Consider the following 72,089-nt stretch of genomic DNA (forward strand, 5'->3'; position numbering starts at 1 on the left):
CTTTCATCTAGCACAAAGGGCATCTGTACAGCTATAAACACTCTGAATTCTCAGCCTGTTTCCTAGAACCAGTTTTAAAGGAAAGGCAGTTTGCACTTCAAAACCTAGTTGGAGTGATTGCCACGCCATACATATGTAAGTAGCGTAGTTCGGCAAACTTCAAAACACTGTGTTCCCAACAAAATATTTGAAGGAAGGCTTCCACAAATATTCATATCCCAGAATGGAGCTGTGGAGAAGCATTCTTTCATCTAGCATAAAGGTCATCGGTATATCTACGAACACTTACTCTGATTTCTCAGCATGTTTCTCACAGCCGGTCTCAAGGGAAAGGCAGTTTGCAATTCAAAACCGAGTTGGAGCGAGTGTCTCCCAATAGAAATGTAAGTAGCTTAGTTCCCCTAACACAGAACACCTCTGTTTCCAACAAGCTAGTTGAAGGGCGGCTTCCACACACATTCAGATCCCAGTATGGAGCAAATGGAGAGGCTTTCTTTCATCTAGCATAAAGGGCATGATTACATCTAGAAATACTTACACTTATTTCTCAGCATCTTTCCTACAGTTGGTTCCACGGGAAAGGCAGTTTGACTGGAAAACCGTCTTGGAGCAAGTGCCTCCCCATAGATAGGTAAGTAGTGTAGTTCCCATAAAACAAAACACATGTGTTTGAAACAAACTAATTTAGCAGGACATCCACGCAGATTCAGATCACAGAATGGAGAATGTGAAGAGGCATTCTTTCATCTACTATAAAGAGCTTGGGTACATCTAGAAACAAATTCTCTGGTATTTCACCACGTTTCCTAGAGTTGGTTTCAACGGAAAGGCAGTTTGCGATGGAAAACAGTGTTGGAGTTAGTGCCTCCCCATAGATAATTAAGTAGAATACTTCCCCTAACATAAAAACCTGGAATTCCCAAAAAGCTGGATGAAGGACGACTTCCACACACATTAGGATTCCAGAATGGAGCATAGGGATAGCCATTCTCTCATCTAGCATAAAAATCATGGGTATATCTAGAAACACGTACTCTGATTTCTCAGCATGTTTCCTAGGGCCGTTTTCAGGGGAAAGGAAGCTTGAGCAGGAAAAACTATTTGGAGCAAGTCCCTCCCCATAAATAGGTAAGTAGCATAGTTCCTTTAACACAGAATACCTGTGTGACCAACAAACTTTTGAGAGCAGCTTCCACACACATTCAGATCCCAAATGGGGCATATGGAGAGGCACTATTTCATCTAGCATAAAGAGCATGGTTACATCTAGAAAAACTTACTGTGATTTCTCAGCATGTTTCCTAGATCCTTTTTAAAGGGAATGGCTGTTTGCTCTGGATATATGAGTTGAAGTAAATGCCTCCCCATAGATATTTAAGTTGTGCAGTTCCCAGAACACAGATCAACTCTGTTCCCAACAAGCTATATGAAGGAAGGCTTCCACACTCATTTGGATCCCAGAATGGAGCATGTGGAATGCCGTTCTTTCATGTAGCATAAAAGGCATGGGTATATATAGAAACACTTAGTCTGATTTCTCAGCATATTTCCTAGAGCTGTTTCAAGGGATAGGCCATTTGCATTAGAAAACCTAGTTGGAGCGAGTGTCTCCCAATAGATAGGTAAGTAGCTTAATTCCCCTAACTCAGAACACCTATGTTCCCAACAAATTAGTTGAAGGACGGCTTCCACACACATTCAGATGCCAAAATGGAGCATGTGGAGAGTCGTTCTTTCTTCTATCATAAAGGGCATGTGTACATCTAGTAATACTTACTCGATCCCTCAACATGTTTCCTAGAGTCGGTTTGCAGGGAAAGGCAGTTTGCGCTGGATAACTGAGTAGCAGCAAGTGCCTACTCACAGATATTTATGTAGCATAGTTCAGTTAACCCAGGAACACTGTGTTAACAATAAACAATCTGAAGGACAGCTTCCACACACATTGAGATCTCAGATATGAGCATGTGGAGAGTGGCTTATTCATCCAGCATAAAGGACCTGGCTACAAGTAGAAACAATGACACTGATTTAATAAAATGTTTCCTTCAGCCGGTTTCCAAGTAAAGTCAGTGTGCACTGGAAAGCCGAGCTGGAGTGCCTCCCTATAGATATGCAAGTAGCATAGTTCCCCCTCATCAAAAACTCGGTATTCCAAACAAGGTAGATGAAGGATGCTTCCACACACATTCAGATCTGAGAATGGAACAAGAACAGAGGCATTGCTGCACCTAGCATCAAGGGCTGGGCGTCATCTATAAACACTGACTGTGATTTCTCAGATGTTTCCTAGAGTCAGTTTGCAAGGAAAGGCAGTTTGTGCTGGGAAAACGAGTAGGAGGAGCTTCTTCCTGTAGAAATGTAAGTTGCTTTGTTCCCCTCAAGCAGAAACTATGTGTTCCCAACAAGGTAGGATAAGGACGATTTCCACACATATTCAGATCTGAGAATGGAACAAGAAGAGAGGCGTTGCTGCATGTAGTATCAATTGCTGGGGAATATCTGGACACACATACTGTGATTTCTCAGCATGTTTCCTAGAGCCAGATTGTAAGGAAAGGCAGTTTGCACTGGAAAACCGAGTTGGAGCGAGGGCCTCCCCATGGATATGTAAGTAGCGTAGTTCCCCTCAAGCAGAAACTCTGTGTTCCCTACAAGCTAGGTGAAGGACGTCTTCCACACACATTCAGGTCTGAGAATGGAACAAGGAGAGAGGCATTGCTGCATCTTGCATAAAGGTCTGGGGGACATCTAGAAACACTGACTGTGATTTTTCAGCATGTTTCCTAGAGCCGGTTTGCAAGGAAAGGCAGTTTGCACAGGAAAACCGAGTTGGAGAGAGAGACTCCCCATGGATTTGAATATAGTGTAGTTCCCCTCAAGCAGAAACTGTGTTCGAAAAAGGCAGGTGAAGGACGACTTCCACACACTTTCAGATCTGAGAATATAATAAGGAGAGTGGTGTTCCTGCATATATCATCAAGACCTGGGGGACATATAGAAACACTAACTGTGATGTCTCAGCATGTTTCCTAGAACCAGTTTGCAAGGAAAGGCAGTATACACGGGAATACCAAGTAATAGCAGGTGCCTCCCAATAGATATGTAAGCAGAAACTCTGTGTTCCCAGCAAGGTAAGTGATGGACGGCTTCCACACACATTCAGATCTGAGAATGATAAAAGAAAAGAGCTGTTGCTGTCAAGCATCAAGGGCTGGGGGATATCTAGAAACAGTGGCTGTGATCTCTGCACATTTCCTTTAGCCCATTTGTAAAGAAAGGCAGTTTGCACTGACAAATAAGTTGGAGTGAGTGCCTTCCCATACATATGCAAGAATTCTAGTGCCCCTAAAGCAGAAAATCTGGTTTCCCAACAAGGTAGGTGAAGGACGGCTTCCACACACATTGAGCTCTGAGAATGGAAAACGGAGGGAGGTGTTACTGCATCTAGCATCAAGTGCTAGGGGACATCTGGAACTCTGATTGTGATTTCTCTACATGTTTCCTTGAGCTGGTTAGCAAGGAAAGGCAGTTTGCACTTGAAATCTAACTTGGAGCGAGTGCTTCACCATTGATATGTAAATAGCATTGCTCCCCTCAAGCAAACACTTAGTGATCCCAACAAGGTAGTTGATCGATGGCTTTCACATATATTTATCTCTAACAATGGAAAAAGGAGGAAGGCGTTGCTGCATCTTGCTTCAAGGGCTTGGGGACATCTAGAAACACTGACTGTGATATCTCAGCATGTTTCCTAGAGCCGGCTTGCAAGGAAAAGCAGTTTGCTTGAAAATGGTGTTGGAGAGAGTACCTCCCCTTTGATATATAAGTAGCATAGATTACCTCAATCAGAAACTGTGTGTTCCCAACAAGGTAGGGGAAGCACGACTTCCACACACATTCTGATCTGAAAATAGAACAAGGAGAGAGGCAAGGCTGCATGTAGCATTAAGTGCTGGGTGACACCAAGAAACAATGACTGTGAACGCTCAGCAATTTTCCTAGAGCCTGTTTGCAAGGATAGGCAGTTTGCAATGGAAAGCAGAGTTGGAGCGAGTGTCTTCCAATAGATTTGTAAGTAGAAAAGTACACCTCAGGCAGAATCTCGCTGTTCCAAACAAGGTAGATGAAGGAAGGACTCCAATCACATTCAGAGCTGAAAATGGAACAAGGAGAGAGGCATTGCTGCATCTAGAATCAAGGACTGGGAGACATCTAGAAACACTGACTGTGATTTCTCAGCATGTTCCTAACACATGGTTTTCAAGAAAAGGCAGTTTGCAATGGAAAACTGAGTTGGAGCGAGTGCTCCCCATAGATATTAAAGTAGTGTAGTTCACCTCAAAAAGAAAGTTGATATTCCCAACAAGGTAGGTGAAGGACGGCTTCCACACACATTCAAATCTCAGAATTGAACAAGGAGAGAGGAGTTGCTCCATCTAGCATCAAGGGCGAGTGGATATCCAGAATCACTGATTGTGATTTCTCAATTTGTTTCCTAATGTCAGTTGCCAAGTAAAGGCAGTATACACTAGAACAGCGAGTTTGAGCAAGTGCCTCCCCATACATATGTAAGTAGAATAGTTCCCCTCAAACAGAAACTCAGTGTGCACAAAAGGTAAGGGAAGGACGGCTTCCACACACATTCAGATCTGAGAATGGAACAAGGAGAAAGGCAATGCTGCATCTAGCATCAAGGGCTGAAAGACATCTAGAAACACTGATTGTGATCTTTCTGCATGTTTCCTAGAGCCTGTTTCCAAGAAAGGCATTTTGCACAAGAAAACAAAGTTGCAGCCAGAACCTCACAACAAATATTTAAGTGGAGTTCTTCCCCTCTTGCAGAAACTCTGTGTTCCAAAAAAGGTAGGTGAAGGACAGTTTCTGCACACATTCAGATCTGAGAATGGAACAAGGAGGGAGGCGTTGCAGCATCTAGCATCAAGGGCTGAGGGACATGTAGAAACACTGACTGCGATCTCTCAGCATGTTTCCTAGAGCCAGTTTGGAAGGAAAGGCAGTTTCCGTTGGAAATGCGAGTTTGAGCGAGGGTCTCTCTCTAGATATGTATGTCATGTAGTTCCCCTCAAGTAGAAACTCTGTGTTCCCAACTAGATAGCTGAAGGACAGCTTCAAAACACATTCAGGTCAGAGAATGGAACAAAGAGGGAGGTGTTGCTGCATCTAGCATCAAGGGCTTAGGGACATCTAGAAACACTATCTGTGATCTATCATGTTTCCTAGAGCTGGTTTACAAAGAAAGGCAGTTTGCAGTGAAAAATCGAGTTGCAGTGAGGGCTTCCCCATAGGTATGTAAGTCACGTAGTTCCCCTCAAGCAGAAACTCTGTGTTCCCAACAAAGTATGTGAAGGCCGGCTTCCACACACATTCAGATCTGAGAATGGAACAAGAAAACAGGTGTTGCTGCATCAAGCATCAAAGGCTGGGGGACATCTAAAAACTGTGATTGTGATATCTCAGCATGTTTCCTTTAGCCGGCTTGTAAGGAAATGCAGTTTGTGCTGGAAAACTAAGTTGGAGCAAGTGCCTCCCCTTAGATATGTAAGTCGCATAGTTCCCCTCAAGCAGACACTTGTTTTCCCAACAAGGTAGTTGAACAATGGCTTCCACACACATTTAGAACTGAGAGTGGAACAAGGAAAGGGACATTGCTGCATCTAGCATCAAGGAATGGGGAACACCTAGAAACACTGACTGTAATTTCTCTGCATGCTTCCTAGAGCTGGTTTCCATGGAAAGGCATTGTGCACCTGAAAACAGATTTGGAACGAGTGACTCTCCAAGGTTATTTAATTAGCATAGTTCCCCTCAAATAGAAACTCTGTGTTCCCTACAAGCTAGGTGAAGGACGTCTTCCACACACATTCAGATCTGAGAATGGAACAAGAAGATAGGCATTGCTACATCAAGCATCAAGGGCTGGGGGATGTCTAGAAACAGTGACCTGTGATTTCTCTGCATGTTTCCTTGAGCCAGTTGTAAGGAAATGCAGTTTGTGCTGGAAAACTGAGTTGGAGCTAGTACCTCCTCTTAGATATGTAAGTCACATACTTCCCCTCAAGCAGAAAATCTGTGTTACTAAAAGGTAGATGAAGGACAGCTTCCACACACATTCAGATCTGAGAATGGAACAAGGAAAGAATTGTTGCTGCATCTTGCTTCAAATGCTGGGGGTCATCTAGAAACACAACTTTCATTTCTCAGCATGTTTTCTTGAGCAGGTTTTCAATGAAAGGCAGTTTCCACTGGAAAAACGATTTGGAGTGATTGCCTCTCCATAGATATGTAAGTAGCCTAGTTCCCCTCAAGCAGACACTCACTGCTCCCAACAAGGTAGTTGATTAACAGCTTCCACACACATTGAGATCTGAGAATGGAACAAGGAGAGAGGCATTGCTGCATCTTGGTTCAAAGGCTAGGGGACATCTAGAAACACTTACTGTGATTTCTCAGCTTGTTTCCTACAGCCGGTTTGCAAGGAAAGGCCATTTGTGCTGGAAAACCGAGTTGGAACAAGTGACTACCCATGGATATATAAGTAGCGCAGTTCCCCTTAAGCAGAAACTATGTGTTCCCAACAAGGTAGGTGAAGGACGGCTTCCACATACATTCAGATCTCAGAATTGAACAAGGAGAGAAGAGTTGCTCCATGTAGAATCAAGGGCTAGGGGATATCCAGAATCACTGATTGTGATTTCTCAATTTGTTTCCTAATGCCGGCTTCCAAGAAAAGGCAATATAAGCTAGAAAAGCAAATTTGATCAAGTGCCTCCCCACACATATGTTACTAGCATAGTTCCCCTGAAGCAGAAACTAAGTGTTCCCAACAAAGTAGGTGAAGGACAGCTTCCACACACATTCAGATCTGAGATGGAACAAGGAGAGTGGCGTTGCTGCATCTAACATCATGGGCTGGGGGACATGTAGAAATACAGTCTGTGATTTCTCAGCATATTTCCTAGAGCCAGTTTGCAAGGAAGGGCATTTCACACCGGAAAAGAATGTTGGAGTGAGCTCCTCCCCATAGATATATAAATAACATTGCTCCCCTCAAGAAGAAACTCAGTGTTCCAACAATTTATTTGAAGGAGTGCTTCCACACACATTCAGATCTGAGAATGGAACAAGGAGAGAGGTTTTGCTGCCTCGAGCATCAAGGTTGGGGAACTTCTAGAAACACTGTCTTTGATATACCAGCATGTTTCCTAGAGTCGTTTTGCAAGGAAAGGCAGTTTCCACTGGAAAAGAGAGTTGGAACGAAGGCCCCCCCAGATATGTAAGTCACATTGTTCCCCTCAAGCAGAAACTCTGTGTTCCTGACAAGTTAGATGAAGACAGCTTCCACTTACATTCAAATCTGAGACCTGAACAAGGAAACAGGCATTACTGCATCTAGCATCATGTGGTGGGGAAAATATAGAAACACTGACTGTGATTTCTCAGCATGTTTCCTGGAGCCGGTTTGCAAGAAAAAGTAATTTCCACTGGAAAGCCAGTTGGAGCAAGTCTTTCCCAATCAATATGGTAGTAGTGTCAAGCAGAAACTTTGTGTTCCCAACAAGGAAGGTCAAGGATGGCTTCCTCACACATTAAGATCTGAGAATGGAACAATGAGAGAGGAGTTGCTGCATCTAGCATCAAGGGCTGCGGGACATCTAGAAACACTGACTCTGATATATCAGCATGTTTCTTAGAGCCAGTTTGCAAGGAAAGGTAGTTTGGACTGAAAATCGATTTCAAGTGATGGCTTCCCCATAGATATTTAAGTCGCATATTTTCCCTCAAGCAGAGACTTTTGTTCCCTACAAGGTAGCTGAAGGAAGGCTTCCTCACACACTCAAACCTGAGAATGGAACAAGGAGAGAGGTGTTTCTGCATTTAACATCAAGGGCTGGAGGACAGCAAGAAACGCTGACTTTGACTCTCAGCATGTATCCTGGATCTGGATTGCAAGGAAAGTATTTTGCGCTGGAAAACCAGGTAGGAGTGAGTCCCTTTGAATAGTTATGTAAGTCACATAGTTTCTTGCAAGCCGAAAATCTGTGTTCCCAACAAGGAAGGTGAAGGAAGGCTTCCAACACATTCAGATCTGAGAATGGAACAAGGCGAGAGGCGTTGCTGCATCTAGATCAAGGATTGGGGGACATCTAGAAACATTGACTCAGATATATCAGCATGTTTCCTAGAGCCGGTTTGCAAGGAAAGGCAGTTTGCTGGAAAACTGTGTTGGATAAAATGCCTCCCCATAGCTATGTAAGTAGTGTAGTTCCTCTCAAGCAGAAACTGTTTCCAACAAGTATGTGAAAGATGACTTCCACACACATTCAGATCTGAGAATGGAACAAGGAGAGAGATGTTGCCGCATCTAGCATCAAGGGACTGGGAATATCTAGAAACACTGACTGTGATCTTCTAGCATTTTTCCTAGATCCGCTTTACAAGGAAAGGCCACTTGCACGGGAAAGCCGAGTATGAGCTAGTGCCTATCAAGAGATATGTAAGTTGCATAGTTCCCCTTAAGCAGAAACTCTGTTCCCAACAAGGTAAGTGAAGGATGGCTTCCATACACATTCATATCTGAGAATGGAACAGGGAGAGTGGCATTGCTGCATCTAGCATTAAGGGCTGGGGGACATCTAGAAACACTGACTGTGATCTCTCAGCATATTTCCTAGAGCCTGTTCACAAGTAAAGGCAGTTTTTGATGGAAATGCAGTTAGAGCATGTATCTCCCAATACACATGGAAGTAGTGTACTTCCCCGCAAACAGAAACTCTGTGTTCCCAACAAGGAAGGTCAAGGACGGCTTCCTCACACATTCAGATCTGAGAATGGAACAAGGGTAGAGGCGTTGCTGCATCTAGCATCAGGGGCTGGGTACATCTCACAATACTTACTTTGATTTCTCCACATGTTACCAAGAGCCAGTTTGCAAGGAAATGCATTTTGCACTAGAAAACCGAGTTGGAGTGAGTGCCTCCCAATAGATATGGAAGTAGTGTTATATCCCTGAAGGAGAAACTCTGTTCCCAACAAGTATTTGAAGAAAGGCTTCCACACACATTCAGATCTGAGAATGGAAGAAGTAGAGAGGCTTTGCTGCATCTATATGCATCTGTAAGCTAGATGAAACAATGCCTCTCCACATGCTTCATTTTAGGATCTGCATGTTTGTGGAAGCCATTCTTCTCTTAGCTTGTTGGCAACATGGAGATTCCGGTTATGAAAACTATGCTACTTATATATCTATAGGCATGCACTGACCCATCTCAGTTTTACAGCCAAAGTGCCTTTCCCTTGTAACCTGTTCTAGAAAACATACTGAAAATTCATTGTAAGTGATTCTACATGTACCCATGCTGTTTATGCTAGATGATTCAATGGCTCTCCCCATGCTCCATTCTGGGATGTGTATGAATGTGGAAGACCTTCTTCACCTAGCTTGTTGGGAACACAGAGTTTCTGTGTTAGGAGAACTAAGCTACATTCCTATCAATGATGAGGCACTGACACCAAGTCTGTTTTCCAGCATAAAATTCCTTTCTTGGAAATCGGGCCTAGGAAACATGTAGAGAAATCAGAGTAATTGTTTCTAGAAATACTCGTGCCCTGTATGCTAGATGAAAGAACACATTTCCACATGCTCCATAATGGGACCCAAATGTGTTTGGAAGCCATAGTTCACCTAGCTTTTGAGAACAAAGATTTTCTGTGTTACAGGAAAAATGCCACCTAAATATCTATGGGGAAGCACTTGCTCGAACTCAGTTTTCCAGGGCAAACTGCCTGTCCTTTAAGAAAGGCACTAGGAAACATGCGGAGAAATCAGTGTATATGTTTCTAGATATACCCAAGAAATGTATGCTTAATGAGTGAATGCCTCTCTGCATGTTTCTTTCTGCAATCCGATTGTGTATAGAAGCCATTCTTCACCTGTCTTGTAGGGAACAGAGAGTTTCTGTGTTAGGGGACTGAAGTACTTCCATATATATGGGGAGGCACTCACTCCAACTCTGTATTCCTGCACAAATTTCCTTAAACTTGAAAATGGCTCTAGGAAACATGCTGAGAAATCAGAGTATGTGTTTTAGAGATAACCATTTCCTGTAGGATAGATTAATGAACGCCTCTCCACATGCTCCATTCTGGGATCCAAAAGTGTGTGGATGCCATCTTTCACCTAGCTTGTTGGGAACACAGAGTTACTGGGCTAAGGCATCAATGCTACTTACACACCTATGGGCATGCACTCACTCCAGCTTGGTTTTCCAATGGAAATTGCCTTTCCCTTGAAACTGGCTCCAGGAAACATGCTGAGAAATCAGAGTAAGGGTTTCTGGATGTGCCCATGCCCTGTATGCTAGATGTAAGAACACATCTCCACATGCTCCATTGTGGGATCTGAATGTGTGTGGATGCTGTCCTCCACCTAGATTGTTGGTAACACAGAGTTTCTGGGCTAGGGGATCTACTTGCATACCTATGGGTATTCACTCACTCCAACTTGGTGTTCCAGCACAAAATGCTTTTCCCTTAAAACCGACACTAGGGAACATGCTGAGAAGTCATAGTAAGTGTTTCTAGATGTACACATTCCCTATACACTGGATGAATGAACACCTCTCCACATGCTCCATTATGGTATCCGAGTATTTGAAGAAGCCATCCTTCACCTAGCTTGTTGGGAAAACATAGATTCTGGATTAGGGGAACTACGCTACTTACATACCATTGTGTAGGCACCCCCCCAACTCTTTTTCCCAGAGCAAACTGACTTTCTCTTAACCCAGCACAAGGAAACATGCTGAGATTTCAAGGTAATTGTTCCTACTTGTACCCATGCCCTGTATCCTAGATGAATGAAGGTCTCTCCACATGCTCTCTTCTGGGATCTGAATGTGTGTGGAAGCCATCCTTCACCTAACTTGTTGGTAACACAGAGTTTCTGTGTTAGGGGTACTACGCTACTTACATACCTATAGAGAGGCAGTTGCTTCAACTCGGTTTTCCAGCACAAAGTGTCTTTCCCTTCAAACCGGCTCTAGGACAGATGCATAGAAATCAGAGTAAGTGTTTCTATATATAACCATGCCATGTATGCTATTTGAATGAATGCCTCCCCACATCCTCTAGTCTTAGATTGCAATATGTTTGGAAACAATCCTTCACCTAACTTGTTGGGAACACAGAGTTTCTGTGTTAGGGTAACAACACCACTTACATATCTGTGGGCAGGAACTCGTTCAAACTCAGTTTTCCAGGGCAAACGGCCTTTCCTTTGAAATCGGCTCTAAGAAGCATCTTGAATTATCAGAATATGTGTTTCTATATATAACAATTAAATGTATGATAGATGAATGAACGCCTCTCTACATGCTCCATTCTGGGATCCGAATGTGTGTGGCAGCTGTTCTTCATCTAAATTATTGAGAACTCTAAGTTCCTGTGTTAGGGGATCTACTCTGCTTACATATCAATGGGGAGATAATTACTCCAACTCGCTTTTCCAGGGCAAACTTCCTTTCCCTTGAAACCGGCTCTTGGAAACATGCTGAGAAATCAGTATTTCTAGATGTACCCATGCCCTGAATACTAGATGAATGAACGCTTCTCCACATGCTCCATTTTGGGATCCGAATGTGTGTGAAGCTGTCCTTCACCTAGCTTGTTGCGAACACATACATTCTGTGTTATGGGAAATAGGTTACTTATATACCTATGGGCATGCACTTGATCCAACCAGGTTTTCCAATGCAAACAGCCTTTCCCTTGAAACTTGTTTTAGAAAACATGATGAACGGTCAGAGTAAGTGTTCCTACATGTCCCCATGACCTGTATGCTAGATGAATGAATTGATCTTGCCGTGCTCCATTCTGGGATCTGTATGGCTGTGGAAGACTTCCTTCACTGAGCTTGCTGGGAACACAGAGTTTCTGTGTTAGGAGAACTCAGCTATATTCATACCTATGGGGAGGCACTGGCTCCACATCAGTTTTCCAGTGCAAAATGCCTTTCCTTTGAAATCGGGTTTAGGAATCATGCTGGTAAATCAGAGTAAGTGTTTCTATATATATTCATACTTTGAATGCTACATAAATGAACGCCTTTCCACATGCTCCATTCTAGGATCTGAAAGTGTGTGGAAGCCATCCTTCACCTAGCTTGTTTGCAATACAGAGTTTCTATCTTAGGGGATCTACACTACTTACATACCTATGGAGAGGCACTCCCTCCACTCAGTTTTCCATCGCAAACTGCCTTTCCCTTGAAAACGGCTCTATGAAGGATGCTGAGAAATGAGAGTAAGTGTTTCTATATATACCCATGTGATCTATGCTAGTTGAATAAACGCCTCCCCACATACTTCATTCTTAGATCCCTATCTATTTGGAAGCCATCCTTCACCTAGCTTGTTGGGAACACAGAGTTTCTGGCTTAGGGAAACTATGCTACTTACATATCTATGGGGAAGCACTCACTCCAACTCAGTTTTCCAGTGCAAACTATCTTTCCCTTGAAACTGGCTCTACGAAACATGCTGAGAAATCAGAGTAAGTGTTTCTAGATGTACTCATACCCTGTATGCTAGATGAATGAATGCCTTTCCACATGTTCCATTCTGGGATTTGAAAGTGTGTGGTAGTAGTTCTTTACCTAGATTGTTTGGAACATATAATTTATTGGTTAGGGGATCTACACTACTTATATTAGTATGGAAAGGCACTGGCTCCACTTATTTTTCCATCGCAAACCACCTTTCCCTTGAAAACGGCTCTATGAAAAATGCTGAGAAATGAGATTAAGTGTTTCTAGATATACCCATGTGATGTATGCTAGTTGAATGAATGCCTCCCCACATATTCCATTCTTAGATCCCTATGTATTTGGAAGTTGTCCTTCACCTAGCTTGTTGGGAACACAGAGATTCTGTATTAGGGAAACTGTGCTACTTACATACCTATGTGGAGGCAACCACTACAACTCGGTTTTCCAGTGCAAACTGAATTTCCCCTGAACCCAGCTCTAGGGAACATGCTGAGTGTTTCTAGATGTAACCATGCCCTTTATGCTAGATGAATGAACGTCTCTCCACATACTACATTCTTGGATCAGAATGTGTGTGGAAGCCATCCTTCACCTAGATTGCTGGGATCACAGAGTTTCTGTTTTAGGGGAAGTAAGCTACCTACATATCTATGGGAAGGAACTGGCTCCAACTGTGTTTTCCAGCACAAAATACATTTCGCTTGAAACTGGCTGTATGAAACTTGCTGAGATATCAGAGTAAGTGTTTCTAGACATATTCATGCCCTGTATGCTAGATGAATGAATGTCTCTCCACATACTCCACTTTGGGATCCGAATGTATGTGGAAGCCGTCCTTCACCTAGCTTGTTGGGAACATGGAGTTTCTGTCTTAGGGGAATTACACTACTTATATATTTATGGGTAGGCACATGCTGCAACTCAGTTTTTCAGTGCAAACTGTCTTTCCATTAATACTGGCTTTAGGATAAATGCTGATAATTCAGAGAGTGTTTCTACTTGGACTCATGCCCTGTATGCTAGATGAATGAAGGCCTCTCCACATGGTTCATCCTGGGATCCGAATGTTTGTGGAAGACGTCCTTCATCAGGATTGTTGGGAACACAGATTTCTGTGTTCAGGGATTTACACTTCTTACAAATCTATATAAGGGCACTCACTCCAACTCGGTTTTCCAGTGCAAATTGCCTTTCCCTTGAAAACGGCTCTAGGAAAGATGCTGAAAAATCAGATAAGTGTTTCTAGATATACCCATGCCATGTATGCTAGTTGAATTAACTCATCCCCACATACTCCAATGTTAGTTCCCAACATGTTTGGAAGCAATCCTTCAACTAGCCTGTTGGGAACCCAGAGTTTCTGGGTAAGGAGAGCAACGCCATTTACATATCTGTGGGCAGGCACTCGACCAAAGTCAGTTTTCCAGAACAAATGGGCATTCCTTTGATATTGGCTCTATGAAACATATTGAGAAATCAGAGTATGTGTTCCTAGATATAACCATTTCCTGTACGATAGATGAATGAACGCATCTCCACATGCTCTACTCTGGAATCTGAATGTGTGTGAATGCCGTCTACAGCTTGCTTATTGGGAACACTGAGTTTCTGTGTTAGGGGAACTACACTACTTACATACCTGTTTGGAGTCACTCATTCCTTCTCCGTTTTCCAGCAGAAACTGCCTTTCCCTTGGAAATGTCACTAGGCAACATGCTGAAAAATCATAGTAAGTGTTTCTAGATATACCTATGCCCTGTATGCTAGACAAATGAACACCTCTTCACATGATCCATTCTAGGATCCGAATGTGTTTGGAAGCCATCCTTCACCTAGCTTGTTGGGAACACAGACTGTCTGTGGTTGGGGAAAAACTCTATTTACATACCTATGAGTATGCACTCTGTCCAACTCGGTTTTCCAGCACAAATTGCCTTTCTCTTGAAACCTGCTCCAGGAAATATGCTGAGCAATCAGGATAAGGGTTTCTAGATGTACACCTGCTCCTTGTGCTAGATGAATGAACACTTCTTCACATGTTCCATTTTGAGTTTCTAATCTGTGTGGAAGCAGTCCTTCACCTACCTTGTTGTTAACATGGAGTTTCTGGGATAGGGGCACTGGCCAAACTGTATATATAAGGGAAGGCTCTCGATCCAACTTGACTTACCAGCACAAACTGCCTTTACATTGAAACCGGCTCAAGGAAACATTCCGAGAAGATAGGGTATGTATTTCAAGATATATCTTTCCATTTTGAGCTAAGTTAGAGAATGCTTCTTGTCATGTTCCATTTTGGGATCCGAATGTGTGTGTAAGCCAACCTTCACAAACCTTGTTGTGAACACAGAGTTACTGGGTTAGAGTCACTGGCCTACCTATATATATTAGGGGATAGCCTCACTCCAAGTCATTTATTAGCACAAACTGCCTTTACCTTGAAACTGACTATAGGAAACATGCTGAGAAATCAGGGTAATTGTTTCTAGATGTACAATTGCTCTCTGTGCTAGATAAATGAACGTTTCTCCACATTTTCCATTCTGACATTTGAATGTGTGTGCAAGCCCTCCTCACATACCTTATTCAGAACACAGAGTTTCTGTGTTAAGGGCACTGGGCTACTTATATATATAAGAGAAGGCACTCACTCCAACTCAATTTTCCAGGGCAAACAGCCTCTACCTTGTAACTGGCTCGATGAAACATGCTGAGAAATTAGGCAAAGTATTTCCACGTGTAACCTTGCACACTCGGCTAGAATGAAAGAATGCTTCTGTGATCCTAATGTGTGCAGAAACCGTGATTCACATACCTTGATCCGAACACAGAGTTTCTGGTTTAGGGGCACTGGCCTACCTATATATATTAGGGGAGGCACATGCTCCAACTCAGTTTTCCAGTGCAAACTGCCTTTACCTTGAAACCTACTCTAGGCAACATGCTTAGAAATGAGGGTAAGTGTTTCCAGATATACACTTGCCATTTGTGCTAGATGAATGAATGCTTCTCCACATGTTCCATTCTGGGAACTGAATGTGTGTGGAAGCTGTCCTTTACCTAGCTTGTTGGGAACACAGAGGTTCTCGGTTAGGGGCACTGGCCAACCTATGTATATTATGGGAGGCACTCACTCCAACTCAGTTTTCCATTGCAAACTGCCTGTACCTTGAAACTGACTGTAGAAAGCATGCTGAGAAATCAGGGTAACTCTTTCTAGATGTACCATTTCCCTTTGTGCTAGATGAATGAACGATTCACCTAATATTCCATTTTGGGATCCAAATGTGTGTGGAAGTCATTCTTCACCTGTGTTGTTTGTAGCACAGAGTTTTTCAGTTAGTGACACTGGCCTACCTATATATGTAAGGGGAGACAATCACTCCAACTTGCTTTTCCAGTGCAAAAGCCTTTACCTTGAAACCTGCTCAAGGAAATATGCTGAGAAATCATGGTTATTATTTTCAGAAGTACTTTTGCCCTTTGTGCTAGCTCAATGAACGCTTCTCCACCTGTCACATTCTGGGATCCGAATGTATGTGTAAGCCACCCTTCACCTTCCTTGTTGGGAAAAAAGGGTTTCTGGGTTAGGGGTAATGGTCTACCTGTAATAAAAGTGGAGTGAGTCACTCTAACTCCGTTTTCCAGCACAAACTGTGTTTACCTTGAAACCATCTCTAGAAATCATGCTGAAAAATCAGGGTAAGTGTTTCTAGAAGTACTCTTGCACTTTCTGCTTGATGAATGAACACTTCTGCACATCTTTAGTTCTGGGATCAGACTGTGTTTGGAAGCAGACTTTCACCTACTTTATTCTCAATGCAGTGTTTTTTGGTTAGTTGCATTGGCCTACCTATTTATAGAAGGGGAAGCACTCGCTCTAACTTGGTTTTCCAGAACAAACTGCCTTTACCTTGAAACCCCCTCTAGGAAACATGGTGAGAAGTCATGGTACTTGTTTCTAGATGTACATTTGCCCTTTGTGCTAGCTGAAAGAAAGCTTCTCCACATGTTCAATACTAGCATCCGAATGTGTGTGTGTAAGGCACCCTTCACCTACCTTGTTCAGAACACAGAGTTTCTGGTTTAGAGGCACTGGCCTACCTCTGTATGTAAAAAGGGGAGTGACTCCCTCCAACTTAGTTTTCCAGCACAAATTGCGTTTACTTTGAAACCCTCTCTAGGAACCATGTTGAGAATTCAAGGTAAGTGTTTCTAGATATGTCCATGCCCTTTCTGCTGCAAGAATGAACGCTTCTCCACTTGTTCCATTCTGGGATCTGAATGTGTGTAGAAGCAGTCCTTCACCTACACTTTTGTGAAAATAGTTTCTGGGTTAGTGGAACTAGCCAAACTTTATATATAAGTGAAGAACACACTCCAACTAGGTATTCCAGCACAAACTGCCTTTACCTTGAAACCAGCTCAAGGAACATGATGAGAAAGGGTAAGTGTTTCTAGATGTAATCTTGCCTTTTGTGCTCGGTGAATGAACGCATCCCTACATGATTCATTCTGGCATCCAAATGTGTGTCGAATCCTTCCTTCACATACCTTGTTCTGAGCACAGAATTTCTCGGTTAGTGGCACTGGCCTGCCTGTATATAAAAAGGGAGTCACTTGCTCCAACTCGGCTTTACAGAGCAAACTGGCTTTACTTTGAAACCAGCTCCAGGAAACATGCTGAGAAATGTGGGTAATTGCTTCTAGATGTACCCTTTTCTTTTGTGCTACGTGAATGAACGCTTCTTCACATGTAACATTCTTAGATTCAACTGTGTGTGGAAGCCTTCCTTCAACTACATTTTTATGAACACAAAGTTTCTCGGTTAGTGGCACTGGCTCACCTGTACATATAAGGGAGGCACTCTCTCCAACTGTTATCCAAAGCAAACAGCCTTTACTTTGAAACCGGCTGGAGGAAACATGCAGAGAAACCAGGGTATGTGTTTCTAGATGAACCCTTGTCCTTTGTGCTAGACAAATGAACACATCTCAACATGTTGCATTCTGACATCCCAATGTGTGTGGATGCTGTCATGTAACTACCATGTTGGGAAAACAGAGTTTCTGGGTTAGGGGGTCTGTCCTACCTTTATATATAATGGGAGGCATGTGCTCCAACGTAGTTTTCCAGAGCAATCTGCCTTTACCTTGAAACGGCTTGAAGAAACATGATGAGAATTCAGGGTAAGTGTTTGTAGATGTACCCTTGTCCTTTGTGCTAGATGAATGAACGTTTCCACATGTTCCATTCTGGTATCCAAATGTGTGTGGAAGCCGTCCTTCAACAACCTTGTTGGGAACACAGAGTTTCTGGGTTAGGGGCACTTGCCTGCCTATATATATATATAAGCAGATTCACTCGCTCCAACATGGTTTTTGAGCACAAACTGCCTTTACATTGAAACCATCACTAGGAAACATGCTGAGAAATCAGGATAAGTGTTTCTAGATATATCCTTGCCCTTTGTGCTAGATGAATAAACTCTTCAGCAGATGTTTCATTCTGGGATCTGAATGTGTTTAGAAACCGTCCTTCAAATACCTTGTTTGGAACACACTGTTCCTAGGTTGTGGACACAAGCCTATATATATATGGCAGGACATATTCCAGCTCTGTTTTCCAGGGCATACTGCCTTTTCCTTGAAACCTGCTCTAGGAAACATGCTGAGAAATCAAGGCAAGTGTTCTCAATATACTTTTGCCCTTTCTGCTAGATTACAGAATGCTCCTGCTTATGTTCCATTATGGGATCCTAATGTGTGTGGAAGCTGTCCTTCACCTACCTTGTTGAGAACACAGAGTTTCTGGGTTAGGTGCACTGGCCTACCTGTATATAAAAGTGGAGTCACTCGCTCCAACACGGTTTTTGAGCACAAACTACCATTACCTTGAAACTGTCTTTAGGAAACACGCTGAGAAATCAGGGTAAGTGTTTCTAGATGTACCCTTGTCCTTTGTGCTAGATGAATGATTGGTTCTACACATGTTCCATTCTGGGATCTGATTGTCTGTGGAAGCCGCCCTTCAACTACCCTGTTGGTAACACCTAGTTTATGGGTTAGTGACACTGGCCTACCTATATATATAAGGGGAGGCACTCACTCCAACTTGGTTTTTCAGCACAAACTTCCTTTCCCTTGAAACCAGCTCTTGGAAACTTGCTGAGAATTCACGTTGCTTATACTTGTACCCTTCACTTTCAGTCTAGCTGAATGAAGGCTTTCACACATGTTCCATTTTTTGATCCAAATGTGTGTGCAAGCTGTTATTCACCTACCATGTTGGGAACAAAAATTTTTTGTGTTATGTTGACAGGCCTTCCTAAATACATAATGAGAGGCACTCTCTCCAACTCGGTTTTCCAGCTCAAACCTCCTTTAGCTTCAAACCATCTCTACAGAACTTGATTTTTATTTCAGGGTAATTGTTTCTAGATATACCAAGCCTATTCTGGCTAGCTGAATGAACGCTTCTCCAATGTTCCAATCTGGGATCTGAATGTGTTGGAAGCTGTCCTTCAACTACCTTGTTGGAAACAGACTTTCTTTGTTAGGATGACAGGCTTACCTATGTACATAAGGGGAGCAATCACTCCAAATCGATTTTCCAGCACAAACTGCCTTAATTTGAAACTTTCTCTAGGAAACATGCTGAGAAATCAGAGTATGTGTTTCTAGATATATTTATGTTTAACATGAAGTTCTATGATTCATTTTGAGTTATTTTTATGTAAGGTGTAAGACTTAGGTCAAGGTTCATTTTTTTTTCTATGCATATCCAATTGTCCCAGTACCTTTGGTTGAAAAGACTTTTCAAAAGTTGCTTTTTGTATCTTTGTCAAAAATCAGTTTCCTGTTCTTGGGTGGGGGCTATTTCTGGGTTTTCTATTCTGTTCCATTGACTTATGTGTCTATTGACTAATATAAATTTTATGTAATGGTTCTAAATATTTCCTACTATACAATCTAGTCGCCTGTCTACTGTAGTCTCCTGTTCATTGCTGTCCTCAACCAGGGACTCTTATCATTATGTTCCTGGTGTACGTTTTTTGTTTTGGGTTTTTTTTTTTTTTGGTCTATAAAGAAGATATAGAGAATCTTGAATATTATTCTATTTAATGGTATTTTGTGAATTTCCTTGTGAAGAATTTAGTCTCTTTATTAAGCTTTCTTAGAGGGAAAGCCCTCAGCCTCACCATTGAGTATATTAGCTGTGGGCTTTTCTTATGTATCATTTATTATGTTGAGGTAGTTATCTTTCATTCCTAGTTTGTTAAGGGTTTACATAATTAAAAGGTGTTAAATTTTGTCAAATGCTCTTTCTGCATAAATTGAGATGATCATGGGTTCCCTTCATCTTTATTCTGCTACTGTGGTATATTAAATTGATTAATATTTGTATGTTCAACCATTCTTGCATTCCAGGAATAAATTCCACTTGATCACAGTGTATAATACTTACAAATGTGCTGTTAAATTGTCTGCTGATATTTTCTTGAGAATTTTCATCAGGGATATTGGTCTGCAATTTTTATAGTGTCATTGTCAGTATTTGGTATCAGTGTAATGCTGACACCATAAAATGAGTCTGGAAATGCTCCCTCCTCTTCAAATTTTTGGAAGAGTTTGGGGGAGAATTAGTGTTAATTCTTCTGTAAATATTTGGTAGACTTCACAAGTGAAGTCTTCTGGCCCTGAGCTTTTATTTGTTGGAAGTTTTTTGATGATTGATTCAATCTCATAACTAGTTTTGGATGTTTAGATTTTCTATTTCTTTATGGTTCAGTCTTGGTAGGTTTTGTCATTCTAGGAATTTGTCCATTTCATCTGAGATATCCAAAATTTTGGTGTACAATTTTTCATAATGCTTTTATAATACTTTTTATTCCTGTAAAATTTATTGTAATATCCCTTCTTTCATTTATGATTTTAGTTATTTGAGTCTGTTTCCTTTTTCCATAGTCAACCTAGCAAAAAGTTTGTCAATTTTGTTTATGTTTTCAATAAAGCAACTCTTGGTTTTATTGATTTTTCTCTGTAGTTTTTCTATTCTCATTTTGAGTATCTCTGCTTGAAACTTTATTATTAAATTTCTGCCACTAGTTTTGCATTTAGTTTCTTCTTTTTTAGTTTTTAAGTTGTAAATTGTTGATTTGGGAATTGTTCTTTTTTTAATATAAGCATTTTCAGGTATAAATTTCCTTCTTAGTATTACTTTTGCAGAATCCCTAAGTTCTGTATGCTAGGTTTTCATTTTCATTTGACTCAGTTTTCCTAAATTTTCTTATGGTTCCTTCTCTGACCCATGGGTTGTTTAAGGGTGTTAATTCCTCACATTAGTGGATCTTCCCAGTTTTTTTCTGCTACTGATATCTAGTTTCATTCCATTTTGATTTAAAAGATTATTTGTACGATTTCAATCTTTTTAAATTTATTGAGACATTTTTGTGGCCTGACATATAGTGTAACCTGGAGAATATTCCATATGTACTAGAGAACAATGTGTTTTGCTGTTTTGTGAAGTGAAGTTTTCTATGTATATATATCTTAGGTTCAACTGATCTATAATGTTGTTCAAGCCGCCTATTTCCTTATTGACCTTCTGTCTTGTTGTTCTACCTATTATTGAAAATGTGTTATTGATATCTCCTACTATTATTGTAGAGTTGTCTACTTCTCCCTGCAATTTTGTCAATGTTTGCTTCATATATTTAGGAGCTTTTATGTTTGTTACATATATAATTATAAATTATATTTGTATAACAACTCAATTGAAAAATAAGCAGGAGACCTGAATAGACATTTTGCCAAATAAGACATACAGATGGCCAACAAGCACATGAAAAGATGCTCACCACCACTAATAATCAGAGAAATGCAAATCAAACCCACAATGAGGCATCACCTTATACCTGTCATAATGGTCATCTAAAAGAACCCAAATAACAAATGTTGGCAGGGATATGGAGAAAAGTAATCCCTCATATGCTGTTGGTGAGAATGTAAATTGTTGTAGCCATTGTAGAAAACAGTATGGAGTTTCCTCAAAAAGCTAAAAATGGAACTACCATTTGATCCTTGGTGTATATATATAGATACATATATACACACACACATACATAGAATGGAATACTAATCAGCCATAAAAAATGAAAATTTGCCATTTACAACAACATGGATGGACTTGCAGGGTATTATGCTTGTTGAAATTAGGCAGACAGAGAAAGACAAATACTGTATGATATCACTTATATGTGGAATCTAAAAAATACAACAAATTATAAACTAGTGAATATAACAAAAAAGAAACAGACTTATAGAGAACAAACTAGTGGTTACCAGGTTACATTGTTTGTCTTTGTGTTGCTTTGTTAAGTGACTGTGCTAGTTTGTCATCATTCAGGATAACCAGGGTGTGCTTAAATAACACATTACTCATAATAATTGAATCATCTTACTTTTTGGAACTCTTAAGAGTTTCTTCATTTCTAACATATGAGAGTTTTCTCCTGCATAGTGAAAAAAAGTGACAATGAATATGTGTATGTTCATGTATAACTGAAAAATTGTGTTCTATACTGGAATTTGACACAACACTGTAAAATGACTATTACTCAATAAAAAAAATTAAAAAGAGAAAAAGAAGAAAAAAGAAACTTTTTAAACACAAATTAAAGCACTAAAATATAAAATAGAGAAAAAAAATAGAGAAAAAAAAAAGAGTTTTCTCCTGGATCCATCTCCCTGTACTCACTTGAAACTCTCATTTTAAAATGTTGCTTTATGGTTTGGTTTGAAGTTTCTAACCCTAGTCTGTATTAACTTTTATATATTTTCCTTTTTAAAGTTTATCTGAAAAGAAAACTAGAAAAAAAACCCTCTGGCAACTGTATTATCAAACAGAATTATATTACAATAAAAGACTTACAAAAGATGAAATGCATTTTTAAACACCTGTAAACAGAACTTACCTGCATGAGGTATGGTTACTAAGCCTAATATATGGATTTTCCTTGCTTCTGCTTTGAAGTCCATGATGCTGAACTAGCAGAGGGTGTTGTTGTTTTGTCCCTACATGGTGTCATGCAGGTGGTCCCCCTATGGTGGTACAGAGAATGACCAGTAATACACCAGACAGGAGATAGTGTCTGGTGTGAAAGCAATGATCATGGCCTATGCTGGGAAGAAGACAGTAAAGGGAGCATTAATTTAGAGCCTTTTTAGTTATGGTCAACAGACAAGCCAGAATTTCATTTTCAGCAGTAGATTTTTTTTTTTAAGATTCAGAAAACTTAATTCTTTCCTGTAAACTGAATATAGATAGTGAATGTCTTAAAATCTTTGAGCAACTGTTTTAAATTAGAATAGTTACTTTGCTTTTGGTCTTTAACTTAAGGGAATATCCAGAAGTCCAGTGGCATTTCAAAAACAAGGGCTTGATCCATGCCTATTACATTTTTTAAGTACAGTAAGAATAACTGTAGACTAGGGTACTGTGGATAACTCAAGAGCTACTTGGATATGTTATATGAAAGTTATATTATCAAAAATTAGAAACATCATGAAAATCAATCAACCTTGGAGATCAATTTGGTATAATTTATTCTTTAATAATGTAGATTTAGATAGCCCTTTTGTATATGTAACACTTATGAAGATAAGTTGGCTTTATATAACTTCTTTGTAGATAAATGATTAAAAATTTGGTTTTTTTATCATTTGCTTCTTAAAAATAGAATATTAATTGCATAAAATATATTTTCCTTCAAATTCATAATTTTTCCCTATACTATCTTCACTTGTTTAGATAGTTGAACCCACAATCTGATTTATTTTAAACACTCAGTATTGCTTCTGTCTGTTGCTTTATTAGATAGCAAGAATTCTTTATTATTTTTAATAAAATACACTAGCAGGAAACTATAATGGGATTCTTCCATTCACAGAGTCAAGCAATGATACCTGTTTTGTTAGATCAAGTGTCTAAGCCTCTCAACTTCCAAAAGATTACATGGACAAAGTTAAAAACGTCATAAGTGATCAACTAACAAAATTTAACATGCTCCTTGATTAAAAGTATAAATATGGGTCAATCTTAAATTCGGATGTAAAGCTTTTATGAATTACATGAGTTTTCTCCAAAATTCTTTAATTTGGGCTTTAAACCCTCCAGTAAAAAACTGGTTTGAAGGAAGAAGAAAGTCAAGAATAGATTCAATCCAAATTCTGTGGGAATAAACAAAGCAAAATGTTTCAGTCATTTTTTGAAGCAGAACAGATATGTTTTCTGCACCATATGATTTTAATATTATTCATCTTAACATACGGTTTAGACACCATGAGACCACAAGCCAACAAACAAGATCTCAGGCAAATCAAGAAAAACAACTAAGGGGATTTTCTATTGCAAAATTACCCCCAACTAGAACTGTAATAGAGGAGAACGAATCTGACGCCATATTGGATCTATTCCTTTACTTTGAAGCACTGTGCCCTGTTTTCCAGGCTTAATCTTGCTGGCTCAGCATCTTTTGTAAAACAACATTGCCATTAGCCTAAAACCTACAGGAAAGCCTATTCTAGGGGCTCTGACCTTTAAGGATGTTAGCACTTCTGCACTTATGCAGAGATGGCAAGTTGCAAAATAGAGAATAACCGTTGTTTTGTTGGAGGTTTACAGGGACACCATAGAATGACCCACGTGGATGGCTACAAGAACAAAGAATGCCTGTAGCAAGAAGTTTGCACAATCAACCACACCCCTCTCCTTTTTAGTTTAAAAGGACCCTGATTTCTGACTTGGGCAAGATGGTTCTCCAGGACATTAGTCCCCCATCTTCTTGGTCTACCAGCTTTCTGAATAAAGTTACTATTCCTTGCCCCCAAACCTCATCTCCTGACTTATTTATTTATCACCGTTGTGCAGTGAGCAGAACAAGTTTGGCCTCGGTAAAAGAACCAGCTTTGTCATTTCCTCTGATGTGAAATCTCTCTGGGTGTACATGTGCTTGCCTGGTGGTGGTGGTGGTGGTGGTGATTGTGTTGGTGGTGGTGGTAAGCAAAAATATTTCCCTTCTCCTAGATTTCAATAGGCTAAAATTTCCTGTTATTTAATTCAACTCTAGAATTTTACATAATCACCTGCAGATGTGCTTCTGGAAGCTACAAAATTTCCAACAAGGAAAACAATTCTATTGTCTCCTGACAAGATACTTTTCCTCAAAACTGAGCAGCTCTGAGACACACTGCAGGAGTACAGATATATGCAGTGTGCTTCATTTCCCATGCTGTTCCAACACAATTTTCCACTTATATCAAAGTAAATTAAAATTGGCCTTCAATAGCAGATGCACTGGCATGATACAACAATGTCAATTCCACTTATTTATTGAGCCAGAGCAGCTTTAGAATAAATTATTTGATACCAAATTCCTGCTTGATGCCCTGTCTTCTCCCTGGTGGCTAATTTCTTCTTCTTACTTCCTTAAAGTTCTCCTGTTATGGGAAGTTAGCCTTTACTATGCACATTTGATTGGGAAGGCACAAATTAAATATGTGAGGGGATGACATACATATTTAATTCTTACTTATACATATATACAAGCACACAGGACCTGTGTCTTAGAAGATGTCATTTCCTAATGTGGGCAAGAGGATAGTCTATAGTACAATCAATGATCTAAAAGCAGTTTTCTAGGGTATAATAAAGCAATGCCTGAGTTATAAGGCAGAACAACTACTGGATATGGATCAGTGGCACCAATCAGTGAGTGCATGTGTGTACACAAACACACCCATGCACACGGAGCAGCCTTGGAGACACTCCATCTGTGCTGATGGAGCAAAGCCATGCTAGGGTGATGAGGAAAGAGTGCCTAATACAATCAAACCAGGACACCTGAGTAATGGGTAATAGGAGTCAATTGAATTTTCTGGTTAGCTGAAGGTCAAACAAAAACACTTTTAATTTTAAAAGTCGTTGCTAAAAATTTTCTTAAAGCACAGGAGCCTGCTTTCCTGCCTTGCTTAGTGTCATATGACATATTAAACATGACAGATTCATACTTCTCTGACTGTGGAACGGGAAAGGCCTTGCTCTCATATATCTGAAAATTAGTCTATGTTTTGCAGCACAGTGGATGCTGAAAATGGGGCAATTTGTGTGAATGGAAATGGACATAATCTAGCAGTCATTGTCTGTGTGTGATTTGCCAACTTTCTCCAAAAAGTAGGGGTAGCAAGCAAATCAGATTAATTGAGTGTTCTTGGGGTGGGGAGTCAGGTGGGCTGACAGCTAAGTGGTCCCAGGAATCTTGTTTTACTGTGTACAATTGTGACTATGATCCAGACAGTGACACATTGTCAAATTCTTGTGCCTGTAGCTTTGATACCTGGCCATGTCTGTGCAGCCAATTTTATCGATGGTGCATAATGAAGATAACTAACATTCCCTGAGGACCAGGTTGTGTGACTTCCATGCATTGACTCACTGAATTCCCTAAGCACTCTTTGTGGTACATAACAGTCTTAAAATATGTGGCAGGGAATTATTCTATTTACAAATGATAAAATGAAGCTGTGAAATGTTGAAACCGGGCCTGAAATCATGCAGATGGGAATCTGCCATGCTGGGAGCTGAGCTCGGGCCAGACTCTGAAACCTGAAGTGCCCAGCAAGTCCCCTAACCCAGGAACCTGGCCCACAGCCACTGCCAGGCCCTGTTCTGTTTCTATGAATGCTCATGGGAAAATGCCAGGGACTCAGGGCCAGTGTGACTTGATTAAGAAATTCAAACTGGGACAGCCTTTTGTTGGGGACTGTAATCTGGGAGTGAAATTGGCAGTGTAGTAAGGGAGGAAACAGCCCTGGTTGTAAGGGTATTTCTAGGGAAGGAGGTTCCCTGATGGGCTGGCATGGGAATCATTGTGGTTGTGAGTCCCCTGTTGCCCTGTGGGAGTGGAGGCAGGGAAGGAGAGAGACTCTTCAGACTGGTCATAGTCAATATAGTTTGTAAACAGCTGAGTTCTCTTCCCTCACAGCTCAGACACATTCAGGGCATGAGGATGCTTAGCTAATGAACAACAGTGTGTAGTAAAGGCCAAGAGTGGGGTTGGGAGGAGAGATGGGACCACCCCCTGGAAGAACTTCTGCCCCAGGGGGCCAAGAAGTTAATGAATATTTGGGGATTCACAAAGTGTTTATATGGCCTCATCAGGTAGTTCCTACTTTAAACTGATAGTCTGGAATATATGGTCAAATATGGTGGAATGACTGCTCTTATTTTAAGTTCTACAAACTCTTAGATGGATAGATTTCTATCTCCGTTATACAAGCACTGCTGGGTGACCTTTATAGTCATGTGAGGATCAAAAGAGTGAGTACTTATTAATATTATTATCATTCTTCTACTTAATTAACACTTCAGCAACAGTATAATGGTCACACTTCTTAAAAACTGCCTCTGTAAGAGGTCTTGTAAGTCACAAATAATAATCATAAAGAAAATATATTAAAAATAATAATTACAGTTACAACAACTATGTTGTTTTTAACGATGATAGTGTTAGCATCTCCCTCTCATATTAAAGAATACCCAACACTGGATTCCTTAGGAAGCACCACTAATGCATTTTTGGACTTTTCAAGGTCTTCACTGTGTGAAGCCTTTTTACTCATATTGGTCCACCACAGCCAGAATTGCTGTTCCTTGCATGATGGGCAGCCATGATCCGATGTCCTGGGCTTTTTCTGGCACCATGCATCTCTACTGGGTAGTCGTTTCCACGTGTCCACTCTGATTTCCAATATATTGTTCCCCAGAGCCAACAGAGGGGCCAGTGGAAAAGAGGCCACAAATAAGGTGGTGAATCCAAGTTGAATAACTGTTGAAGGAATGGACACACATCATGGAGTGTTGGATGTATGGAAGGACAACATCTATTCCTTTACTCCTGTAAAGAGAGGGAGGCAAATGGTGAACAAAATCCCAAAGAGAAAAGACAGTCATGGTAATAATAATGTTCAATAGTGAAAGAATCCAAACAAAAGACAAATATAAAATCTCTGTGAAGAAGACTAATTACAACCTGTTTCTTTCACATATATACCCTTAATAGGAATAACATACTTAAAAATCTATAACCAACCATAGTTATTTGCTGATAGTAAACTTGGGAATCTTGAAGCATATTATTCATTCTCAGTGTTGAAATAATACAATCTTGGAAGATGATTTGTAATTGAGGATTAAAAAAAAGAATTTACGCAGCGCTCGACTGTATTTAAATAGAAATAAGAAATGTACCTTTGGGAAAGCTATGCATAGAGAATGTTGGAGGAAATATGCTGCAAATAGGCAAGTGAGCAAGCTCCCTTGAGTCTGGGAAGGTGAGTGCAGCATATCCAGAGAGTCTATGAAATTGTTACAAGTCACAGAAAGGTATGCAATTAAAGTGTCTTAATAAGCAAAATATCCTTCTTCAGGAATTTTTATATTGATATTTCTATGGTCTGTGTGGTCACAGGAAGTGAAAATTATGGTGGTGGCTTGGAAGTTCTTTTCTCTTTGTAATTTACATGGCGTTGTTACAGATGGGGCAGCAAAGACCTGTGGTAAGCTGTTCCATGGGGTGGGGGAGCAGTTAGAAATGATAAGGCCAGAGATCTAAAAGACTTTTAGACCCTCCCTTCCTAACTGGCAGACCTTTAAAGTAAACTAGCACAGGTATGTAACTAAGACAGTGGATGAGAGGCAAATTTATGGTCCCTTTAGGGTTACTGCTCAGTCAAGGGATAGGGACCTCTCTGGCCAGGAACCGCAAGACTGTGGATGGGGTGGATGGGTAGGAGGAGCTGATATTTGCTTCTGACCTGAGAGGCAGGGGTGTGTTGCAGAAAAGCAGACAGTGTTGGAAAGATGCAGCAGCTCCACAGCCCAGAAGGAGCTGTCATATTCAGGGCGGTCAGAGAGGCAAGAACCAGAGTTAGTGATGCCACAATGTCAGCAGCGTGGCAGCAGTGATGTCAGTATCTGTGTCCATAACCCACCTAACCCTACATGAACTCATCTGCCTACAGGGGCCAGGTAAGTAACAGAAATGTGTGCAGTGGGTGCAGTTACTGGCAAATTGGCAAGTGGATATCCTAATGAAATGCACTGCTCACAATCACCATATTGGAAAGAGGGCCCCACACTGTCAGATCTCTTTCTCATTCAAGAGAACCCAGAAATTAAGACTTTATTAGAAATCAACCCAGTTCAAATCCCAGAAATCATTTATAATGAAAACAAAGGCACAGACTATTTAGAAATAAATTAGTGAAAAAAGTTAAGATGGTTCTGATAAATGAGTTAAAAAAAGAAAGAAAAAAAAGATGATTCAATGAACAGTAGAATACACCATACTCTTCACTGGGCAGACTCAAATTTGGGGGACATAGCACACTTTTTCTCCAAAATAAATTTAGAATCTGAATGCAAATTTAGTTAATAATCCCAAATGGATTTAAGAAAAAAAGCTGAAATGTGATCCTAAAGTTCTTCCAGAAATATACACAAATATACAAGTAAAATAATGAGGAGGGATGGTTGAATTGGTAATATTAGGGACTTTCTGGAAAAAGATAAAATAGGACCAACTCTAGGAGGTATTAATCTATGGTCATGGAAACAGTTTAAAAATAGTGCACTGAGATTATGAATGAAATATGATACATTTCAAGAACAGATGTGGATATTTATGAGATTTTAGTAATATTATAAAACTGACACTTCAAATCAGTGGATTCAACTACTGGAGTAATTAGCTAAATCATTGGAAGTCCTGGTACTGTGTCCTCACTTTTGACATTAAAATAAATTCCAGGTAACTTTTTTTAATTAAAAAATAAAACACCAAAAAAAAAAAAAAAAACCAACATGATTTAATCTGTTCAGATATTCAAGCGAGAAGAACTTTCTAAAAAGCTTTTGGAACAAAGACCAACAACAACAAAGGCCTAGCAACTCAGCAAGGCCAGAAAAGCCCACTGTAAAACAAAACTTACCCTCACCTGACCCTCTATCACAGCCCTGTATTGCTCTCTGATACTTTATACACTTTCTTCTTCCCTTTAAAGTCCAGTTTCTTGGAGAAGTACCTGCGCTGATAACTCCTCCAGGGCTCAGAGCCCTGCATCCCTCACGGCCCTCACCGCGGCACTGAGAAGGAGTTGCACTGTCGGTGGCTGTGAGTTCCAAACCAGTGGGCATTTTCAGTCCCTGTTTATTTGATTACCAGGTAGCTTTTGATGTGGACAAATATTTTCCTCTCTGTGGAATGTTCTTTCCCCTTGATTTTTGTTTTACTAAAATAAAATTAAAAAGCCCAGGCTGATATACACAGATCAGTTTTTTAAAGGCTATCTAAGTATAGTTCTTCTCCTCCATTTCCCCAGTCTTGGCACTTAAAGGTGGGCTCATCTCTTGCTTTCTTGCCCCACACACCCACCTTTCTCACTATGCTTCTTTTAGTCAGTGTTCAAATCCCTCTTAAGCCAGGTTACAGTCTTCCCTATGTTGCTTCAACTAGTTTTCTCCCAAGTGCTCTGCTATTCTTCTTTCTCTTGGTGGATTTCTCTTCTCCCATTTGCCATGTACTTGGCCCTTTTCCCCAGGGCCTCGTCTTCAATCCTCTGCTTGTAAGAACTGAATCACCCCCACGGCCTCACCCACAGCTCCTGAGCTCCTGACTGGTGAATCCAGCTTAACAATGGACATCACCCCTCAGATGTCCCATAGACACTTCACACTCAAAATGCCACACACAGAACCACCTCCTCAAAACAAGCTTCTCCCCTTATACTCCCCCTGCAGACCCACTCCCTGGATGGGTCACTGGAAGGTCATCTCAGCAGCTCTGTTACCCCCGGCCCGGCCCTGCAGTCACCTCTGCAGCAGTTACCACTTCTGCCACCCATGTTTCTATCCCTCTGCCCAGGGCCTCTCTGCAGGCGTGTGCCATTTGTTGTCTGGGTTACCTGGGGTGGCCCCCTGAAGTATCATTTCCCCCAAATATGGGCCTCCCCCCAAAAATATTATCTTCCATTCTGCTGCCAGAATAACCAGATCTTCAGCATAAATATTATGCAATTCTCTTGGTTACAAATATTCCAATATATCCCTGTTTCTTTAAGGATACATTCAAGTCTAAGCACACAGGACCCATCATGACAGAGGCCTTGTGTACCTGATATTCCCACCTATGAATACTTTGTTCTAGCCCTTCTTGTCGTTCTTCAGTCTGGCCAAGCTGCTTCATGCCGTGTACTCTTATATGTCTCTACCTCTCTGCATGAAGTGCCCACTCCATCTACCACACATTAGAGAGCTAACTTCCATTCCCCTTTCAAAATTCAGTTCAAATATCTCCAGCTCTAGGAAGTCCAATTTGCATTCACCTGCTTAGCAATCCATCAACTACTCATCATGCCTCGCCTGGCCTGGGGAGTGCAGACACAAAGTCTTACCTGTCTTGGTCTCCCTAGCAGTTGATACAGTGTTTGGCATAGCAGGTGCTCAATGTTTGTTGGATGGATAAATGAATGAATAAGTAAAGAGATGAGAGGTCTACAATCCCCCTGAGTTACTCAGCTGCCATTTTGGAAAGTTCATTCTGCAGAGACAAGGAAATGTCACTGCAGATGTTGGGCAGACAGAGCAGAGATGAGGGCATGGTGGAGTCAGGCCTGGTCCTGGAGAGTGTAGGAGAGGCGTGGGTGGGATAGCACTGGAGAGAGAGGGAATGAAGGGGGTGGGTGCTAGGAGATGTTGAAGAACAACTGATATTAACTGCAGCAAATTAAATGGAGAAAATAATATATGAAGGGAAGATCAAGTTAACCCAGCAAGGGTGGAAAAGGCAGGACCAGACAAAGAGCTCTCACTTCATCACTCACAGCATTTCTCTTATGGCACCTGCCCTCTGGGAAGGCATTGCAAAATTCTTGGGAGACTGGTGTTTATGCTGTGGGTGCTCTAAGTACAAAATGGTATCTTATGGCTTTCAGATTTTAAGATAGATTATTTCTCTCATGTCCAATGTCTGAGTTCTCAGATGGCAGGATCATTCGCTGGTGTGGGGAGAGCTATTTTGGTTAACAACTCAGGGTTACTCTAATAATCTCAAATGACAGTGGGGAATTCACTAAAACAAATAAAAGAGAAATTTCACTCAGAATAAAACATGCCATATAGAAACTTGTGAGGGCCGTGGGGACAATGTTACTGCAAACTCATCTAACAGTTGTATGTGAGTGTGTTGAAACCCCAAGCTCAAGTCACTTAAACATGTATGAGAACCAGAGTCCAGGCTGTGGTGCTCCAGACATGGAAGTGAAGATGCAAAGCATGACTACTGCCTCCAAAATGAGCACAATGGACACAGACACGATCACACACCATCAAGACAAGAATCAAGTGCAACTGATGCATAGAGAGAAGAGCAGAAAATCTGTAACAAGTGGAGGGGTTCCTGCCAAGGCTTGGCAAGAATCCTCCCAGGCAGAAAAGCAGAGAAAGTTACTTCAGGCGAAGGAGACTAGGGTTGATGGCTGGGTGTGAGGCCTAACTAAGCACGGGTGGAGGGCTCCAGGATCATCTGTCAGAAGCTGTTCCCCTTCAGCAGCTAAGAGGCATAATTAAAAAGGCAGGTGGGGTGTCATTAATGACCATGGGGAAAACTGGGAGGAGGAAACTGAGGTCAGGAGATCACCACCAAAGGCACTTTATTTTAGAGGAACAAAAATAATTCAAAAAGCACTTGGAAATTCTATCTCCCATGAACCAAAATAACAAAAAATAGGTTTCACTCCAGCATTGAATACAGAATAACAGACTACCTACTCTCATAAATGGATTGATTTTTCTAATTCATTAGGGACAATTTAGATAATAGGAAAACCAATAAATCTGAAAAATCTCTTTAGAATACCTGTTCTCCATCCTTTCTTGCAGGGTAGGGGTGTCTGAATTATTTAACTGGTGTTTTAATGAGACTATAAAGTTCTAAAAGTCCTATAAATTTCTCCCCAAAGTGTATAACTTTTCCTTTCAATGCCCTTTATTTGACTTAACTAGAACAATAACTTTTTTCCAAGGCTTTTTTGTGTGTGTGTTAAAATAACAAATGATATGCTGCCCCCAGAATGTTGTTATTATTATTAATGCTGATAATAGCCCCAATAAGAAATATTTACAATTATGACTCATTTTAGAATAACAGGTCATTGGCTTATAGTCCTTTTGAAAATAAGCAAAATAAATGAACATAACTTCTACTCCAGGGACGGCAGCTGCACCCTTAATGGAACCTGGTCACAAAACACAACAAAAGCAAAAATGAAACTCAAATCAGACACCAGGCCACAAAGCATCACTGACTGAAGACGCCACAATATGACCTTTCACTCACCAAAGGAATCAGATGCATTTCCATGTATAATGTATATTTTTAAAGCAATTATTTTATATATAGAATGTGATTTAGGAAAAAAAAATCTCCCTCTATCTGTAGACTTATAAACAAGAAGCACAAAGGGGTGTCTTTGCAAACATGAACCCCCATGCATAAATGCAAAGCCTATTGACCAAAATCCTTTCCTTTATCCTAAGCTTAAAAAAAAAAAACTAATTCAAGGCAGTGGTGAGCTGAAAGGGCTCAGATACAAAACGTGCACATCATTAGCCTTCTAGTAGATAAAAGTGTACCATGCATAATAGAAAAGATGATGTTTCCTATGGAAATCTATTTTAAGATGCAACCATTTAAAGGCAACCAAGAGCTCAAAACCAAGTTCAACCAAAGAGACACAGAGCCCAAGCAAATGTACAGAAATGAACAAAGACATTGGAGAAGGAGGGGATCTGTGCTTAACCGATATTTGAGATCAGCAAATTCATCCTGAATTCAAGCCAGTGATGTGCCATGAGGTCACTCAAGGAACCAGACAGGAACCATCAGCCAGAGGAAATAGGAACAATGTCAAAGACAGGTGTAAGATGTGCAAGGGGTGACCCTGTGAACCTTGCTGCCATGAGGCAGGATGCTCTTGCAGGCTTTCTGCACAGGCTGGCTGGCTCACATGACTGTGTTTAGAAGGATATCAGCCAACAGCTGTGCCTCACAGACTACAGCCCGAGTTGAGTCACATCTAGTAACGGTTCTGAGTTCATTCTTAGACGGCATGACCAGAAGGTTCTGAGAATTAATGGTGGAGGCGTACCTGAATGAATATTTCATTTCATTCCTTGGCAGTAAATCTTCAGCTTTGTACAACATAAATATTGACAAAGATACACACAGGCACCCTATTTGAAAGCCTGACTGCATGATTGTATCTAATGGAGAAAAGCAGGCTTTGTTTTTGTATGCTAGGTCATTGTTTGGCTTGGTAACCAATGCTTTTGAGACCCAAAACATACTCTAGTATAACCGACAGCACCGAAATCTCCACTGATGACTTACTCATTTAAAGGTATTCATAAAATAACCCCAGTTTGCCCATGGGCTGCAGATGGTAGTCCCATTCCCATTGTGGGGTGGTCTGTTCTGCTCCCAAAACTGTGGCACTGTTAGATTCATGACCCAGCTGCCAAAGAGATCAAATTATAAGGCAGGATATTATCAGACCAAGGTCATAAAAGTATTACTGACATTTCAAGCTGAACACATCATCTTCCCAAGAATTTAATTTCTTGTTTTCAGGATAAATTTCTTTTTATTGCTGCTTCCCTACTCCCAAATATTGTGAAAACTAGTCCTGACTACGTACCTGGGTTTACCAAAATTGTAATGACTGCTACTTTATCTCCTACCTCCTTTTCAGGTGGGCATTTTAGCTTTTAAAAGATACCTTCCCTCATTTGTCTTTTTTCCCCCCATTTCTCTGTTATTATCCACCATGGCCTTTCCAGTCTGAAAATCGTCAGAGAAAATAAGTAAAAGAAAGAAAGACAGGGACTGTGAGCTGGTGATAAGTGCTGTGGAGGAAAATAAAGAGGGCAAGGAATGTGTGGTAGGGAGGACTGGGGCTGGGGCAGTGAACTTTGAATAAGGGGCAGAGGGAATGGTGATCACAGGCCTGGAGGTTCCTCATGCTGGACAGAGAGCATGGAGGCTGGTGTGGGCCAGAGCAAACAGGAAATCAGTGGTGGTTGTGGGGGTGGAGCCTAAGAGACCACAGTGAGGATGTGGGCATTTTTCCCTCTGAAGGAAGTGGGGAGCCATGGAGGGTCACAGAGCAGAAAAGTGATACTCTAACATTGGATCAAACAGGTCCAAGACCCTAATTTAAGCTGAACAATTCAAGGGCCAAAGAAGTGACATGCCGCCTCAAAGTCAGTGCAGAGCTTGGAAGAAACACAGCCTCGACTCGCAGCCCAGTGCTCTGCCCCTTCCTGGATGCTGTCCCACAGAGCTATCTCTAAGGTTATCTTCTTTCCTCACTCAGAGGCTTGTGGGCCAACTGAATGCTTCCCACTAATTCAAATGGCAATTTGTCCTGAAAGGAAATCAGAGTTGGCAGTGAAACAAGGCGTGCACCTGTAGCCTACAGAGCTGTTGTCCCTGAAAGCAAGAGCTGGCACATGGTTTACTCGTGGATTTCAGCAGAGAGACAGAGCAACAACAGACAACGGCATCTAGCTGAGCTTCGGCTGACTGCACTGCACGTTTGGATGGATTTCAAATTTAGACAATGAGGAGGCTTCACACAAAAGGCTGGTGTATACACTGTACATGCTTACATGTGCGTATGCACACACACACGGACACACAGTGTATACGATGTGACTTGTAAAGAGCTGCCCCTGTTAGGTTTCCCACTGCTTCTGATCTCAGGGTTAACAGTTCACTGACCATGCTCCAAGGTTTTCTACGAGATTTCTTTGCAATGGAACATACCTTTCACTTCACAAACTTTCCCCACTTCTTTCAATGACATAAGGGGAAGAGCAGGGAGCTCTGGGAAGTGGTGGGGATATGGACTCGAGATACCCCTGAATCTGAATCCACACTTCATGGCTTATTTGTTATTTAACTTTATTTACATTCAAAATGCAATTGTTGCAGATCTCAGAAGATGATTTACACTCACTGCTATGGCAGAATATTGCAGTTAGTAGACCCACTCCTGGATCGTCTTATTCAACACGTTCTTCCAATAATTCAGATGTTACTGTATCACAAGTGTCCATTTCTATATTTTGATCTGCTTTTCAGTATAATTATCTTCCTTCTTTATTCTCTAAATCTTATGATTTTAGAACATTTTTCTGAGAAGGGGTCCAAAGGCTCTTTAATTATGATAAATTGATAAAGAGATCCTGGAGACCAAAACCACATTTAAATCCTGAAATAAACTCAACTCTGTCATATACATGGCTAGATTTAGTTTGCAAATACTTTGTTTAGAACTTTTTGCTTCAAACAACAAGGTCCTACTGTATAGCACAGGGAACTACATTCAATAACTTGTAATAGCCTATAGTGAAAAAGAATATGAAAAACAATATATATGTGTGTGTGTATATATATATATATATATTTCTGAATCACTATGCTGTACACCAAGAATTAATACAATATTTTAAACCAACTATACTTTCAATCAAAAAGTTGAAATAAAATGGGGAGATGAAACTTACACTGCCCAGGCTGTGTACAGGATTAAACGATTGAAAGCAGGCGAGGTATTAGCAAACCCCCTAACACATCAAAACCCCATGTGGGATCTTCCTTTTGAGCAGCACAGGCTAACCGGCTGTGGCCACCTGTAAATAGGACTGAAGTCACAGACCCTTGGCTTGGGGACACCGTGTCCACAGGGGGTTGGCATCACTGCTGCACCTATGAGAATGACGGGGACAGCCTGCTGCTGAAGCCACTCCCCAGGCCACAGCCCAGAGCACTGCAATCAGGTCTGAGGTTTGGCCAGGAGTGCACAGCTCCACAGCAACTCCAGGGCCCTGCAGTATGGGTGGTGCTGGGACCGCACTGGTCCATCACCCTTCCTGGCACCCAGACTAGGGAGTCTTCTAGGGTAATTTTTCTCTGCCTCATACTTCCTGTCTCAGCCTCTTGTGGAATCCGGTCCATGCCCCAGGGAAGCAGGGCTTTTACGCTCTGGGACCCAAGTCCATCACAGTTTGGATCCAGGATGGAACTTCCATGCCAACTCATCTGGTGCTCCCTTCTTGTGCTGAACTGCCCTCTCCCGTTGATGGCAATAGGTCGTATTAGAAGTCCCGACTGGCTTGTCCTTCTTAGCTAAGACTCTGAGCCTCTTGTGCAGTTTTCCTGAGTGGAACCACTCATCTGTGGCAGAAAATCTTGGGCTGTCATCTACCCATCATTGTCCTCGGTCTTTTGGGTTTTCTGTTGGGTTATGGTTCTCATGCAGGGATATCAATTTGCACATGAGAAGCACCTGTAGACATTTTAAAAAATACAGACACTGGATCCTCCCCCCTCTCTGGCCAAGGCTGGAAGCTTTCTCCCTCTTGCAGGGGTTACAAAATCATTTGCTTAGGAATTGACCACACATATTAGCATAATCATAGTAAATTGCCCTTTACTCAGTACTTGCCATGTGGCACTTTCTACCTCATGCTTTGTACCTTCATTATCACATTTAATCTCTGCACTATAGATAATCACCATTTCTGTTAAAGACACTCCCACTTGCTAATCTTGAATACAAGGGTCTTTGATTCTCTGAATCTATTTCATTCCTGAGTTTCCTGTTCCTGAATTTAATGAGTGAATGATGGACACCTGTATTTAAGAGTCTCTTATTATATGTCTTTGACTAATCCTCTAACTAAATCATATCTGGAGAAGAGAGATTTTCTCTCTTAAACATTTGTTTTTTCTTATTATATAGTAGTGCATACCCACAGTGGAAAATGTAGAAAACATATAAAGTAAGAAAATTACAGCCATACATGATCTGAACACCAAAGGCAATGCTATGTCATTTTGGGCATTTAACTATTTTTATTAATATTTTGTCATAAAATTTCTCCAGGGCAAGTTCTTAACCCTGGAATTGTACTAGTCTTTTGTCAAGTACAGAATAAATTTCCCAGAAATGACCCCAATACCAAAATAAAATGTGAGTCTGGGAAGGCCACAGGGCTCTCAGCTTATTCTCTGAGTCCTACAAACAATGCTGTTAATTCACTGATGTTACACTTTCATTCCACAATACAATATCAAATAGTCCATAATACATAAGACCTACCACACAGCAATGCCTGTGAGTCACTCACTCACTCAGCTGGCTCGGACCTGAGACCTACTATATACCAGGTGCTGATCCAAGTGCTGGGGAGACCTCAGAGGGAGCCTGGATTACGGCATCACTGTCCTTCTTCATTTGCTCCCAGAATTCTACTCAAGAACCCCACATGGAATTGGGGGCTGGAGGCAGGTGAGTTATAGTGAAATCCATTTCATTATGTTCCTTTGGATGTATTTAAATGGCTTGAAAATAGTCGCTAATTTTGCTAAGTTTTCTTTTCCCTTCCTATGTATATTTGAGGATGGGAATAGTTTTGGCATAGAAAGAGTAACTGATAGATCTTTGGTATGTTAGGATTTTATATGAAAAAGTAAGAAGGAAACTGGCACCTTATACAAAGAGAAGAGTCAGTGAGGAAAACACAAGCCACCCTCGAACTTGGCTACCATTCAGCATTCCTGAGTTTCAAACAAGGAAAATATAATTCAAAACATATTCCCTAAATATTTTAGCCCATAGTAGAAATACATGGAGGCAAAGTTCAGTTCACTGGAACCTATAACAATGTGCTTACTTAAGCGAAGGTATAAACAGAACTCAGATACTATAATGCATCCTTTACTTTAAACTAGTCCATGTGAGCAGGTTTCACTTCACATGAATTTCTCAGTAATAATTTAGGAAATATATTCTTCTTGGTTGGTTAAAATAACTCACTGACATCCAGATTCATCCAAATTGAGTGTTAAATAATTAACCTATTTCCTTCTGGAAATGCTTTTGAGTAATCTGAGTTAAGTATTTCCTCTATCTGATCTATTTCTTTTCACACAGAAAAGTAGTATTATTTGCACATGACCTACTTTTTCTCCTCTGGAAAAATCTGACTGTGAGCTCAGGGTAAGAGTTGTCTACTATCCAGTAGTGAAAAAAAAAAAAAGTTTGACTTCACAGCGAAGATCAGAATCTTTTTTTGAGGGGCATGGTGAGCTGGGGGACAAGGGAAGTGCCTTTTTTAGAAATAGACCCGGGTAATTCATACTGAAGCTGAAAGATGAAGCCCTTGTGAAGAAATGTGGAAGGACACACTGACCCCCAAAGGTGTTCACTCTGCAAAAACAGAGAGATAGTTGAAAGAAAGAAAGAAAGAAAGAAAGAAAGAAGAAAAAAGAATTTAACTGCCCTATAAAGAGAAAGGACAGAAACTTGGTAATAAGGGAGAGGGAAGGAATGTTAGGGAAATGAGGAGAAACAATGAAAGGGAAGTTGGATGTGGTGGGCAGAATAGCATGTTTCTGGAGCCTACAATGAAGGATGATAAAGAAAATTAATTAAAGTTTTAAAAAAGTAAGAAAGTTTAAAATAGTTTAAAAATTAAAAAACAAAGTTAAGAAAATTAATTGTTTTTTTATAGTGACATAGAAGATTTTAAAGTGATGGAGGTTTTTCATTTCAAAATTCAAGTTGTTTGAGTTTCTCCTCCATGCTCCAAACCTCAGTAAGTCCTGCTTGTGTAAGTGGTTTTGGGGGACACCACAGAGAGGGGTGAGCTCTGCAGTTTGGTTGGCCAGAAACAGAATGCTGGTGTAGAAGGCAAGACAGAGGAGATATCAACAGTTTCATGAGAACAGAAACTCAAAGCCAGAAATTATCTTAAAAGATTAGTGTGGTAGGCAGAAAAATGGTCCCCTCCAAAGATGTCCATGTACTAATCTCCAGAACATATGAAGAGGTCAGGGTCCCTGGCAAAGGGGGACTATGGTTGCAGATGTGGTTAAGGTTGCTAACCAGCTGACTCTAACAGAGAGGTGGGCCCAATGCAATCACGAGGTTCGTTAAAGGAGGAAGAGTGAGGCAGAAGAGGGGAGAGAGGAGAGAAGATGTGACCACAGAATCAGAGTCAGAGGCACACAACCATGCTGACCTTGAGAGAGAGAAAAGAGGTCACAGGCCAAGAGATGCAGGTGGCCTCTGGAAGCCAGAAAAGGCAAAGATACAGGTTCCCCTGGGGCCTTCAGAAACAGTCCTGCCTACACCTTTACTTCAGCAGACTTCTGTGTTCAAGAACCCTAGGAGGTTTAATTTGTGTTGTTTAGTGGAGACTTTTTATTTTTCCTTCCTACAACCATGACGTTTGGGGATACTTGTTACAGCAGCAACAGAAAGCAAATACAGTAAGCTCCTTGAAATGTGCAGAAATTGCAGATAACACTGGACTGTCCACTTTGACATGGGATTGGGCTTATGTGAAAATCTAAAGGACAGTGTGACCTTAGCTAACATCTGCTTTTCTCATTTTTAGGAAGAGAACAGTAAGTCAAAACCTCTGTAGTTATTATTTTAGACAAATGTCTCTTAAAACATTATGTAACCCTGTGCATTAGGACCCCAAGAGAGCCTCTGTTCTTAGAAGAACATGGATTCAGAGAGATAGGGTCTTACATCTGAGACCCATAGTAGTCTCTTATTGGCAATGAGAGCTTGGGCAAATCATTTACCCTCTTTAACCCATAGAATCTTCATTTGCAAAAGGAAGATAAGAATAAGGATTGTTTGGGTGATTAAATTGCGCACACACACACACACACATACATGTACATCACTTAATACAGTGACTAGCACATACTAGGCACTCAGCAAATTCCTTTTATGGTATTTTAAATGCATGTATAAAAGGAGGAGAAAGTTGTGGGAAGTTGTGGGAAAACTTAGTTCACGGCCCCAAAAATGGCCATCTCTCAAAGGGCTCTGATCTGTCAGTCCCCAGTGATGGGCTAATAAGCAGAAACTATAGCACTTGGGGATTTAAGTTAAACATTAAAAGGAAGGTATTTAAGCATAATTATTAAACAGGAGGTACGTTTACACTGTTGGCTGGATCATCTTATCTGGAGGTCTTTCATAAGCAGAGAGTCTCCCCTGTTTTATAGTTGAGCATGCAGGAAAATGACTTGGATGGGTGGGCCATTCTAACCCCAAGATCACATGAATAGTACACACGGAAGTAACACCTCTTGTATGTTATTCCAAATTGACTGTGCTCCCATGATTATTGTCAGCTGTGTCATCAATTCAAGGAGACAGCCACCTGGGTCACACTGGACTATTAGAAAGAAAATCTCATTTAAATATTAGATAGCTCTAACATGAAATAAAGTCATTATTTTATGGCTAAAAATATCTAAGGAACAGACAGTAAAGACACCCTTCATTGGGCAACTAAGTGAAAACATTAAACAGGTTAGACTGTCAGAACACAAAGCTGTATTCACACCTCTTCATTTCTGTATTCTCACAGCCAATAAACTGGATCTCCTGGATAAGTCACAAATCTGCCCTTAAAGAATGCGATGTAGAAACACGAAGAGTAGTAGTTGACAAACTGGAACAAGAACACCTTCCTGTTTAGGCTGTTCTCATAGTCAGTCCAGTCCTTGGGAGCTCTGCAGCTAGAATAAAGAAAAGTTAAGTCTGTAAAACTGTGAACGGCTTTGAGACTAGTCAAAGCCATGAATACATGAGTTAACATGATAAATGTTTATATATATATACACAATTCACACTGTTTTCACTTAAGCTGTTTTGAATTCCTTAATGTAGCTACTATGTTATTTCCAATTGTACACACTGTTGTAAGAGTTTCTCCCACTATGAACACAATATCCCACAAGGTAAAAAAATAGTCAACTGTTCCTTAAAATTTACAAGCACAACAGTATCCAATGGTCAAGAACTGTCCTCTGTCAGGTGTAAATGTACAGAAAACTACTCTTGAACATCCTGCTAAATGATATTCTCTTGTCTCCTTGAATGGCAGTAAGGTAGGACTATTGAAGAAAACAAACAAAACAGGGGGTGACTTGCTAGAAGCATTTGGGGAACACAAAATGTATCATCCTCCTAGTTTAGAATTTGAATTGGTCTTAGTGTTTTCAGAAGATGACTACTGAGCAGACCACTGGGAGAACGACCCAGCCACATGCAGCCTGTGGGAAGCACTTAACTTTGTCCGCTAAGCCGCTGGCTGGGATACAAGCCAGAGAGAAGAAACATTTATTATAGAAGCCATAGATGACGCAAATGGAGCTACACTAACAGGAACAGCATGGGGGGAAGACAGATAACATTTTGATTACTTGTCCCCTCTGTAACACACGAGCAAATCTGCCACTGGAACCATGACCCTCTTCCACTTATTTGCAATAAAAAGACTATTTACGTTCAACCATAGGGTACATGATCTAATGTAACTGAAAATATTATTCAGCACTGAACTGTTTACACAGAGCTTGGACATTCTAATTCTTGTTTTGTCCCTTTTACTAATGCAAAGCTGGAGCTAATTCACTTCTCATATAGGCTAGAGAAAATACGTTTACACTTGACGTTTTCTAAAGACTGTAATGTACTGGAATTGAAGTTCCTAAAAGATAGCCTCTGTTTTCACCTGGTTCTAAAACTGGTGTAGAAATGACCTCACCTGCAGGAGGAGCTTACCAGAGGCAGTCGTCATGATTGCCACCTTCTCATATATGGTGTTCAAGGTCACGATGATGATAAAACTGATGAGGGATGAAGTGATGGGTGTGGCCCATCTGCACAGTCAGTTACTTCTGGATTGGGTCTCTTCCATTTGGGTTCTTGGGAAGTTTTGCAGAAAATACAATGAACACTGAGAGTCCATAGACAATGATCCCAATAACAGAAGCAATGGCCAACAGGACCTGACAACCCAAAAACCCAGCTGCATGAGACTCACTAATGATCATATTTTTACACAGAAAACCTGCCCCCAACCCACGCTTAAACAGACAACATGCATGTGCTGTAAACCTCACATAAACGTGAGAAGAGATGTAAATCACACATAAATGCCACAAGAGACATGAATATCAGGCATGTTAAGCTTTAAGGGAGGAGGAATGAAGGATGTCAAAAAGAATGAGTGCATCCACTAATGTAACATGCTGACAGCAGGAGCAGCTGTGTGCAGGGCATAGGGAATATATGGGAACTCCACTTTCTGTGAATTTTTCTGTAAACCTAAAACTGCACTAAAGAAGGAAGTCTGTTTAAGTATATCTTTAAATGGGTGAAAATGGAGTAACTGGTGGCATGCTGTTTTGGAGACAAGTCTGTGATAGCAGAACCAATGAAAATATCCCTTCTACATCTATAGAATTACTTAGGTTATGATCTAGTTGTAACTCATGAAGGGGATATGCTTCCTTTCAAGGGAGAACCTATCACTGATTCAGGGGTCAGCAGGTGCTAGCTGTCGTCTTCATTCTGAATAGGACCAGTGACGCTGCAGACATGCCCTGAGGGAAACACTGGAAATGACAGCAGGTCTCTGCTGATGGAAGATTCACATGCTTTTCATACTCCTTGAGATCTTAAAGTGGCAGGTATTCCTACTCCCTGCATTTGCACAAGATTCATGTCCCTGATCCATTGTAGTTCTGACTGTGGGGACCCAAGGGCAACGGGGGTGTCTGAAGTATAATTTGCACGTGCCTGATAGGGTTTCAGTTCCTCACTAGGCAGGTTTTCTTCTGGCCACTGAAGAATGCACATTAAAGCTCCCATTTTTAAACTGTTTTCCTTCCATCTACCTTCTTGGTAATAGTCCAGAAGCATGTACTCAGTGTCCATGGCTGCTCCTGATGGCTTCCCCAGAGAGAAAGCTACAAAGAATGTGAATTTCAAGACTAAGTGAACCACATAATTATTTACAGTAATAGAGGGAGGCTGGCTTGCACCTGCAGGGGAGAGCAGAGGGAGTGTTTACAAGCCCCTCCTGGAGCCACACTCCTGCATCTGAATCCCAGCTCCGATGCTATCTGTGGGACCTTGTACAAATTACTTAACCTCTAGGGGCTTCAATCTCCTCACCCATATAATGGGGGGATAATAATAGCAATTTATAGGATTATTGTGATGAGTCAATGATTTGCTACAGGTGAAAACAATTAGAACATTAACCACAGGCATGTGAAAAATTCTACCTAAGTATTAGCTAAGAATATGGTGACCAAAGTCTTAAAAAGGTATTTTTCTTAGTTTTTAAGCCATCACTTTGTAAAGAAAGCATTTTATTTCATCCTCTACCCTCTTTCATTATCCTTTTCTTCACAGTTAATTCTTCACAATTGTGAAAGGAATAACTTTTGGTGTGTGTGTTATTACATGTGAAAACTAGTTAAGTCTGAGAAAAATGTATTATAGAAGATGTATTGAGCCTTCCTCTCTTGTACAGCACATATAGGCCATTTAAATAGTATGCATTTTTAAAAAGTCTGAATAATAATTTTCAAATTATGTATTAAGTAATCATAATATTTAAGGTTCTTTAAATGCTTACTATTGCTTCAGCACACATGTATTTTTCTAAATCCTCACAATCGCCCTGTGGGGAAGGTAATGTTATATCTCTTTTACAGATGAGGAAATAGAGCCATCTGGAGATGATGCAATTTGCCCCAAATGAAGCAACTATTAAGTGAAAGAACTGAAACACTCAGAGCCCAAAGACACACTAACTCTGTATAGTACTGCCTCCTACATGGTGTGTGAAATCAATTCTAATTCATTCAGAACTTTTACAAACTGGGCACATTTCCATTTTTCTTCCAAGCACTTAATGGGTTCAATATTTCTTAGGAAACGGGAAAGATTTCCATTCTCCTTCCTCAAGTTTCTTCTTACATATCATCTTTTCTGATCATAACTTTAATATTTGCTCATTAAAGAAAATTTGAAAGTACTCAGTAGTGGACAGAACTGCTGTCCTGGATCTGTCCCCAGTCTTAGAAGAAGACCCAGACTTTGCTTTAGGAGAAATAACCTCCCTTCTGTTTTCAGTCCTGTGATTTAAGCTTGATTGACCCACTCTTTCTGAAGCACCAGAGGTAGATCTCAGTTGGTTTAAAACAAATAATACCCCTCATTCTATTGGTCTCACACATGATTTGAGAATTGGCAAATAACCCAGTAAGAGCCACTATTATGTGAGGAGATATATGCTGATGCCCATGTGAATGATGAGCTTCCACTATCAAGAGAGGAAGCTGCCAAAAGAGACCTCTCTTGGCTTGGATGGATGTGTGATCTGGGATGCTGAGTGCCTAGAAGCAGCATGCTCAGACACCCTTGGACACAGAATGAAGACAGGACAAAAACAGCCCTTGACATCATCTGGGTTACAGTATCTCTCCTTGACTGAAGACAGACCTCAGACCTGAGGTTTTCATTTACAGGAACCAATAAATCCCATCCATCCCCATTTTTTGGTTGCTTTTTAAATCCATTGGAGATTGATTTTGTTACCTACAATCAAAAGACTCCAACTCTGAAAATGAATAAATAATAAAATAAGAAAAGTGCTTCTACCTATAGAGATAATTCCTTCAGAACTGTGCATTGTTTGTATATTAAAAATCATTTTATATATTAATTTTATTCTCAAGCCTATCATAAGCATAACACTTTGACATGTCATAAAATATATTCATGGACACACTTTTTCATGACTGCAAAATATTCTACTATGTGAAGTGTTGGAAGAATATTTTGGCTGAGATTTTATATATATATATACATATAAAAGTATGTCTGTGACTTTCATCCATACTGACTTTTCCCTGCCATTTTGAAATACTTCCTTATTAAAAGTTTTTCAAAGCTGAATTAGTGGATTAAAGCATATGAATATTTTTGACTCTTAATATGAAATGCCAGACTGTTTTCTAGGAAGGCTGGAGTAGTACACCAGAAACTGACACAGCATTGTAAATAAACCATACATCACAAAATTTATCCAATAGCCTAGGCATGGGATTGGTGATCACTGGCACTTCATCCTCATAAACAGAGCTGTGTCACTTGAGAGGTGGAAAATTATTTCATTTTGATGTGCACTGACTGAATTACCATTGGAGCCTGACATCTAATTTTTTCCTTTGTGAATGTGTGTTCATCTTCTCTCCCTTCTATGCTCCTGAGATTTTTTGGTGTTATATTTGAAGTGATCTGAGCTCTCTATATATTCAAGGGATTAGCCCATTGTCAGATTTGTAAACAAATAACATCCTCTGGTGTTTTGTTTAAACTTAGGATGCTTCTGAGGCATGGAAATCTTTATATATTTTCCTCTGAAACTTATTGCACATCTAGAGGTTGTATATTCATCCATATTTATTTCTAGTTTTTTTCTAATTGTGTTGCTTTTTTAAATGTTTCTGGAATTTATCACAATATATGGTTCACTCTATGATTTTAATCTTTACATTTCCCACCAAATAGCTAACAAGTGTTCCATTTATTGAATAACCTTTTTTATCTCCATGATTTGTAATGCCTTCTATCTCGTATATTAAATTATTATTGATATCAGAGCCCATATCTGGACTTCCTGTCCTATTCTCTAATCTGGCTATTCTTGAGCTAGTAAAACTCTCATTATCTTATTATTATATTACTAATATGATTTTATTCACAATAAATCCCAAATCAATTTTATAAGTTCTGGTATTTTGGAGATATTTTCTTTTAATCTAGAATCATGTGTTTAAAGCTTCTTTTATGTCTTTCAGTAGTTTTTAATTTTTTTTTGATAGTTCCTATTATCCCTTTGTTAGGATATTCTTAGATATTTTACCTTGGTTGTTCCTATTGGAAAATTTTAGAATTCCTAATGTCTCCATCTGGTCTCTTAATCAGACCCTGGAGAATCCTAAACCACTGATCTGATTTGAACAAATGAGGTGAAAAGAATTGGGGGAAGCACTGTGAGCAGAAGACACTGTGGAACCTCCAGAGTGGCTCCCTGCATTGGCTCAGATGTTCTCTGGAAACAGTTTTCTCTATGAGACTACATAGTTCCCAGCTTGACTTTCAGTTTTCTCAGCATTTCATATTAGATTTTAAAAAGTCTGTGGCAGGTTCTTACCCAGAAAAAGAACACTTGCATAAAGGGTTATATTTATATACTTTCCCCAGGTGGTAAAGGGAACACACTCTTCTTCGTAATTAAAAAAAGAAAAAAAAAACAATTTTAATCAATCAAGGGATTACACCAATGAAATGATTTTTCTCCTAACTGATTACTAAATCCCAAGCATAATTAAAAGAAATAATAATAATTTTCAGACATAGCTTCCTTATTCTTAACTGTATGGGTTTATTTCTTTTTTTTTTCTGTTAATGATGTCAAACACACAACAAAATACATAGTGTTCATTTTAATACTATTTTTTGAAAATACACATGTGAACAGTAAACTATTTCCCTGCCATGGTCTTAGCTTAGGGGTCTGGGTACCTGACGAGGCCAAGCTGTAAAGCTCTATTCCTGAGCTTGTCTTAGATTTCAGAAGTGAGTGTATTGACAGCTTAGAGTCTGTGCAGGCCAGAAAGTTTCACAGGTGTCTGCAGCTAACTGGTCTCCACTGTGTGTTTCTTGGTTGAGATTTATGTATTAATTAGCTACTACTATGAAGTTTAAGAGTTTCCATTTTAGAGTTTATAGTTAGATATTTTTTAAGAGATGAAATCAGTAAGACTCAAGATTTACCTGGATTATAAAAGCAGATATAGTATAATAATAGCTGTAAATAAGTACATGGCTCTTCCTCTGTGCCAGGCAGCCTTCCAAGTAGATTATGTACATTAATTCAACCCGCCCTTACCACAGTCATGGGGAAGCAACTCTCTTATTATTTTATAGGAAACTATGGCACAGAGAATTTAAGATGTCCAAGATCACTCAGGAAGCAAGTTGCTGTGTTCAAATATGAATTTAGGCAACTTCAATTTCAAGGTCTCACTACCACAATATTGGCCTCTCTAAACAATGGAGCATGCATTCACAATTAAAGTAAAATGCTTCAATTAAAAAATTAAAAAAATTAAACAATTTTTTAAATAAAGAAGAATGATAAAGAGAAATGAGTCATAATCATCAATTTCTCAACAAGAATGTAGCAATGAAAATTTAAACTTATTATTTGACAATTTTAAATTTAAAACTGGCAGTTTAAATGACCAAAATGACTTTTCTTCAGTATTTTTTGTATGCTGCCAATGTGGTAAGTTTTTGTTTTTCAGAACTCAAAAACATGAACATCTAATTTTGTCTCTGTTTCAGCTTTCATCTCTGAATGTACAGTTTTTCACCAACATATACTTTGACCCCCACCTTCAGGTAAACAATGGGAACTATTCATAATGGAGATTATTAGAAGTTTATTACATTGTAAAAGATATATGTCACCTTCTATTGTTAGCTGAACCTCATTTTTTTCCATTTATAAAAAGAGGAGTTTGACTTGCTCCCTCCAGACATTTTCAGTGCCAACATTCTGTAAATCTGTGATTCAATTTATAAAATCTATATTTGGAGACATTTTCAGATGCTCCTGGTAAAAGCATTTTCTTTCCAAGAGTTATTCATGCTCACAACCTACTGTCCTGCTGCTGCTGACTGCAAGTACAATCAGCACTAATTTATCTCAGCTGATGGAAATAAGCAATAATACAGATGACTCAAAAATCATCTTTTCATAGTTCTGGAATGTTTATACAAAGATACATAGTTTTTTTTTTTAATTTTGCAGCAGGAGTGGCAGCAATAAATTTACATTTACAATTATATAAAATGACTATCTCAGTGCCCAAACACTGATGGCACCTCAACAAAGGTTTCACTGTTTCCTCTACCCTTTCTCTGACTTTAGGATGAGAGCCACGCTGCTTTGTGCACATCCCAACCGGAAGAGGGAGCAGTGACCGGGACTTAGTTCAAGACAAAGGGGCACCTAGACTACAATGAAAAGGAGGCTGCAATAATGAATGCACATGTGAAAAAATGGGAATCAACTATAAAAACCAATGTGCCTTTCCTTCTACATCTATGTCATAGAGGCTAATTTTTTTTCCATTTTTTTTATTGGTCTTATGAAAGGACACAATCAATGCCTCTTTTCTTATACATTTATACCAGTCTTTTTTCTTTTTTTTTTTTCCATTTTTACTGTTATTATGAAGAAAAGACCACACTTCTCTTCTGTGTCCACCATTCCAGGCAGTGTTCCTTCACCTTGGCTGCACATTAGAATAACCAGAGGAGTTTTAAAAACTTCCCTATGCCAGAACACACCCCAGGCCACTAAGTACCATCAGAGTATGCAGTGATGGAATGCAGGCACCAACATTTTTTAAGGTCCCCTGGTGATTCCAACATGCGGCCAAGGCTGACAAGTCCAGAAGAAAACAGAATAAAGCACATCTAAACAGTGCCCGCTTTTCCTGGGTAATCTCATCTATCTCCACATAGGGACACCACACCTCCTATTCTGGCCGGGCTTGTTCTTCCTGCTAAACTGTGTCCCATTAGTACTCAAGTTCTGCCTGGCACCACTTCCAGAACTCCAGAAGCAAGGTGACTAACAGAGAAAGAGAACAGCAGAATGTGGATCTTCTGTGATGGCTGATGCTTCAGAAATCTTTACTTAATATTTAGTACCCTTAACACTTTGGTAAATGGTTCATAAAATCACATTTTATTTATAGGCAATACTAAAGAGAAACATGAATTAATGCCTTTTTTAAGAAAAAAGAAAATGTAGATAATTTATTGAACTTCTGAAAACAGACTATCTAGTTATCTAGCTCAGGTGAAAGGTAGTAATGCTATGGTCAGAGGCAGGTGACTGTGTCTGATGCTAAAGTACCTGCTACCAGCACATTATGCCCACTAAAAACACAAACATCGGGGGGAAGGGTGGGTATAGCTCAGTGGTAGAACATGTGCTTAGCATGTACAAGGTTCTGGGATCAAGCCCCATTACCTCCATTAAAAAAAGTTAAAAAAAAGCACAAGTAACTGTCATAATTTAAGAGCAGTGCACAGTCCACCCTCCAAGTCTTCTCACATCCCTCTGTCTCTTCTGTCCAAAGGACCTGAGTGTGGGGGGAGGGGATGAGAATGCTTTAGTAGCCCCTGCAATTCTATTTTCCACCACCCCAGCCACCTGAAATTAAAATAATATTCTTAAATGTGGAAAAATGCCATTTTTCTCAATCTTCGCTAAAGTAACTTTAAAAAATTGTTATTCTGTTTTAAGACTCGTAACTTCAAATAGTAGACAAAAACAACATGAAATGTTAATTGAAAATGTGGTTTCAGAGTAAATCCCTTAAGCCCTTCTTCCAACCAGACTGTTACCCCTAGGCCCCACCAATAGAGAAATTCCAGAATAACTATTTTTCCCTCCAGCATTATACCTGAGTCTCTATCATGCTCTGAGAATAAAGAGAAAAAAGACACGGTCCCTGCTTCCAGGAGCTCCTAGATGCGCAGGAGTCATTGTGAAATGATGGCTGAGGAAACGTGTTAAGAGGGCTTGGATAACAGTCAGCAGAGGGTGCTCGGGGCAGAGAGCCGGAACTGTAGCCAAGGCTCTCCCAGAAGAGGGAACCACTGTGGTGAGTTCTGAGATGCCCTAGAAGTGATCAGGTGAAGGTATAATGTTAAGGCCATTTCTCCCTGGGGAGCTGCATATGCAAAGGAGAGAGGCCAAAGAGAGCCAGGTCCCTTCCACAAACCTTAAGTAGTCTAGAAGTGAGCACAGGGTGTGGGAAGCAGGTGAGGTAGCCAGGTAGAGAGATCACAGGTGCACACCACAAAGGACTCTGTGTGCCTTCAAGGTGTAGGAGATATGTAAGGTGGTCTAGAAAGAGACTAGGTAGAGATAGGGAGACCACCTGACAGCTACATGGCAAGGCCTACTGAGGCCCGGCCAGGAGGATAGAGAAGAAAGCATTTCAGCAGGTTGACAGATTGGCCACAGGTGTGATGGAAGGGCAGAAAGAGGTCAAAAATGCCAGCCAGCTTTCCGGCTTTGGTGCCATTCCCTGAAGTAAGAAGGGCAGGAAGAGGGGCAAGTCATGAGAGGACACAACTGATCCGGTTCTGACTGGGTGCCTGTGGGCTCCAGGAAAGATGTCCAGTAGGCAAATAAAAGTCTAGAAATCGGGAGAAAGTTCTAGGCTGAGCCAAGTAAGTTTCCTGTTTCAAGAGGATAACGAGTGTAAGTGGACAAGCTCACTAGAAGAGGTGTGGAGGGGTAGCTCTCACCCTCCTGCACATGGGAAGCATCTGGGAGTTTTTAAAAAACAGTGTGCGCCAGCCTGGAGTGGGGCCTTTGTGCTGTTTTTTGTTTTTAAAATCTTTGTTTTTTGTTGTTGGAGGGGTAATTAGCTTTATTTATTTTAATGAAGGTACTGGGAATTGAACCCAGGACCTCATGCATGCTAAGCACGTGCTCTACCACTGAACTATATCCTCCCCAACTTTTTTCTTGTTTGTTTTTAGGCATTAGCTCTACTGAGCAGTCAGGGTTGAGAATCAACCTGTAAAGAGTAGACAGCCTTGGAGTAGAGAGCAAGGAGAAGCTGCCCAGAGTCCTGCAGGCCCAACTAGGGGCAGCCAGAGACACAGGGAGTCTCGGGCGGGCTGTGAGGAATGTGAACTCAACACTCCCCAATGGTGAAGATGACAAAAATGTTTCAAGCACCCACTTCCCAGCAGCGTTTGTTCTGACTTTACTAGTTTTCCAGTAATACTGAGAGAGAATAGAAATAATCTGGTCACAGGGATCAAATTCAAATGCTGGTTCTGACCATTCTTAGCTGTGTGATTGCTGATTAAAAGGTTACCTGCCTGCCACATGTAAAATGGGGGACCTAGAACCGTGCTCGTGGGCTGCTATGAGCACAATGAAATGACATCTATAAAGGCCCTCCTGACTCTCAGAGGTAATTGCTACTATTATCCCCATTTGGGATACCAAGAAACAGAGACACAGAAAGCTTCAAATATTTGCCCAAGATGAGGGTTCAGGTCAGGAATCAACCCAATGCCTTCTTGGCTCCAGAGCCCAGGATCTTCTTATGAACAACATGGCACTGCCGAAGCTCCCTGCTCTGAAACCTGCCTCCCTTTGGCTCAGTTCTATGGTGCTTGCTTTGCACAGATGTATTCACTGCCTGCCTGCCCACCCAGTGTCTGACCCTGGCACTCCTCCCTCCATCCACACATCGCTTCCTTGGGCACACCAACCCTCAAGAGGCCATTGCTGTGGCTACTCAGATGTTTACACGGAACTGCAGGTGGCAGCCCAGCTTTTTGCTATAGATGCTGCTGTCAGTGTAGGCAAAGAGCTCACAGTTGGTGGGGGAGGCCACTTCTGGTCTCCTCTTTGGCTGGAGAGCTGGATGAAATCTAGTTTCCCTCTGCAACTTTGACATACAGCATGAGAGTTATGTAAGGCCATCTGGCCTCTCAACATAGAACTGATGCCCCCGCAGTCGTACTTAACATTGTAATCTCCTGGCTCCACCAGGGAGCAGAGGCCATGGCCTGTTGTCCACCAAGTTCTGTCTCCTTGCACGACAGCTACAATGGGGTGAGTTAACACTGGGCTGGGAAATCTACAATTGCATATTATTTCCTGATACTTGCAGGTCACCCAAATAGCCCAGATCCTCCAAGTAAACAACTTATAAGAGAAACTGAGCTGGTTCACCTGTCAGACTCCTGATGGCAGGAATGATTTGGCCTCTCCTGCTCTCAGGATGATCCTTTCTCCTTCTGTGTGCACTTCCCCAACTGAAAGGAACTGTTCTTTGTTTATAGGTAAGGGAGTATTTGTGGCTTTCTGACCAGAACCTTCAAAAGTAGAGCTCTTGGTGAAAATGAAAGCATGGCACCCACATCTCATGAGCTCAGCTGCCAAACATCCTCATCTAGCCAAGACTGTGGCCAAAGCCAGTGGTCCATGCTGTTGAGTGTTGGGTCTGGAGATCAATGTCTCCACCACTGAGAAGCTGCCCCACCACTTGTGCCCTTGTCCCCACCCAGGGGGAGGTGATTCATCCATGGGATGAAAGCCTTGAGGGCACTAGGTGACTGTGAATGGCTGGTCCTTCTCCCCATGTGACCCATGTTAACCTCATGTGCAGAAAATCCCCAGAGACCCCTGCTTGAGGGAATGAGTCACCTATAAGCCAACTGTCCTTGGGTCGCCTAAGAAATAACACAGTATACACAGTGAACCAACCACTCACTGAAGTCCCCTAGGCTCACAGCTCCCTACTGTGACACCAAGTACCCCCAACAAACAGAAGACCCTTACTTTGTAATTGACTTGAGAATTCTACTGCCAACACTGCCTTCCACCTTCCACCTTCCACTCATGAAGTTCTTTCCACTCTGTCCCCTGTTCTGCAATTGTGCAAACAGTCCAGAGCTCCTTCATGAGACAGGAGGGAAGGGGGCCGGGCACAGCCATTAAAAGAATGGCACAGCCATTAGCACCAAGATGGTGGAAGAGTCAACTCCCACTAGATCTTGAGCTTCAATACACACTCACCGAAGTACAGCAGGATGCTAAATGGCACTCCCACAGGTGCCAGGACAGGTTCAAGGCTGACCATAAAACATCAAAGGGTGAGTGGTGGCCCAATTCCTGGGAATCCCAGCACCTTCCCCAAAGCCGTTGGAATATTCCTCCCACTTGTTAGCATATGAAGATACTGAGGGCATAAAAACTAACAACCCCACACCTCATTGCTGCTCTCCCATCTGAGGAAGACAGCCCACAATCTGTCTGTGGAGTGTGTATCTACTTTTACTTTAAACTGGAGCACCCAACCCCCACGCCTCATGGCCTGTCTCTTGCCTTCTGAAACAGCCCACTCTGTCTATGGAGTATGTATCTCTCTGAGTAAATCTACCTTTACTGAGCTGTGGCTTGCTCCTGAATTCTTTCCTGTGCAAAGCCAAGGACCCACACTTGGTGAGGTGTGTCCCAGTGACCCAACCAAGACCTGGGATATGGCCATCCTCTCCCCCACATTTTCCTGTATATTACATTCCTTCCCAAAGTACCTCACCTTGTGCACTCCAAACTAGACAGCACTCATGTGTCCTGTCCTGGATCTGCTTCTGCATGTGTCATTTCTCATGTCCACTAGAACATCACCTTCATGAGGACAGGGATTTGGTTCTGTTCACAGCAGAAGCACCAGCACATTGCAGGTGCTGGAGGAGTATTAGTTGAGTGAATGAGCTGTGGGAAGTCCTGGGAATTCCACATGGGACTTCTAGCCACTTGGGTCCCAGCTGACACCAGCTGCTCCCTGCTATTCATGACTGACCTCTAGCCACCACTCTCTGCTCTGCCATCACCTGAGCTGGGGTGAGCTGAGATGAGCACACACCCTGGAGACTGTGGTGGCTGGTTCATGAGGTTTCAACACCCTTCCCCCTTGACTGCTGGGGGTTACTCAGGACGGATAGACTGAAGGCAGTACCATGTGCACCACCCTACCCCACAACTCACTTGAAGCACCAGCACCACACACAGGGGAGATGCTGGCCCTTTCCAACCTAAGGAGAGGGACTATGGGTGAGAAGAATGTCTCCATCAATTAACAGTCTCTTTACAAGCCCAGCCTAGGAAAAGCTCTTTAAAGACACTTTGGGTATCTTCCTTGTGTTTCTGTAATCCCCCTAGATTTTGTCATTTTAATCTATGCATTAGTAATACAGATTCTCTTGAAATCTGTATTGATTTTCAATGAAGAAAATCCTCAGTTTCCTTCTCTGCCAAGAAAATTACTTCACTTTATATTAAAAAAAGCAGCTTCCTTTCATGAGTTTCTATCTTCAAACACCTAATTTCAGAAGAATCTATGATGCAGGACATGAAAATCGTGCTGTGCTTTAGCACATACAGGTGGACAGGGATGAAATGAATGAGGACTGATCTCATGAGGTGGGAAGGCTGGGGCTGTCTTATTCCTGCCACAGATGGAAGGGTCCATATCTGTGAAGGTGAGGAAGGGCCAAGGATGAGAAACCAACATTTTCTAACCCATTTCTAATTTTCAGAGTCCCAGACAAAACAGTGCAACTGTATCAACAAAAACAAGTATGTCTGCACCCTTCTAAAAGCATGCTACAACTTTACTACTACACATGGCACTCTGTCACTGACCTAAAGGCAGATGACAGCAGAGAAATTTGCAGGGCTCTGATTCTGTGCTCATCCCTTTTTGTCTTAGGAAACTCAGGCAATTTCCCTCCTCTCCGTGAGTGTCAATTTCCTCATCCTTCAAATGGGAGTGTAACAGCCATTCATTTCCTCAGTGTATCCAGCAACAGGAGACAGCTTATAAAAACAAAAAAAACAAAACAAACAAACCAAAAAAACAAAGCAAAACAGCAATTCTTATCTGTGCTTTCTTCCTCCTCCTCCCTGAACTTGAACATACAGGGTAAAATGGCATCTTTCACTAAATCTTGAAATTAAGGAGCAGTTCTGATGAGGGTCACAGGACTAATGTGTCAGAGAGAAATGACCTGGTGAGAAAGAATAAGTTGCAAGCAAATCCTCAAAGCCCGTAAGTGTGCAAACCCTGGGAGCTACAGGCATGGGTGGGAGTTCCTTAGTTCCCCATTTCACAAAGCTGAGAACTTTGCAGGGTCCTGGAAAGGCACAGATAGCCCAGTAAAACCATGCCATGTTTTGGAGTACACTGGGGTCAAATCACTGCTGACCTGCACTGCTGTGTGTCCCAGAGTGAGAGCCCTGGGTGGGGTGACTGTGTTTGAAGCTGGACAAGAACTTCCTGTTCTGTCTCTTTTGCTCTCTCTTTTCCTGCAGTAAAACAACTGGCAGGACTCCAGTTGGGAGCCCTGCACACATATTCTCTGGCAAACAACACACCAGGCAGCTCTAGCTGGTCAGAGAGAGGACTCTTCAATGAACATATATACACCAAAGGCAGGCAGAAGGCTGCCTGCGACCTTGGGAATCCAAACCAGCTTGTCCTGTTAATCAGGATGTTAGACATCTAAAGAAAGTGTGCTCCAGATGAAGACGATGCCTTAGACAGCGTTGGTGGTTATGTCCAGCAGTGTCTAAGGACAAGACATGCTCTGCTAGATGGGAGCATTTTGATTGCTTTAAGACTTTGCAGCTGAAGGGCTGGGGCATTTCATTGGGCCTTGAAATTCCAGACCTCTATACTCACAAAGGCAGACAAGGTAGGTGAGCCAGCTCAGCCTTTATTCCAAATTCCTAACCAAAAAGCTATGAGGTTGAAAATATATTTCTCAGACTCTCCTGCAGCAAGGGTTCCAGATGTGGCTTTAAAAATGCCCATCAGATTTTGAGATCAGCAAATATTAACTACTATATATAAAAATAGCTAAAAATATCAATATCTTCTATATAGCACAGGGAATTATATTTAATACCTTGTAATAACATTTAATGAAAAAGAATATGAAAAGCAAGTCATACATATATACTTGTATATGAATAACTGGAATATTGTGCTGTACATCAAAAATTGACATATTGTAACTGACTATAGTTCAATTAAAAATATATATGTATATATATGTGTGTGTGTGTGTATATATATATATTTTAAATACCCATCAGCGGCATCTGAGTGTCACTGAAAGAAGAAGCCCAGATGAATGGAGGCAGAGGTGGTTGGAGGAGCTGCATTATTTTGCTGGGGTGGATGCAGCCAGCATGGCAGAGATCTAGACAGAGTGGTCAAAAGAGCCACTCACTGATCTGCAAGTGAGTTAGGATAACAGCTTCCTGAAACCCTCCCCACCCCTCCTAATGAGCCAGGTGTCTGGCGTTTCTCTGGAAATCACTAGGCACAGCCTGGAACTCAAAGGTAAAAATTAAAATCTGCAGTCAGGCAGCGAAGAGACTGGCAGGAAGCGTTGGACAAAAGTAGATCAGAAACAAGAAATGAGGGGAGAAAACTTGTACTGAGGACCCTGACTTCAGCAGTGGGTTGTTGCTGTTGAGGATTCTGAGTCAGTATGAGTAGATGGATTGTTGTGGACTAAAATGGTGGCCATTGTTCAGATAAGTGTGTGATTTGAACTATATTTATTAGAAGAGTATTTTTGTTTTTCCCTTCAACATTGATCATTTCTAGGGAGCAGAAAAATACTCTGCAACATAACATCTAAGTGCAAAAGAGATGCTATGGGATGATGGTGGTATGAAAAATTTCAGTTCTGAAGTTCCAAGGTTTCCTTAATGAGGTTCACAGCAATAAGTACTTAAAATAAAGACATCATCATATGTACATATCCTTAAAGATACACATATGGTGCTATAAGTGGGCCTGAAATGTGTTCTGCATTCTAAAATCCAATGAAATAAAATCAGTAGCTCAATATGCCTGTCAGCTCTATAAACATGATGTAGCTAATGATCACAGAAAGCAAGATCAGCTAGGAAATTTGAGATTTGTCTTTTCTAGTGTCAAAGTTAATATTTTTTGCTTTACTTAAAAGCATTTTTTTTAAATTAGGGCTGTCAGATCCATTGGTATACGGAGTTCAGTAGATGTGTTCAGATCTTCTAGACAGTGAATCAGAGCAAAGACTGAGGTTTAGATAGTAGTTAAATGTCTTGCCCGTGTGATCAGCACTGACATATTGTTGTACTGAAAATCCTTTAAACTGAGAACTTCATTAAAGTAACGAAAAGAAAGGGAAAAAAAATAGCCACAGACTAGTGGAAGTTTTGTAACATGTACAAATGACAAAGGGATATTCATGAGTGTATTTTTAAAAACTCTGACATTTTAATAAGAAAAACAACAAACAGACAACAGGTTGCACACCGCTCCCTGTAGTAGAAGCCATGAAGATGGACTCTTATATGCATGGGGCTGGAGCTGTAGAATTAGTTAGTCTTGCAAGTAACTCACTTAAAAACAAATGAAAATAGGATACACTTCTTGAATATCTGAGTGAAAATCTTGGAAAACTTACTCTTCTATGAAACAATCACAATGGCAAAATTTGTTAAAATTAATCTCTGCAGAACTCTGGAAATTAAACAAAGGCTTCCAGCAATCTGCGGAGTGTGTATTTGAGAAAATATAAAACAGCTAAATCTCCATAAAGATAGTGAGTTTTGTGGCATTGTAACTTGATCTACCCCATCCCCGTATCCTCACCTAAATGGTGGCCTTTAAAAGCAACAATCTCACAATCAAGGTATGGGCAGAAGTGGTTTGAAGTTACCCAAAAAACCCATCCTAATAGAGCTGTCTCTATTTGACCTATCTCAAACTCATGCTGTGCAAACAGCCTGTCCCCAGAGTGTTTGTGGAAAACAATCAGCAGTGAGTATTTAACATTACAATTGCCTGAGGCAGTGGTACCAGTAGAGGCTAACTAGATGCTGACTAGGAAACTTTGAAGGCAAAATTGAGTTCTGAGATGTTCTAGGGGTGGAGGTAGGGTTCAAAAGCTCCAGAAAATTCTGAGAATTGTAGAAGACATACACATGTGTGGCACAAGGCAAGGAAAGACTTGAGAAAACCTTAAGCCTTCAACTCTGGCTGAACTAGAGGTTCTGCATAAGCAAGGACTAAAGGCTATGGAAGAGCCACAGACTGCCTGATGGTGCTGAGGGCATCCTCAGCACACAGACACACAGCCACCTGGCAACAGCTCAAATGATTGGCTCCAGGCATTGAAGGAAATCACTGTCCAATCATTACTAGAGTGATGACAACTAGGCTTTCTGCACTCATACAGATCCCATGGCCATGTATGATAAAGAATACAGACTTTACAGAATTTGTTCAAGAAGGTAACTAAATAAATAGCTGCAGCAGTAATGACAATGGAAACAATGATAAGCCCTGGAGATGAGGAAAATCTGGCTCTCAGATCTGGCACATTGTAATATTTTAAATGTCCAGTTTTCATCAGAAAATTACAAGATGTCCAAAGAAACAGAAAAGTTTGGCCATAACACAGGGGAAAAAGTAGTCAATAGAAACTCCCTGAGGAAGTCCAGCCACTGCACTTACTAGAGAAAGACATAAATAAGAAATTATACATATGTTCAAAGAGCTAACAGAAACCATGCCTAAAGGATTAAAGTATGTAAGCATCTCATTGTACAGAGAATATCAATAGATAAAATTTATATTAAAAACCAACTAAAAATTCTAGAGATACAAATATAATGACTAAAATGAAAAATTCACTAAAGAGGTTTCTCTGTAGATATGAAATAGTTGAAGAAAAAGTCAGTTAACTTAAAACTATTGAGATTATCCAGTCTGTGGAACAGAAAGAAAAAGGAATGAAAAAAAATGAACACCTTGTCAGAGATAGGTAGGACACCATCAACAATACCAATACACACACAATGGGAGTGCCAGAAGGAAGGAGAGAAAAAAATGGGCAGAAAGAACACATAAAGAAATAATGGCTGAAAAACTTCCCAAATTTGATGAAAACATTAATTTGTACCTCCCAGCAGCTCAACAAACTCCACATGGTATAAACTTAGAGACATCTAAACATAGGCACACCAGACTCAGTGTGTCAAAATCCAAGAACAAAGAACCCTGACAGAAGGAAGAGAAAAGTGGCTCAACATATACAAGGGCCCCTCAGTAAGACAAACAGTTGATTTCTCATCAAAAACCATGGAGACCAGACGGTAGTGGGATGGTATCATCAAAATTGTAAAAGGAAAAGACAGTCACCACGTATTTTACATAAAGCAAATGATTCTTCCAAAAAATTAAAGGAGAAATTAAGACACTCCTACAAAAACAAAATCTGAAAGAATCCATTGCTACCAGGCTTGCCCTAGAAGAAATACTATGGATAGTCCAGCAGGTGTAAATGAAAGGACACTCACCTGAAAAACTAAAGAGCACTAGTAGAGATAACTACATATGTAAAAAAATAAATAAATAAATTAAACAGTATAAATAGAGTATTACATGTAAGTGTTTTCTTCTATTTGATGTAAAAGACAACTGCATAAAACAATACTTATGAAAGTGTGTAGATGGGCTTATAAATGCATAAAGATGTAATTTGTACGACAGTAACAGCATGAGGATGGGGATGGAAAAGATTGATACCAAAGCAAATTTTTGTGTACTATTGAAATTAAATTGGCATTAATGTGAACTAGATTGCTTTAAAACATGATGTTAATTATAATCTCCAGGGCAACCACTTAAGAAAATACAAAAAACAAACAAACAAACAAACAAAACAAAGAATGCTTCACAAACTCGTCTAAAAATAAAGAGGTGGGAACACTTCCCAATTCATTCAATGAGACTAGTATTACACTGATACCAAAACCAAAGTCATCACAAGAAAACTATAGACTATCTCTTATGAATATAAATGCAAAAGTTCTCAACAGAATACAAGCAAATCCAATCCAGTAACATATAAAACAGACCACAATCAAATGGGATGTATCCAGGTATGAAAAGGCAGTTCAACATATAAAAATCAATTCATGTAATGTGCCATATTAATAGAATAATGAATAAAAACTAGGAATAGAAGAGAATTTCCTCAACTTGACAAAGAAAAGCCTAGAGCAAATATACTTAATGGCAAAAAACTGAATTCTTTCCTCCCAAGATCAACATTGTACTAGAGGTTCTAGTTAAAGCAACCAGACACAGAAAATAAAGCCTCTAGATTAGAAATAAAGAAATAAAACTATTTCTATTCCAGATGACATGATTTTATGTATGAAAATTATAAGGAATTCACCAAAAAAACTATTAAAATAAGCCAGTCCAACCAAAGTTGTAAGACACAAATCAATATATAAAAATGTAATTATATTTCTATACAACAGCAGTGAATAATCTAAAAATAAAGTGAAGGAAACACTTTAATTTATAATATCATCAAAAAGAATAAAATACTTAGGAATATTAAGAAAAATGTGTGGAATATGGAGAAAAATGTGCAAAACTTCTATATTGAAAACTGTAAAATACTACTGATAGAAGTTAAAGATGACTTAAATAAATGGAAAGCTCTTCTGTGTTCATGGATCAGAAGCCTTATTACTGTTAGGATGGCAATCATCCTCAAAATGACCTATAGATTCAATGCAACTCTGGCTTTTTTGCAGAAATGAACAAGCTGATCCTAAATTTAATATGGAAATGTAAGATACCCAGAATAGTCAAAACAATCTTGAAAAAGAACAAAGTTTTGAAGTTTCCAAATTCAAAAGTCACAAACAAAACTGCAATCCATACAGTGTGGTACTTGCATAAAGGACAGACAATAGATTGATAAAAAAGAACTGAGAGCCCATAAAACTACTCTTACATGCATCCAGTTAATTTTTGACAAATGTGCCAAGACAATCCAATGGGGAAAAAATAATATTTACAGAAATGATGCTGGGACACCTGAACAGGTACCTGTAAAGAAAGAAAACTGAAATTTTATCTTACACCATTTACAAAAATTAACTCAAAATAAATCACAGACCTGAAACTATAAAACTTTTAGAAAATGAACACTGAGAATATCTTCAGGACTTTGGATTACAAATTCTTCTAAGATATGACACCAAAAGCACAAACAACAGAAGAAAAAAAAATCAGGCTAACTGGACTTCAGTAAAATTAAAAGCTTCTGTGATTCAAAGGACATCATCAAGAAAGTAAGAAGGCAATCCACAGAATGGGTGAAAATATTTCCAATATTTTCCCTGATAAGGGACTTTTATCCAGAACAGACAAAGAACACTTAAAACGTGACAATACAAAAACAAATACAATTAAAATGGGCAAAGAATTTGAATAGATGTTTCTCCAAAGAAGACATACAAATGGTAAATAAGCACATAAAAAGATGTTCAATATCACTAGGCATTAGGGAAACAGAAATCAAAAGCACAATGTCATGTCACTTCATACCAACTAGAATGACAAATATATATGATATATGATATATAAACATGTATCTATAAACCCGGTAATAAAAAGTGTTGATGAGGATGTGGAGAAACTGGACTCCTCATACATTACTACTGGAAATATAAAATGGTGTGGTCACTTTAAAAAATACTTTAGCAATTCCTCAAAATGTTAAAAGTAGAATACATCCCAGCAATTCCATTATTTGATACATTCTAAAGAGAATGGAAAATATGTGTTTGCACAAAAACTTGTCCATGAACATTTACAGCAGAATTATTCATCATCAACTGATGGATGGATAAGCAATGTGGTGTATTTACAAAAATGGCATATTATTTGAACACAAAAAGGAATGGGGTACTGATATATGCTACACCATGGATGATCCTTGACAACGTCATACTAAATGGAAGACAACAATCACAAAAGGCAGTATACTGTACGGCTCTACTCATATGAAATGTGCAGTACAGGCAAATCCATAGAGGCAGAAAGTAGAGTGGTGGCTGCCGGGGGCTAAGAGAAAGGAAGGTTAGGGAGTGACTTGCTAAAGGGTACTGGTTCCTTTTGGGGGTGATGGCTGCACAACCCTGAAATGTACTTAAAACCCTAATGTACACTGCATTTTATGGTATGTGAATTACATCTCCATAAAGCTGTTATTCTTGAAGCTGAGCCCACCTAAGGAGCACCTGGCACAGCACTGACTGTGGCATCTGGAGGGGGAGTGATGTGCCCCCCACTGCAAAGGAGAGCAGCACCTTACCCAGTGTTGGAGGGGAGTGATCTTCTTGTCAACAGGCACTGTAAGCAGCACAGAAAAGGGGGCCAACAGAGGGCCTCTGGAAACAGCAAGCTGAGATCGTGAAACAGGGTGAAGACACAAAGACCTCTCAGTAAAACCATTAAGAGCACACAATCTCTAGGAGAACACATCTTTGTTTCTTAAATATTTTTTATATCTGTTTTATTTTCTATTACCTTTTTATTTTTTAATTTGTAAACAGTTGTATATGTTTACAGTTCTCATTTCATTTTTAATTCTCTTGGTTTTGATCTGTTATTGATTATTCACAGATTTCAAATATTGTGTTTTGATTTTTTTCTTCTTTTTATTAAGGTTTTAAAAAGACATCTCAACTCGATTTCTATTCTGCTTCAAGTTGCTCTTCTATTATTGATTACACAATGTTTTCAGTTTTTTTCCCTTATTTTAAAATTCACTTTTTATTAAAATCAATTCTATTTTCTATTACCTTTTAAAAATTTACTTTTCAAACAATTGTATATGTCTCCAGTTTTAATCCCTTAATTTTTTAAAAAATATTTTTATTTTTATTTTTATTACTTTAAAAAATACACATTTCATTTTTATTTCTCTTGGTTTTGATGTCATGTTATTGAGTATACACAGGTCTCAAATATTGTTTTCATATCTTTTCTCCTTTTTTTAACGTTTTTAAAAGACGTCTCAACTCAATTGCTATTTCTGCTTCAACTTGCTCTTCTATTATTGATTATACACTGTTTTCAAACCTTCTTTTCCTCCATTCTTTTAAAATCTCTCTCTATTTTTTTTTAAGTTTTATTCCCACATAGGCTTTAGATAGATAAATAAATAAATTCCTTAAGGACCACAATAGATAACTGATACTCCTTAAGCCACAGTGCCAGAGAGATATGAGCAATATGAAGAAGCAGAGGAACTACTCCCAATTAAAAAGCAAGAGAAATCCCCTGAAAAATTGATCAATGGAATAGACATTGATGGCCTACTAAATCAAGATTTCAAAAAAGGAGTGATCAAATTACTGAAGGAACTAAAAGAGATAGTGTTTAGAGATATAAAATATGTCAAAAACAAAATTGAAGCTATAAAGAAGAACCAAGTAGAATTGGTAAATTCATTGGCTGAAATGAGATCTGACCTAAAGGCTGTACAAAGCAGACTAGATAATGCAGAGGAATGAATAAGTGACCTAGAAGACAGGACAACAGAAAGCACCCAATCAGAACAGCTGAGAGAAAAACAAGTAAAAAACAATGAAAACAATATAAAGAACACATGGGATAATATAAAGCATGCCAATCTATGAATAATAGGGGTTCCAGAAGGGGAAGAAAGAATAAAGGGAATGGAAAAGGTATTTAAAGAAATCATGACTGAAAACTTCCTAAACCTAAAGAAGGATTCAGACACCCAAGTACAGAAGGCTCAGAGGTTCCCAAACAGGAAGAGACCAAACAGACCCACATCAAGATATACCATGATCAAGATGGCCAGAGTCAAGCATAAAGAAATGATCCTAAAGGCAGCAAGAGAAAAACAAAGAGTGAGTTACAAGGGAATCCCCATAAGGCTCTCAGCTGATTTCTTTACACAAACACTACAGGCCTGAAGGCAGTGGCAAGATATATTCAAAGTCCTGAATGAAAAAAAGATACAGCCTAGGATAGTTTCTCCCACAAGGCTATCCTTTAGAATAGAAGGAGAGATAAAGAATTTCACAGGCAAGCAAAAACTGAAAGAGTTTAGCAACACTAAACCCATGCTAAAAGAAATATTGAAAGGTCTACTGTAAATAGAAAGGAAGCAGGATGCTACAGAAATGAGAACTCATAACTGGAAAGGTGATAACTACCATGAATTACAAATAGAATAAACATGAAATTGTAAAAGATGACATCTAAATCATTGAGTGGGAGAGGGAAGCAAGAAAATATAGAGTATTATTTTCTTTCTTCTTCTTTTTTTTTTTTTAAATTTTTGTTCTCGGTAGGATGGGTTTGAGATTACATTACTATCTGTTTACTACACACAGTTACAGTAATTGGTTAAGAGACTGACAAAAAAGTGTAACCACAAGTCAAAAACTTACAAGTGAGTCACAAAAACTAAACACAATCCAAGATAATAGAAAGGAAAATTACCATACCACAAAAGGAAGAATAAAGGAACAAAGAGGAAATACCAAATCAACTGCAAAAATAAGTTCAAAATAGCAATAAACACTCATCTATCATTAATTACTGTAAATGTTAATGGACTAAATGCTCCAGTCAAAAGACAGAGTGGCAGACTAGATAATAAAGCAAGAACCTTCAATATGCTGCATACAAGAGACCCCCTTTAGGGAGAAGGACACATATAGAGAGTGAATGGATGGAAAAGGATATTCCATGCAAATGGAAACACTGAAAAAGCAGGTGTAGCAGTACTAATTTCAGACAAAATAGACTTTAAAACAAGGGCCATAAAGACAGAAAAAGAAGGTCATTTTATAATGATTAAAGGAGTAATACAAGATGAGAATATTACAATCATTAATATATATGCACCCAACATAGGAGCACCTAAGTACATAAAATGACTACTAACAGATAAAGGGGGAAATTGATGGGAATACAATCATTGTCGGAAATTTTAACACCACATTAATATCACTAGACAGATCTTCCAGACAGAAAATAAATAAGGCAAGAGAGAAATTAAATGATACAATAGAAAAATTAGATTTAGTGGATATTTTCACAGCATTACAACTCCCAAAAATAGGATATGCATTCTATCCAAGTGCATATGGAACATTTCCTAGGACTGATCATGTACTTGGTCACAAAGGAAACCTCAACAATTTTAAGAAGATAGAAATTATCTCAAGCATCTTTACTGACCACAATGCATTGAAACTAGAAATCAACTACAGAGAAACAAAGGAGAAAAAAAGGAAAGCATAGAGATTAAACAACATGCTATTAAAAAACCAATGGGTCAATGATGAAATCAAAGTTGAAATTAAAGAATACCTTGAGACAAATGAAAATGAAAACACAACCACACAAAACTTATGGGATTCAGCAAAAGCAGTGCTAAGAGGGAAGTTTAGGGCAATACAGGACATCCTCAAAAAAGAAGAACAATCTCAAATAAACAATCTAACCCACCAGCTAAAAGAACTAGAAAAAGAAGAGCAAAAACACCCAAAAGTCAGCAGAAGGAAGGAAATAATAAAGATTAGGGAGGAAATGAATAAAATAGAGATTCAAAAAAACAAAAGAAAAAAATCAATCAAACCAAAAGCTGGTTTTTTGAAAGAGTAAATAAAATCGACAAACCTCTGGCCACACTCACAAAAAGAAGAAAGAGAGAGCACAATTGTGAAAATAAGAAAGGAAAATGGTGAAATTACAACAAATAACATAGAAATACAGAATATCATATGAGAATATCATGAAAAACTATATGGAACAAAAATGGATAACCTAGAGGAGATGAACAAGTTTCTGGAAACATACAGTACACCAAGACTGAATCAAGAAGAAACTGACCAGTTGAACAAACCAATCACTAGAAATGAAATTGAATTAATAATAAAAAACCTCCCTACAGATTAAAGTCCAGGACTGGACAGCTTCACTGGGGAATTCTACCACACATACAAAGAAGAACTCATACCAGTCCTTCTCAAATTCTTCCAGAAGACTGAAAAGAGGGAATATTCCCAAACTCGTTGTACGAATCTACCATCACCCTGATACCAAAACCAGGCAAAGACACCACCATAAAAGAGAATTACAGACCAATATCAGTGATGAACACAGATGCAAAAAGTCCTTACCAAAATACTAGCAAATAGAATCCAACAGCAGATAAAAAAATTATACATCATGCTCAAATGGGGTTCATCTCAGGGACACAAGGATGATTCAACGTATGCAAATAAATCAATGTAATACATCACATCAACAAGATAAAGGACAAAAACCACATGATCATCTCAATAGATGCAGAAAACCTTTTCATAAAATTCACCATCCATTTATGATAAAAACTCTCACCAAAGTGGGTATTGAGGGAACATATCTCAACATCATAAAAGCTATATATGATAAACCTACAGCCAGCATAGCACTCAATGGTGAAAAACTCAAAAGATTCCCACTAAAATCTGAGACAGGACAAGGATGCCCACTATCACCACTCCTATTCAACATAGTCTTGGAAGTCTGGTCACAGCAATCAGGCAAGTTAGAGAAGTAAAAGGGATCTAAATTGGAAAAGAAGAGGTAAAAGTGTCACTATATGCCGATGACATGATAGTATATATAGAAAACTCTAAAAGGTCCACACAAAAACTACTAGAGCTGATCGAAGACTTTAGCAAGGTACCAGGTTACAAGATAATGTTCAAAAATCAGTTACATTTTTTTGCACTAATGATGAATCAACAGAAAAAGGAAGTAAAGAAACAATCCCCTTTAAAATAACACCCAAAGTAATAAAATACCTAGGAATAAATCTAACCAAGAAGGTGAGAAAATTATACACAGAAAACTATAAGCCATTGGTAAAGGAAATTAAAGAAGACTTAAAAAAATGGAAAGGTATCCCATGCTCTTGGATTGGAAGAATCAATATTGTTAAAATGGTCACACTGCCCAAGGCAATATACAGATTTAATGAAATCCCTATCAAATTACCCAGGACATATTTCATAGAACTAGAACAAATCACAATAAAATTTATATGGAACCATCAAAGACACAGAATTTCCAGGTCATTACTGAAGAAAAAGAAAGAGGCTGGAGGAATAACTCTCCCAGACTTCAGACAATACTATAGAGCTACAGTCATGAAGACAGCAAGATATTGGTACCAAAACAGACATATAGAGCAATGGAACAGAATAGAGAGCCCAGAAATGAACCCACAAGCTTTTGGTCAACAAAGGAGGCAAGAATATACAATGGAATAAAGACAGTCTCTTCAGCAAGATAAACATAAGACAAGATACAATAAACCTTGTAGAAGAAAATACAGGCAAAAAATCTGACAAACATCTAAAAAATGTTCCCCTAGGCAGTCTACCAAAGCAATAGAAATAAAAGCAAGAATAAACAAATGGGACCTAATGAAACTTACTAGCTTCTGCACAGCAAAGGAAACATAAGTAAAACAAAAAGACAACCCACGGAATGGGAGAAAATCTTTGCAAATGAAACTGACAAAGGCTTGATCTCCAGAATATATAAGCAGCTCATATGACTTAATAAGAAACAACCAAATAACTCAATCCAAAAATGGGCAGAAGACCTAAACAAGCAATTCTCCAAGGAAGACATAGAAATGATCAAAAGGCACATGAAAAAATGCTCAAAATCACTAATTATCAGAGAAATTCAAATCAAAACTACAATCAAGTATCACCCCACACCAGTCAGAATAGCCATTATTCAAACATCCACAAGTGACAAGTGCTGGAGAGGCTGTGGAGAAAGGGGAACCTCCTACACTGCTGGTGGGAATGCAGTTTGTGAAGCTACTGTGGAAAACAGTATGGAGATTCCTCAAAAGACTAGGAATAGACTTGCTGTATGACCCAGGAATCCCTCTCCTGGGCATATATCCTGAAGGAACCCTACTTCAGGATGACACCTGCACCCCAATGTTCATAGAAAACTATTTACAATAGCCAAGACATGGAGACAACCTAAATGTCCATCAACAGATGACTGGATAAAGAAGAGGTGGTATATTTATACAATGGAGTACTACTCGGCCATAAAAGCTGACAACATAAAGCCACTTACAGCAACAAGGATGCTCCTGGAGAATGTCATTCTAAGTAAATTAAGCACTGTAACAAGAAATAAAGAGAAGGTACCTCCAGGTACAGTTATTTTGATTAACATATCCATACAGAAAGCAAGTCACCCCCACGACTGCTGCCAGGAGGAGCATCTGAGTGTAATAGCCCAGCCAAGCAAAGTAGATTCTGAACTTCTCTCTGTAGAATTTCTTGCAGAGAGACAGAATGTAGTTTCAGAAGACACATAGTTACTCTGTAGCTTCATCCTCATATTAATTTCTTTTTTCTTTGTTTTTTTGGGGGGCATAATTAGGTTTATATATTTGTTTTTTAAATGGAGGCATTGGGGATTGAACCCAGGACCTCATGCATGCTAGGCATGCACTCTACCACTGGGCTATACCCTCCCTCCAACATATTAATTTCTGATTCTTAATCAAGGGGGCTTTAAGTTTAAACCTCTGACTCAATTCACACTAAAAACATATGCGTTTTCATAGCAGACCCCAAATTCTACCATGAAATAAGAAGTATTTTATGTATCATCGAAGTACTGATCACTGGTTCACCTGCTGAAGAGAGATAAATGAGAACGGAGCAAAGGAGGGGATGAGGCTGACTCCAAAGCAGATGCAGGGGATCATCATCACTCACTGGAAAGACTGGCACATTCAACAAATCCCCCAAATATCATTCTTAACAGGCTTGACACAAGTGGACGTCAACAACTGCCTCAGTCATCTGCTCCTGCTTTATCTCGGGAACTTCCCTGGAGCAAATGCATCGTAAACCACAGGTAAGGAAATGGCTGACAATAATAACAACTGGGAGATTCAGAACTGAGAATGAGGAGAGACATTCGTTCAACTTTCACAATGGGAACGAGTTGCAGGAGAAACTTTTCAGCTGTTTCTCAGCCTGTTTCTAAGTGCTTATTTGAAGTTCTGCAGTTTTCACTGTTAAACAGTTTGGAGCTAGTACATACAAATATACATGTATGGACTGTAGTTTGCAAATGAAAAGGAACTTGGTGTTCCTAACACGATAGGAGAAGGACGGCTTTCACACACAAATATATCTCAGAACTCAGCATTTGGAGAGACTATCGTTCATCTAGCACAAAGTGAACGGATTGCAGGAAAAACTTTTAATCTGCTTTCTCAGCATGTTTCCTTGTGCCAGATGGAAGTTCCTGCAATTTTCACTGTAAAACAGTGTTGGAGCTAGCACCACCCTATATATATGTATGGAGTGTAGTTTGCAACTGAAAAGAAAATTTGTGTTCTGAACAAGATAGGTGAAGGACGGCTTTCACACACAATTATCTCTCAGAAATGAGCATGTGGAGAGACATTCGTTCATCTAGAAAAAAGGGAAAGATTTGAGGAGAAAATTTTACTCTGTTTTCTCAGCCTGTTTCCTAGTGCCGGTTTGAAGTTCCTGCAGTTTTCACTGGAAAACCGAGTTGGAGCTAGTACCTATCCATATATTTATGGAGTGTAGATTGCATCTGAAAAGAATCTTTGTGTTCTCAACAAGCTAGGTGAAGGACGGTGTTCAATCACACTTATATCTCAGAAAGGAGCATGTGGATTGACGTTCATTCAACTAGCACAAAGTGAATGATTTGCAGGAGAAACTTTTACATTCGTTTCTCAGCCTGTTTCTAAGTGCCTGTTTCAATTTCCTGCAGATTTCACTGTTAAACAGAGTTGGAGCTAGTACATACAAATATAAATGTATGGACTGTAGTGTGCAACTGAAAAGTAACTTGGTGTTCCCAACAAGCTAGGTGAAGTACGGCTTTCACACACACTTATCTCTCAGAACTGAGCATGTGGAGAGACGTTAGTTCATTTAGCACAAATTGAACGGGTTGCAGGAGAAACTTTTACTCTGCTTTCTCAGCCTGTTTAATAGTTCCTGATGGGAGTTCCTGAAATTTTCACTGTAAAACCAAGTTGGAACTAGTACCTCCCAATATATATGTAAGGACTGTAGTTTGCAACTGAAAAGAAACTTTGTGTTCTGAAAAACTAGGTGAAGGACAGCTTTCGCACACAATTATCTTTCAGAACTGAGCACATGGAGAGACGATCGTTGATCTAGAACAAATGGAGCGGGTTGCAGAAAAAATTTTACACTGGTATCTCAGCCTGTTTCCTAGATCCGGTTTGACGTTCCTGCAATTTTCCCTGGAAAACAGAGTTGGAGCTAATACCTCCCCATATGTGTATGGAGTGTAGATTGCAACTGAAAAGAAACTTTGTTTTCCAAACAAGCTAGGTGTAAGACGGCTTTCACACACAATTATTTCTTTGAAATGAGCATATGGAGACACATTCGTTCATCTAGAACAAAAGGAACGTGTTTCATGGGAAGCTTTTATTCTGCTTTCTCATCCTGTTTCCGTGTTCGGGTTTGAAGTTCCTGCAGTTTTCACTGTAAAACCGACTTGGAGCAAGTACCACCCCATATATATGTATGGAGTGTAGTTTGCAACTGAAAAGAAACTTTCTGTTCCCAAGAAGCAAGGTGAAGGATGGCTTTCACACACACATATCTCTCAGAACTGAGCAAGTGGAGAGACGTTCTTTCATCTAGCACGAAATGATCGGGTTGCAGGAGAAAATATTACACTGGTTTCTCAGCCTGTTTCACATTGCCGGTTTGAAGTTCCTGCAGTTTACACAGGAAAACGGATTTGTAGCTAGTACCTCCCAATATATGTATGGAGTGTAGATTGCAAGTGAAAAGAAACTTTGTGTTCCCAACAAGCTTGTTGAAAGATGGCTTTCCCACACACGTATATCTCAGAACTGAACAAGTGGAGAGACGTTCGTTCATCTAGCATAAAAGGGTTGGATTGCATGGGAAACTTTTATTCTGGTTTCTCAGCCTGTTTCCTTGTTCGGGTTTGAAATTCCTGCAGTTTTATCTGTAAAACTGGGTTGGAGCTAGTAACTCCGCATATATATTTATGGAGTGTAGTTTGGAACTGAAAAGAACTTTGTGTTCCCAAGAAGCTAGGTGAAGGACGGCTTTCATCCACAATTATTTCCCAGAACTGAGCATGTGGAGAGATGTTTGTTCATCTAGCACAAATTGAACGAGTTGCAGAAGAAACTATTTCTCTGATTTCTCAGCCTGCTTCCTAGTTCCGGTTTGAAATTCCTTCAGTTTTCACTGGAAAACTGTGTTGGAGCTATTTCCTACCAACAAATATATGGAATGTAGATTGCAACTGAAAAGGAAACATGTGTTCCCAAAAAGAGAGGTGAAGGAAGGCTTTCACACACAATTATCTCTCAGAACGGAACATGTGGAATGACGTTCGTTCAACTAGCAAAAAGGGAATGAGTTGCAGGAGAAACTTTTTATTTGTTTCTAAGTGCTGATTTGAAGTGCCTGCAGTTTTCACTTTTAAACTGATTTGGAGCTAATACATCCAAATATAGATGTACGGATTGTAGTTTGCAAATGAAAGGAACTTGGTGTTCCTAACAAGCTAGTTGAAGGACGGCTTTCACACACAAGTATATCTCGGAAATTAGCATGTGGAGAGATTTTCGATCATCTAGCACCAATGGAATGGGTTGCAGAAAAAAATTTTACACTGGTATCTCAGCCTGTTTCCTAGATCCGGTTTGACATTCCTGCAGTTTTCAGTGGAAAACCGATTTGGAGCTAGTACCTCTCAATATATTTATGGAGTGTAGATTGCAACTGAGAAGAAACTTTGTTTTCCAAACAAGCTAGGTGTAAGACGGATTTCACACACAAATATCTGTCAAAAATGAGCATGTG

Source organism: Camelus dromedarius, unplaced genomic scaffold (genome assembly GCF_036321535.1).
Source record: "Camelus dromedarius isolate mCamDro1 unplaced genomic scaffold, mCamDro1.pat HAP1_SCAFFOLD_121, whole genome shotgun sequence".
In the NCBI taxonomy this organism is placed as follows: Eukaryota; Metazoa; Chordata; class Mammalia; order Artiodactyla; family Camelidae; genus Camelus; species Camelus dromedarius.